This window comes from Patella vulgata, chromosome 6, assembly GCF_932274485.2.
Source record: "Patella vulgata chromosome 6, xgPatVulg1.2, whole genome shotgun sequence".
NCBI lineage: Eukaryota > Metazoa > Mollusca > Gastropoda > Patellidae > Patella > Patella vulgata.
In genome coordinates, this window is record NC_065884.2 from 507393 (window position 1) to 579481 (window position 72089).

The following is a 72089-nucleotide window of genomic DNA, read 5'->3' on the forward strand; positions in this document are numbered from 1 at the left end:
TTTTAAAGCTACTTGCCCAGTAAAGTATTTATCGGAGGGTTATTTCCAATAAAAGTATGGCAATTCTGGTATATATGGGAAGTAAAAATATCAAATCTTACTAGAAAAACACTGGATTCCCTGAAAAACACCCATGAAGCGTATACGCGACAAAAATGTAAGGGTTCCCCTAATCGACACCCCGACGATTAGGGATGTCTGCTCGAGTGACGTCAAAGCGTACACGAGAAGATCCCAGCATTAGTGAGCGCTTGGTGTATGTGTTGATAAAATTGATGGTTAGCTTAAGCGTACAACAGTTTCTGAGATAAAAAAAACCGCGGAAAAAGACGTGGGCAGTGGATAATCAGAGAATTTATTTAGGCTTCGATATTTATGATAAATAATCAGCGATTAAAGACAACATCGTCTTGTATATGCAATGAATTCTCCTCCGGATTCACGTACCTGTTGCTAGGTACTGTGACACGTGATACAAAGATGACCTCTTTTAATCGATTTTTTAAAGCAGGGTTTCCTTCACAAATTTAATGTTTTGAAAAAGATTTGAAGCAAAATTTGGATAGATTACTTAGTTTGAATATGTTTTTAGTCCAAATATCATCAATTTTACTGAAGGCTAGTGAAGTATATATAATATCTTTGTAAAACAGCTTTTGTTGTCGGTGTGAAAGTGATAATAATGCCGATTTGAAATGAAATGAAATGGGGTTTATCGTCCTACTGTTTTGCTCCTAAACTGGGCTAATGAAGACGGTCATACGCCATACAGTGTGCTATGAGGAAATTTTGCCAAGGGATCTTTTACGTGCACGCCAATTTTTTACAGGGTACCTCGGTTTTTCGTCCCATCCGAACGACTAGACAGCTGTCCTTGTCAGGCCGTCCGTCCTGCACCACTGACAAGGGGAAACCACGCCGGAAAATCTGGATGAACTTTCTCGGCCAATGCAGGGATCGAACACCCGACATCCAGGCTAGCGAGCCAGCGTCTTACCCACTTAGCCACGTGATCCCCAATAATGCCGATTTAGATAGCTAGTGTGGTCATTCTTCTATCTGGAACATGATTGTAGCTCATTCTGGTTTTATTTTATTGGAGTTTGGAGTGATTTGCGACATTAAATAAAATGAGGTTTTGCCCCGTAGCGAAGTGACTCAGTGAATACGATCTGTCCCACACTGATCCGCAGTGAATATTTGCTTGGCCGCGACAATCCCTGATAAGGATGACATTGATGCGGCTTAATGAGCTAGAAATATTAACTTTTTTCCTGCGACAAATTAAATTCTAAAACATTTTTTGTATATATTGGAAAAATAAATAAAGGCGTTTGACGTATTTGTAGGTAAAAATTATTTCCGATTTAGTGTAAATGGGTATTAAATTGACTAAAATGCAGCATTCTCTCCGAAGCAGTTATATCTTATGTAAACAATGCACGCGCCATTCAGCCAATGATTCACACTGCGTGCTGTGACAGCACGTGTTAAGGCAGTCAGATTGGATCTGTCCACTGACAGTGGTAAATATGGCCGTATGAAATCGTAACCGAAGAGTAGCGATCGATTAGTCTCAATTACCCAGACAGACAAGATCAAGCGCATGCCTTTCTAAAGCTATTCTCACCTCGTAACATGGTCATTCGGTTCAAGCATACAGCAAGCGCTCGTTCACATTTTTTAAAAAACTTTTGACTAATATAATACCTTTCCGTTAAAACCAAAATTTGTTTAGATCAATACAATGTCGAGCGATTAATGCACGAAGAGTCTGACTTCGAGTATTTATAGAATCTGGTTAACCAAGACACGAGGTGAATCGGTAGAGTTGAAAGGCGAAGGGTGAAAGGTGAACTGGAGTTGAGTTATGAAATAAAGCACAACCGTGATTTGTTTGATCTAAAGACTAGAGTAGATAGTATTTATAAGTAGTCAACAATCAGAATGTACCGTTAGTTTGACGACAGACCAGCAGGACGAGTAAAGATGGCGACAGATATATTGTTCTTCATACCTAATATTATAGGTGAGTAATACATACACCTACTCATGATGAATGACATGACAACTTTATTATATTTATTAATTCAAATTGTAACAAATGTGATCACTGACATAAATAACCCTGCTGTACCAGCCCTGGCAGCAACAGTATAATTTGCGTTTGGAACAACACTTTAATGTCTTTATAGTTTATGCCCTCCGATATGTGAACCACCGGTACCACTTATAATTTCACTCCTGTATAGTGCAGACAGAGCTAGGGTAGGAGCGGATGGATAGTTCTGCAGTCTCATTGATAACAAATGGAATGGCCAAGTTTTAAGTTTATAATTACATGTATCATATGTTTCAGAACCATTAACTAGGCTAATGAAGAACAGGCATACGTCATATATTTGATATAAGTGTAGGTCGTAGCGGCGCTGTCCGGGCAAGATTTCCCTCATAGCACACTGTACATGGCGTATGCCCATCTTCATTAGCCCAGGGGGGGTTGGATGGCTGAATGGTTAGCAAGTGCGCGCTGTACCATAAAGTCTGTCATTGAGTCAACTGGCGTGGTTTCGAATCCCCGGTTGTACGTGGCAAGGAGTAGGGTCGCCTGTCCAACCTCGTGGGTTTTTTCCGGGTCCTCTGGTTTCCTCCCACTGCTAAAGACCCCCCTCGCGTAAGCGAATTATTGAAATAAAATTAAACCATATGTTAGTCCCGAAATGACCTAGTTTGTGTCGAGTGGACGTTAAACCCCATTTCTCTCTCTCTCTCTCTCTCATTAGCCCAGGTCGGAGCAGATCTGCAGTAGGACATTGAATTTCATTTCATTTCATACACCATATTGAGCATGCTATGAGACAATTTTTACCTGGACACTATCATTGAATTCCAACTGCCAACCGAGATAAAGAAGCCGAGTATACACTATACAGTGTGCGATGAGAGAAATTTACCCCAGGAGACTAAGTGTTTACACACATGTATCTACAAACTGTTTTTCTGTAAGGTGGGAGGAGTGCAATGTCGTTTAATGTGTGCACATTTGATCAAAAGATACATTTGTATATCTTTGAGTCAAGGGGTATGGTTTCGCTTCCCCGCTTATACATGACAAGGAGTAGGATTGCCTGTGGGTTTTCTCTGAATCGTCTGTTTTTGCCCACTGCTAAAGACTCACACGTGCAAGCGAATTAGTGAAATAAAACTGAACCAGATGTTAGTCCCAAAAATTACCTGGTTTGTGTCAAGTGGGGGTTAAAACCCATTCGCTCTCCCAATCTAGATGTCTGTTATTTAATGTAGATTGTAGATTATTATACTGTACCATGGATCTTATAATACATGAAATCTAGAGATTAAAGCTGACCTATTGTTTATATGTGGATATACTACACATGTATACTGTACTATAGATTATAGGTGACCTACTCCGTACATCAAATCTGATAAAACAGATAATAAATGGATTAACTTGGAGCATAAACAAACATCCAGGTCATGTATCAACCCTACGTATAGAAAAATACCTGATAGATTTGTATACTTAAATTGTTTCAATGGCATTTAATAATTCAACTGGAATATGTTGATAAAGTCTAGAGAATGCTAGTCGAAACATTGCTCAGTACGTGTATTCCATAGAATTATCACCAGTCCATTTTTAAAGATGCATTATGTAAAATTTTTGTAAAGATCTGGTCGTTCTTGCTGTAATGGTTTTGAAATAGATACAGGTGATGAAAAATGTATCGGAAAATTTGACCCTTATTTCTTTATTCTAAGCGAATTTATGAATGTTTGAAGTTGTGACAAGAATTTGCTTAAATTGTGTCCCCCAGATTGACAGTCTGTATTCTCAATTGTCAAGTACCATTACCATGGTAATAAACAAAGTCTCTATTGTTAAGTACCATTACCATGGTAATAAACAAAGTCTCTATTGTCAAGTAGATGGCCGAATGGTTAGCACGTGCACATTGTATCATAAGGTCTGTCATTGAGTCAACTGGTGTGGTTTGCGATTACCCGGTTGTACCTGACAAGGACTAAGGTTGCCTGTCGGTTTCCTCCGACTGCTAAAGACCCCTACGCGCAAGCCAATTATTGACATAAAATTCAACCATATGTTAGTCCCGAAATTATTAAACCCTCCCTCCCCTCTCTCTCTCTCTGTCTCTCTCACAGATAATGCATCTTTAATAGAAAAGATTTTATTAGAATTATAGTACAATACATGTATAGTATATGTGGGTCACGTCCAGTTGATGGGGTTGTCGACTGATCTGAAGCAGTCACTTTGGATCATTAGGTCTGTTATTGAATCCAGTGTTGTGGGTTGGATCCCAAGCTTGTACATGACCTGCCTAACCTCATGGGTTATCTCCCATTGTTAAAGACCACTCATTGAAATAAAAATTGTACCATATGTTAGTCCCATTGAGTGGACATTCAACCCAATTTTTTATGTTTTTATATTTTCTAGGTTATATAAGAATAGGACTGGCGTTAATATCATTTATATTGTGGAATTATCCATTTTACTTCCTCTTGTTTTACTGTCTGTCTGTCTCCCTTGATTGTAAGTATAACCTCTTGTTTTAAAATATGAAATCTTATCACAATGCAGATTATTTGTCATGTTCCTACAGAATATTCATCAGCCCTTGTATATAAAATACGCTGGTTCAGCCCTTGACTATAAAATATGCTGGTTCAGCCCTTGTATATAAAATACACTGGTTGTATATAAAATTCGCTGGTTCAGCCCGTGTATATAAAATACGCTCATTTAGCCCTTGTATATTAAATTCGCTGGTTCAGCCCTTGTATATAAAATACACTGGTTCAGCTCTTGTCTATAAAATACACTGGTTCAGCACTTGATAAGGGAGCCACAGGGGATTAGTGAGTAAGATGCTGACTGGCTAACCGGAGGGTCTCGAGTTCGCTCCTGGTGTTGGCCGAGAAAGTTCCTCAAGATGTTGTGAAGGACGGAGAGTCTGACAACGACAGTTGTCTAGTCGTTGAATGGTGCGAAAAACTGAGGTCCCGTGTACACATTGACATGCACGTAAATGAAATGAAATGAAATGGGGTTTAACGTTCTACTGTTCTGCTCCTAGCCTGGGCTAATGAAGATGGGCATACACCCGACAGTGTGCTATGAGGGAAATTTTGCCCGGCCTACTCTTATATCGAATTCCAACTGCCAAGGGATCTTTTACGTGACATGCACGTAAGAGAACCCTTGACAGTTGGATCTCGATATAAGAAAGAGAGATAAACAAATGTGACTGAATTTCCTGGCCACTTTGAGTGATGCCACATGACAAAGAGTAATGTTGCATGTCAAACATTGTGGGTTTTCTGTGGGAACTCTTTTATTACTACAAGGAAACCCGAGCCCCGAGAGAAAACCCTGGAAGATAGACAGGCAACATTCACCTACAAAAATGAGGTCTAAAAATATATTCTACTAAAATTCACATACTCAGCTATTCCTCCACCCCTTTGAATTAGGTGGAAGCATTGGTATCTGGACTATAGCCTGGCATTATATATTATTACCTTAGTCTCATTCAGCCAAAAATATATTGTTAACAAGATGTTAAATGTCTATTTGAAATTTGATTGTTCTAGGTGTAGATGGTTACGCAGCCAGGAAATTTCAACAAACATCCAAATTTGGTGCTTGGGTAAGATTATATTTTACAGTTAGTTATCACATTCTTGGTCATTCTGGTTACTATTACAGCTTGGTGTCTGAAGGAGGCAAGGATTTGACAAACAGATATGGCTTCTATAATCTCAATAATTACTCTGATCCCATGGTGCAAGAGTTCAGGGTCGACACTCAGCTGTGACTTTAATAACTAGAAAAAAATATAATGATTAGGCCCATATTTGTTGAGTCAGGGGTATTTATATATGTGTTTATATTTGATGAGTCAGGGGTTTTTATGTTTATATTTGATGAGTCAGGGGTTTTTATGTTTATATTTGTTACAGTTTGATGTAATTATAGATTTATTGAGTCGAGGTTTTTTATGGTGTGGATTAAGTAAGGTTAGTGATAAACTTTTATTTTATTTATAACATAACAAGTATTGCTGTCATATTAACAAACAATTGCTATATTCCATTGTCTCGGAACTGTTGTAAGTGTCTGCCTTTAACATTCCTGTCCAATCACTTTTATGACTTTCATAAATAAATCTACATTCATGATAGAGGGCCTGGCAAGGGACAATGTATAGTCATTCTGATGGGACAGAAAACTGAGGTCCCGTGTACACAGTGGCGTGCACGTAAAAGATCCTTAGGCAGTTGGAATTCGATATAAGAGTAGACTGTAGTGCCTCTGTTCGGACAAAATTTCCCTTGTAGTACACTGTATGGCATATGCCCCTCTTCATTAGCCCAGTCAGAGCGGAACAGTCGGACGTTTAACCTTATTTTATTTCTTGTTTTCCCTCCAATCTCAACAACTATCTTTTATCCCCAACAAATGGCAACCTGACTTTATATATTGTAAATATAACATAAAAATTGTAGACCTTGAAAACCATTGACAATCCACAATAATGTCTATAGCTGTTCATTCCACAAAAACTAGGTCATTTTACGACTAACATATGGTTCAATTTTATTTCAATAATTACTCTTTGTCATGTACAAGCAGGGATTCGAAACCACGCCACTTGACTCAATGCCAGACCTTATGATGCAAATGCATGCCGCATCCGACCATATTAACACACTTCTACTGTCAGTGCACAGATCATATTCACTGAGTCACTTCACAAAGTGGAGTGAAAGAGAGAGAGAGAGAAATGGGGTTTACTCGACACAATTTAGGTCATTTGGGAGGAAAACAAAGGACCCAGAGAGAAACCGAAGAGGTTGGACAGGTCACCCTACTCCTTGTCATGGACAACAGGGGAATCGAAACCATGCCAGTTGACTCAATGACAGACCTTGTGATACTACGCGCAAGCGCTAACCATTCAGCCATCCAACCTACAGTTGTATAATGATATATTTTTAGTGGGGTTATACACTGTAATGTTGTATAATGATATATTTTTAGTGGGGTTATACACTGTAATGTTGTATAATGATATATTTTTAGTGGGGTTATATAATCGTAATGTTGGAATGGATGACATTTGTTTCAACTCATTCTAAAGGACCAAACTGGAAAGAAACATCCAAAGATTTTCCTGCTTTAGTTAAAAGTGTCATGGCCGGAGGTAAGTTATCTTCAATAAAAGGCATAGTCCCTCTTATCCTCGGTATCCCCAGTTTCTCATTCCGTTCTACTCCACTATACCCTGGGTTCATCCACTGGGGATATCGAGGATGAGTCTCGCTATAACTCGATCAGTTATTAACTGGTTTTATTTATTAGGTCACAGTTCGTTTCTTCCAGATTATTTATCATGTTTTATATAGATATGAAATGATGATTTGAGGTGATGTTTGTAATGTCTGCACCACTAAAGGGAGGATTAGTCTAAAGCCACCATTTGTACTAGACAAGGAGTAGGGTAGTCTGTCTAACCTTGTGGTTTTTCATCGAGAAATTTCAGCTTCTCGACACTTCTGAAGATCCTTTTGCACAAATCGATGATTAAAATAAAAATACACCATATGTTAGTCGTGAAATGACCTGATTGATATACACCACTAGGGATGTTGGTAATATCATCATGTTATATATTATAGGGTTCTATACACCACTAGAGATGTTGGTAATATCATCATGTTATATATTATAGGGTTCTACACACCACTAGGGATGTTCATAATCTCAGGACTTCATGTTTTACCGATCTGGTTATATGGTCTACAGTCTGGATATTTGGATAGTCTCAATCTACCAGTCCTAATACAGATAATGGTAGTACTTATATTAATAGGTGGACGAGGTGTCTGTTGTATCGTTGAGGTAAGATTTCACAACGTCGATTACAAATCGTATTTATCACTCGCAGAAGCCGCTTGCTAACCTGGAGGTCCTATGTTCGGTCACTGTATTGACTGAGAATGTTCATCAGAATTTTCCTGCATGGTCCCCCCCCCCCTTGTCAGTGGTGCAGGATGGAGGGCTTTGCAAGGGACAATGTATAGTTATTCAGATGTGACAAACAAACGAGGTCTTTTATAAACATTGGCATGGAAGTGAAAGAACACTTGACAGTTGAAATTCGATAAAAGAGTAGACAGTAACGCCACGGTCTGGGCAAAACTTCCCTCGTAGCACACTGTATGGCGTATATGCTTGTCTTCATTAGCCCAGCATAGGAGCAGAACAGTAGGACGTTAAACCCCATTTCATTAAATTTATCACTCAAAATCAAAATCCATGTATGAAATAATTTTACCTCTAAGTCCTAGAAATGTTTCATAGAAATGTTTCTCTCTGATCATTTATTCTGTAACTGAGGATCATCTTTTAGGCTGTGTTTTCACAAAAGATAATAAATTGTTGGATTAATCCTCCCCCAATAAATTGGTTGAAATTATTTATAAGGATTTCAAGCATGATTTCCCCTTGTCTAGCATCATTTGAGTCAACTGGCGTGGTTTTGATTCCCCGGTTGTACGTGACGAGGGGTAGGGTTTGCCTGTCTAACCCTGTGGATTTCCTCCCACTGCTGAAGACCGCTATGCACAAGCGAATTATTGAAATAAAATTAAACCATATGTTAGTCCTGAAATGACCTTAAGGCCTTAATATTCCAGACAATTACCTGAACTTTCAGACTATAGAAAATGGCTGAATATAGACTTTCAGACTATACACAACAAAAATTAGTTTTACCAAAATAAAACCAGATGTATATTTAGGAATTATGCTTAAAGTTCAATACAATTATTGTCTCAGTATCAAGGGATATGTTCACAATTGTTTTTATTTTCAGTTATTTTACAATAAAAAATATGTGGAGTTTTTACTTGATGAAAAGACAGAAGAAGACGTGAAATCCTGATGAAATATGATTTTAATTATTGTGATATCCGTAATGATGTGTGGTGTGTGTTGTTAATGATGTTTATGTATTGTTAATGATAAGATTATATCATCAGATAGTATTAATATTTTACTACAATAATTAAATATAATATAATATAAATGGTATTGATATTTTACTACCATAATTAAATATAAAATATATACATGTATGAATGGTATTGATTATAAGAAATGTTATATACATGAGTGGTATAATTTATCATAATTTAATACAAAATATATTATATATGTGTATAAGTGGTAAACATATTTTACTACCCTAGTTAAATATATAAGGTAATGTTATAATTTACCTTAATTAAATATTAAGGTCAAACACACCTGTTTAATTTAGAAGTATTTAGTTTGGAGTATATCTATAAAAACAAATAAAGGTAACTGGTTTCCAATGTTAGTAAGCCACATATTTTATTATTTTATAATCATGTTTTATTATTTATGGAAATCAAAATGTAATAATTGTGAAATTAGTTGAGATATCAGCGTTGATATTATGTATTATATATAATCTTCAGGTTTTATGTAGAGAATATCAAAACTTTTATGTTTTTTTATGAAATTGAAAAAGTAAATAATGACTATTGTTTAGTGTCCAGTTTAGAAGTGTTCAGTTTTAAATACATTGTTTAAAAACCAAGAGTATATAAAGGTAACTGGTTTCTAGTGTTAGTAAGCCACATATTTTATGATTATATTATGGAATATATTGTAATCTTTTATCTTTTATCAGTATATGAAATTGTCAGGGTAGTTTTAACATACTAAATATTAATATATTAACTGTTGAATATCAAAAACAAGTCGTGATATATTTGTCAGTACAACGAATATAATAATATAGAATGTAAAATATATTAGCATGTTACATGCACATCCTCTGCTCTTAGCGGCTTGGTTCCCCCTTGTCAGTGATGGAGGTACAGACAAGGACAGCTGTCTAGTCATTCGGATGGGATGAAAAACTGAGGTCCCGTGTACACATTGGGGTGCACGTAAAAGATCCCTTGACAGTCGGAATTCGATATAAGAGTAGGCCTTAGTGCCGCTGTCTGGGCTAATATTCCCTCATAGCACACTGTATGGCGTATGTCTGTCTTCATTAGCCCAGTAGGACGTTAAACTCCATTTCATTTATTCCCCTTCTCTTTGTCCCATTTTTGCCAGTTACATGGAAAACAGGCCTAAGTCAGTCAATTTCCTATATGTCTTTTCTGGCCTATGATTTAATTTAAATAGAAATAATATAAAATGACAATTTAATATAATTATATAGAAAGTAATATACAGTATAATGACCGGTTAATAATTACTGCCAGCATTAATGAAAAACTAGCTAATGTGATGCACAACCCACTGTATGTCCATTTCAGTATTCATTTTTTAGCCTACAAGGACAATTAACATTAAATATTTCCTAAGCCTGCAATGATGATTGACAATTATTTTGTTGTCCCCCGCCTTTCGAAGAAAGCAGGGGACTATTAAAATGGGTTCGTCCGTCTGTCTGTCTGTCTGTCCGTCTGTCCGTCCGTCTGTCTGTCCGTCACACTTTTTGGGACACAATAACTCTCTTCCTAATTGAGCTAGAATGTTCAAACTTGGTGTATGTGTTTATTAGGTCAATGCCTTGATGAAGTTCGAAGATGAGCATTTTCCGCTTAGGGTAAGCAGAGATAAGCAATTTGATTGGTTGATGCTTTGGGACACGATAACTCTCTTCCTAATTGGGCTAGAATGTTCAAACTTGGTGTATGTGTTGATTAGGTCAATGCCTTGATGGAGTTCGAAGATGAGCATTTTCCGCTTAGGGTAAGCAGAGATAAGCAATTTGATTGGTTGATGCTTTGGGACACGATAACTTTTAATTGAGCTAGAATGTTCAAACTTGGTGTATGTGTTTATTAGGTCAATGCCTTGATGGAGTTCGAAGATGAGCATTTTCCGCTTAGGGTAAGCAGAGATAAGCAATTTGATTGGTTGATACTTTGGGGCACGATAACTCTCTTCCTAATTGAGCTAGAATGTTCAAACTTGGTGTATGTGTTGATTAGGTCAATGCCTTGATGGAGTTCGAAGATGAGCATTTTCCGCTTAGGGTAAGCAGAGATAAGCAATTTGATTGGTTGATGCTTTGGGACACGATAACTTTAGTTCTAATTAAGTGAGATTGATGAAACTTGGTGTATAGATTTATTATATGAATACCTTAACTATGTTCGATAATGAACATTTTTTGCTGAGGGTAAGCAGAGTGATAAGCAATTTGATTGGTAGAAACTTTGGAACACAATAACTCTCCTTCTAATTGAGGTAGAATGTTCAAACTTGGCATAGGTGTCTATTAGGTGAATGTTTAAACTTGATGTATATGTAGATGTTCATTAGGTGAATGTCTTGACTGAGTTCAATAATTAACATTTCGAGCTGAAGCTAAGCAGAGCTAATCGATTTCATTTGTCGATGGTTTGGGACAAGATAATCTTGATTCTATCTGATAGAGAGTGATGAAACTTAGTGAAAAAAATAAATGTGCGATTAATTAATATGTGTCATCTATTTATTTTGCAATTTCGGCGGGGGACATCAGCCTCACTGTTGGCTTGTTTTTCTTAGCTCAACACAAGTTTTACACAAATTACAAAAAGTATCATTATTTTATGATCAACAAATGCATAGGTTTGTTCAACTAGACAAGATTGTGAGTTTTAAATTTTAGTAATTTTCAAGACATGAACACCATGACCCTTACAGAGAAAGAAATGGGGCAGAACATTCACAAACTAGGCCATTTTGGGACGAACATATAGTTCAATTTTATTTCAACGAATTGCTTGTGTGTAGGGTTTATTAGCAGTTGAAGGACCCAGAGAAAATCAATGATGTTGAATTGGTGTTCCTACTCCTTGTCACGTACAAGAGGGGAATCGAAACCATTCCACTTGACTCAATGACAGACCTTATGATGTAAAATGCACATGTTGTCCCACTTGACCACCCAACCCCCCTGACCACACCAGACCATTATAGTTGTTATTATAATGTAAATCATTAAAACTGTTGGTTTTAATTTGTAATTAGACAGTTAGATGCAATAGACTAACACATTCTGTCATACACACTACAGGGTATGCTTATTATTTCTACAACACATTCTGTCATACACACTGCAGGGTATGCTTATTATTTAGTTAAACATAGGTATTTATATAAATATTGATATAGCTAACCATTGATTTATATAGCTAAACATTGAAATAGCAAACTATTGAAATAGCTAGCCAGTATTTATATAGCTAAACATCGGCTTAATATTTAGTTTATTATTAAACATTATTAGACATTAAGTAACTATCCAGACCATAATCAACTCTAGATGTCAACACTAGCCTGCGATATTTACTGGATTAGGATCCCTTTTGCTGCACTTTCATTCATGATTTAATCATGAAATGGATAATCGAGACTATGTTTTTTATCGTATCGACTTTAGTAATAATGATCGAGGCTAGACCGAAAATTCAATTACCGAAATCTCAGTTCAGAATGGATCAATTTGACTGAAATTTTCAGCAAATTCCCTTTACCTTATCTAGTTTTTAACTATTATAGTGAGGACTGCCAGCTTGTTATCTAATGTCTCATAATGTATCTTTAACATAGTGAAACATGGTAACTACATGTATTGATAAAGCTAACTGTTTAAAGAGCTACCGTTTATACCATTCCTGTTTTATGATGTCTCTATTTACAGTGTTTATTTTGTGATTCACATCTTGATTGTTATAATTATTGTTTTTTTTTATAATCTATTTAATAAAATTGTTATATATTTGATAAAGATTGTGTCTTTGTTAATTTACTTTACATCAGGCAAGGTTGGCACTATCCTAACTCCTTGAAAATCCTGTAAAAATGAAAACGTGATTTCCACTATTGGAAAATCCTGGAAAAACAAGATTACTTCTTGAAACTCCTGGAAAATTAACATTTGTGGTTTTGCTATATATTTTAAGATATAAAATGTTCGTCGCCTTAAATGTTCTTCAAGCATAAAATTAAAATAAATTATGATGTAGAATTCTATACAGGGACTCATGGAATCTGGTAAATAACTCCTGGAAAACTCCTGGAATTTTAAGTGTTCTGAGTTGTGCACAGCTTGCCAGGCCAAGGAAATATCGTCATCAGACTAAGGAAATGTCGTCATCAGATCTAGCATATCTCATCATCAGACCTAGCATATCTCATCATCAGGCCTCACTAGGATATCTCATCATCAGGCCTAGGCCTAACTAGGATATCTCATCATCAGGAGTTAGGGTCTACTATGTAAATTTTTTGGGGGTCCAAGTATATTTGGCCCCCCACCGCCATGTGTGACGCCCATGCATGTAAGTATAAAATAAATCGGATGATCGTTTCGTACAATCGACACATTCACACCACGTGTTCCTTTGTTTACAAACAATAAATCACGTGACGAGTGAAGGTCAGGTGATAATCACATGACTTGTTCAAGATGGCCAGGGTGGCTGGGTCGGTGTTGATTCTAGGGTTGTGCTGTTTATCGCCAGCATCAGTATGGGGGAAGGGAATGTTATTTCCAAGAGATTCGGAATCCAGACAGATCAGGAATTTAGATGGAATGTGGAATTTCCGTATTGATACGTCGTCAAACCGGAATCAAGGCTTTGAACAAAAATGGTTTTCGTCACCACTCCAGCAGGTTTGTGGGTTATTAATGATTCTCTGTATATTCAATCTAGTTTATTGACCTGCAATATCTTAGTCCTTCATCTCGGCTATATTCCAGGCTTCGTGATATTAACTCAATTGCTGGGTATGAGTCTAATATTTCAGATATGCATGACATGTGTAGATACCCCATATATTTTTTTAATTAGTTTAATTAGTGTAAAATACTTCTACAGATGACTACAGTGGCAGATAGTGTATAATTTAGTTATTGTATTTCAAAATTCATACTTGCCGAAGTTATTGACACAATTTGCATGTATAAATTTATATAAAATGTTAGATATCCATAAGGACTATGTACAGTTTTCAGAACCTATACATGTATATAACTTATTATTGGCTGTTGACATTATAACAGACTTTGTGGACATGGTGTCCAATCACAATTTTATTGCAGTACAGTTTCATTCATAGTTAATTCATACATGACAACCATTTTGAAATGTTTTAATTTTAGTAATGCTTGACGTGATTTGTGTGTAATGTGGTCTGAAGTCAAATTACTGAACAATAAATATAATTTAATGAACAACCTGTGCTTAAATAAAATGTAATGTGCCAGTAGAATTATGGCTGAGTTGACATGTCATGTCAGGTGTCAGTGACAGGTGCCAAGCCAGTGAGAAGTAGCTTAATTATAATAAAACATGATTAATATCATACCAAATTTTATCCTTCTAGAACAATGAAGGATTTATTATAATTGCTGATGATTGCAGTTTTTGCGACTAGACTATTTCACGGTGTATAACTATAATGATTTATTATAATTGCTGATGATTGCAATTTTTAATACTAGAGTATATATCACTGTGTCTAACTATAAATACATGACCAACATTGTATCTCTATAGCTATCTCTGACCTGATATCAACCCAAATAATGAACTGTTAAGATACAATTGTTGATAAGACAACTATATTGTGTCCTTCAGTCTACACTAGATAAAACATTTATCATTAAATATGGAAAATCTCAAGTGTTAGTTGTCTATATTTTTATCATTTTAATTAATACATGACTAGAAGCTGTCTTCTCTTTCTAGTCTTTGTTGTTTTCTTCACAATGACTTTTGCCAGATGTTTTCTTTGACAACCTGGTTAGTGCCCTTGATCTGAACATCACCCTAACCCGGAACCCTAGCATGAAAACCAAAAAACAGAACCAGACTCTCTATAGAAGTATTAGTTATCTCATGCTACTGTACTTATTTGATTGGTTTTTGTATATTGTTCAAAGACTGGGTCTCGGAAGTAGAATTCAAGAAATCAGAACTTTTGGTGATTTTTCTACAATTTCTGACAAAAATAAATTGGACATCACACAACCAGATCAACATTTCTTCTTTATATTTTAATTTCATCTTTTCATCCTGGTCCAGTTGTCATAATGCGATGCCAGTACCATCAAGTTATAAATATATTTATTTGATCTTTTCAGTCTGGTCCTGTGGTTACGATGCCATGATCGTCAATATATAAATCTATATTTTTTTATTTGATATTTTCAGTCTGGTCCTGTGGTTACGATGCCAGTCCCATCAAGTTATAACGATGTCTTGGCGGATAAAACAATCCGTGATTTTGTTGGATGGGCGTGGTATGATAGAGAATTTTTTGTGCCCTCTGATTGGATGAATAAAAGGGTTGTATTGAGATTTGAAAGTGCTCATTATTATTCTATCGTGGTAAGTAGAGATATTGATGTATGTCATACAGAAAATACGAGAATTGTCTTATTTTTCTGCTCCGACTGGACTAATGAACATGGCCATAGTGGCATGTAATACATCCTGTATAACAGCCATCTCAGTATTAGTAACTATTCTTGTAGTAGTCTCAGTTACCCAGAACCTCCTGTCTTCAGCATACAGAGGAGAGTCTGGGCCAGTTGTCCACATTTGAACTGGATACATGAATAATCAGCCTCCCAGTTACTCATATCCAATGGAACTTTATAGCTAATGTAAACAAAGAGCTGCATCCCTTCTCCTGATGAAGAATGAAGAGAGAGACCGAAGAGAAAAATGTGGTTTACCTCCCACTCGACACTAACTAGTTCATTTCGGGACTAACATATTGTTCAGTTTTATTTCAATAATTGGCTTATTATCCTACTCCTTGTCATGGCCCCCCTTGTCAGTGATGGAGGATGGAAGGCCTGACAAGGACAGCTGTCTAGTCGTTCAGATGGGACGGAAAACCAAGGTCCTGTGTACACATTGGCATGCACGTAAAAGATCCCTTGGCAGTTGGAATTCAATATAAGAGTAGGCCGTAGCGCCGCTGCCCGGGCAAAATTTCCCTCATAGCACACTGTATGGCGTATGCCCGTCTTCATTAGCCCAGGTTAGGAGCAGAACAGTAGGACGTTAAACCCCATTTCATTTCATTTCATTTCCTTGTCATGGACAAGTGGGGAATCGAAACCGCGACACTTCACTCAATGACAGATCTTATGGTGCAAAGCGCATGCAGTAACCATTCAGCCACCCAACCCCCCACAAATTAAGTTAAAGAAAATCCCTATATATGACCCTAAACGAGAGAACAAGCAATTCAAATAGATTTGTCTCATTCATCTAATATTCATAGAATATTTATCTGAATGATAGAGACTACTCTACTCAGCAGTCTGAATGATAGAGCCTACTCTACTTGTCAGTCAACAGTGCAAAACAAAACAAAAAGCACTACACAAACCAACTTAATGATTTTTAAATTTTTTGTTTGTATGTATAGATATATCATTGCTAAGGAGATCATCTGAATTTAAAACTTTGGCTTAATTCATTGTGTTTGGTCTGAAATATCAGGGGTTTAATTAAAGTTAGATGTTTTTTCTTCCCTGGCTTCATTAACCTTGTTAAACCACATTTTATACTCTGTGTACCTTCTGCTTCTCGCACTTTATGCCTGACTTCATTAACCTTCTTAAACCACATTTCATATCATATCACTCTGTTATTCCGCCTGCTTCTACTGTTATTCCATATCTAATTTCAGTACGTCAACTCTCAGCAAGTTATGACTCACAATGGAGGACATTTACCGTTTGAGGTAGAAATCAACCAGTATGTTAATGCTAACGGACCAAATCGTGTGACCTTGGCCTTGAATAACACCTTGACCCCAGATACCCTACCACCTGGAACGGTTCGATATGAGACCGACACAAACAGGTAAATAGCAAAGCGTATTAGAATAAAATATCACTTAATCCTAAATTGTAATGAATAAATCCAGACCAGGGATAATGATTCAATCGTACAAGCCGGACATGTCCTACAGGGAATTAGCCCAATCGAACATCAAGATATCATCTTCAAATTCCAATTTCAGAATGCATGCAGGCATATGCAGTGCCGTACCTGCCATTCAATAGATACAACAGGGTACATGTTCAACCTGTTATACCTTAAATATGCCACTGTATGTGCCCTAATTGCCACAGTCATAAGACAATGTAAATGAAATGAAATGAAATGGGGTTTAACGTCCTACTGTTTTGCTCCGAATTGGGCTAATGAAGATGGGCATACGCCATACAGTGTGCTATGAGAGAAATTTTGCCCGGACAGCGGCACTACAGCCTACTGTATATCGAATTCCAACTGTCAAGGGATCTTTTACGTGCACGCCAATGTGTACACGGGACCTCGGTTTTTTGTCTCATCCGAATGACTAGACAGCTGTCCTTGTCAGGGCCTCCGTCCTGCATCACTGACAAGAGGGAACCACGCTGGAATATCTGGATGAACTTTCTCGGCCAATGCAGGGATCGAAGACCCGACCTTCAGGCTAGCGGGCCAGCGTCTTACCCACTTAGCCACCGTGACCCCCATAAGACAATGTATTTGTAACCTAGAGAAACAACTTTACAAATTTGAATTATTCCAACAGTAGTAAAAAATTAACTAACAAATTTAATGTGATGGCCCAAAAATATAATGGCATTAAAATAAAATATTGTACTTTAAGTTATATGACTTGGTTGTTATAAGACTTTAATCCACAATGGTGTTAAAGTTAGATTAGTTACACAATAAAAGATATCAAAATGTTGACACTAGCATGCCCATTGGAATGAAATTTACCTGGGGAGGGGCTGTCCGAGGAGTGCTTCAGGTTTTTTTTAAAAATATATCCTAAGGTAAATGCAGTGCCCATTCATGAATGCTATTTAATATATTATGCAATAATGACTGACATATTTAATATGTATGTGTTACACTACAACTTGGGAATCATTTAGTTGTGTTGTTTTAGTAGAAGTTTCTATATTTTATGTTTAGTTTCAAACCATTGTAGGCAAATTGTTCAAATTCATTGAAAATCATCAAAAAATATTGGGTTGCTACTGTTGCGTAGTTTAAAATGTTCCATCAGGTTTATAACTGTTTAGTTTCACTAGTGGTGTTGACAATAGTAATCAAAAATAGAATTGGTTTCACATCAGTGTATTTGTTGCTCTTGACTACTATAATATTTATTTATCTGTTCTCCTTTAACCATTGTGAATGATGAAAACTACTCTTGCCCAAAACAAAGCCTTCTTTCCATTTGGGAGCCACAGTGGCTCAGTGAGTAAAGCGCTGGTTCACTAACCTGAGATATAGGGTTCGATCCTGATTATTCCTGATGTTAGTCGAGAATATTCCCCGCCATTTTTCAGTGTGGTTCCCCGTGTCTAGTTGCTCAGATGGGAGGATAAACCGAGGTCCCAGGTCAATTGGATTTCGAAATAAGAGTAGGCTGTAGTGGCGCTGTTCGGGCAAAATTTCCCTAGTAGCATACTGCATGGTGTTTGCCCATCTTCATTAGTCCAGTCGGAGCAAAACAGTAGGACATTAAATCCCATTTCATTTCCCTCCAAGAGCAGGATAGGTTCCGTTCCAGTCAATGCCAATGGAATACGAACATCTTATTGTCATTGATTTTAATTATTCTGCTGTTTTTCAGATATCCAGCAGGTTATTTTGTACAGAATGTTCAAATGGATTTTTTTAATTATGGCGGCATCCATCGACATGTTCGAATTTATTCCACACCGAAGACATATATTGATGATATTACAATAACAACAGATATACAGGATACCACAGGTAGGGGCTTTAAAGGGCTGTTATCAAATAGATTGTAAAGTTTTACAGTGTTGTGCTTATGTTCTTATCTCTTGATAATGGTTGAGAGCGAGACATTAAGTAGAGACATTAGGTAGTCCCGAGCTGTTGTTTCAATATATTACGCAATGTCTTAAGCTCGAGACCATTAAACAACTTAAAATACAAACACTAGCACATGCTGTGCAATGAAATACGTCACGCGGGTCCAAAATTTCAAATAGTATAAATAATGTATGCTTGGCACATTAAGCATACCATTATTTGAAATAATGGTACGCCAACATGAGAGGATGACGTCACATCTGTATTTTGAATATTCTTAAGTAGTCGTTTTTTCTCTGTCATGGTGGGAAGTTGCCTTATGATTGTTCTAATGTACATGTCCATGTGTATATACAGTACAAACATGTTGTGATTGAATAATAACTCAGGAAACCACAAACAATGTCAGTGTTATAATATACAGTACAAAAACTACCATCCACATTGGGAACCTAAATCACAACAATTCACTCGTCCTTTCATAAACACTGTATGGCGTATGCCCGTCTTCATTAGCCCAGGTTAGGAGCAGAACAGTAGGACGTTAAACTCCCTTTCATTTCATTTCATTTCATTTCCTTTCATAAACAAACTAATATGAATTATTGACTAGCAATCCTTAGTTGTTCTCATATTAATCTAGTCTCATATCCCAAAAGAGAAATGGGGTTTAGAGTCCAATTGACTCAAACTAAGTCAATTTGGAACCAACATATATATTGAACAATTTTATTGCAATTCAGAGGGGGTTTTTTGCATCAGCTAAGCCTTTTTCCCCGATCTGTTCAGACAAATAAAAACATTGTTTAAGAAAGAAAATTGTTATTGCAATAATTTACTTGTGTGTATGGGTTTGTAGGAGATGGAGGAAACTGCCTGACGCGGAGAAAACCAACATGGTCATACATGCGACCCAACTCCTTGTCACAAGCAAGTGTGGAATCAAAACCAAGCCACTTGACCCAATGACAGATCTTATGATCCCTCTAACTAACCTAATTTCCCAAGACTCTGTTTTTTGACATTATCATATTTTGTTATGCTTCCAGGAATTGTGAGGTATGAAGTTACAGCGGGTGGTCAACCAGGGTTTGTAGCTGGGGAAGTAGCCATCTTGGATAAAATGGGGAACGTTGTAGGAAGTAAACAATCTTTAAATGGGACAATAGAGATACCAAACGCTAATTTCTGGTGGCCGTATACCATGAATACATCCAGTCCAGGCTACCAGTATACACTAAAGGTATGGCCTATAGTAGAGAAGGAGAGTGGGGGGGGGTGGAGGGTGTATACCATGAATATGGGCAGTTCAGGCTATCAGTTTAATTGAAGGAACGGTGTAGGGTAGGGATAGAAGGTTCAGGGGTGAAGGGTAGGGATAGAAGGTTCGGGGGGGGGGGGGGTGTACCATGAAAACGTCCAGGGTATCAGTATAACGGGAAGAAGGGAGTGAGGGTTCGGAGTTCGGTGGGTGTATACCATGAATACGTCCAGGTTATCAGTATAACTTTCGCATTAACAACAGGACTGGATAATCATAAATAATTGGCCATTTAATTTTCCCATGTATGTCACTTGCCTAGTATTAATATGACACGATCAGTTTTCTTCCATGTTACTGACACTTCTACAGAGCCGTCAGTGTCGCGCTGACTTGCTTATAACCAGAAGGTTCCTGGTTGGAGGCTAAGAAAGTTCCCCAGGAGTTTCCCCTTTCAGTGGTGGGGTAGGACCGAGGGTCTGGTAAGGAGCACTGTCTAGTCTTGGGATGATATGAAAAACATGTCCCATGAATACTTTCGCTTGCGCATAAAAGAACCCAAATTGACTGTCGGAATTTGAATTAGGAGTAGATTGTCACTTGGCTTTCCTGGCAAAATTTTTCCTCTTTTCATTAGCCCAAATGGAAAAGAAAAGTAGGACATTAAACCCTATTTGTAATCATTTCATATCATGCATGATAAATGTATAGTTTAACTGCTGGTTCAATTAGATGATTTATTTTTCGTACAGGTGACACTAGGTCAGTCAACAACCAATGATAAAGATGTTTATCGTTTACCGTTTGGAATTCGTACCGTAAACATGACAACCAATCAATGGTTGATAAATAATCAGCCATTTTACTGTCATGGTGTCAACAAACATGAAGATGCTGATGTAAGAAAAATTGTTTTCACTATTTGTATGATACCCAAATTTCAGTACTCACCTAATACCACCTAATACTCACCCAATTCCACCCAATACTAACCTAAAACCACCCAATACTCACCCAATGCTAACCTAATACTACCTCAAAACCACCCAATATTGTGACAAACTTACAGAATACTTCAATTATACCAAAAACAATCAGATAGTTTGTGGAAATTTTGTATAATGTGTACAGCAAATGGATTGTGATGGTCAATGTCTCACCATTCCAGTTATCTCCCTTTATCACCAAATACACATAATAACTAAATATTTATCCATACCAACTATACCTAATTCCTAATTTGTCTGTACCTAGTTTATCATTATCCCTAGTGTTAAATTTACTGGTTTTTATGCTGTTGTAATCCTTCATTCACTTTAAAACTCAAACAGCAATCAACATTGGCCATTACAGCAGGCCCACTTGTGACTCCATTAAGTGCTGGTTTTTTTTTTAACTCCGCTGTGCTTTGAAATTGTGAGATCATGCACAATTTTTAAAGGAACAAGTATTCCATGTTTTATTTTGATTCTATTTGAATTGGTGGAGCACTTAGTCGCAAGTATGGCTTGAGAGAATGTGAATAAACAAGAAAGGCATTTAGTGACTCTTGCATCTATATCACGTAGTATTTCAAACTATTGTCCATTCTGTGTGCATTGCTGTTCTTTCCTGACTTCCTGTTTTCAAGACTTAGGTTTTGTTCACCTTGTGAGGCATGGTGGTTTGGTGACTAAGGTGTTGGCTCCCTAACCAGAAAGCCCTAGGTTCAACTTTGTCCCCAGGTTCAACTTTGACCCCAGTGTTGGCCAACGAAATGCCTCATGACGTTAATGCCCATTTTCTAGCTGTTTATCTTCAACATTTGTGTGTAAATAGTGACCATAGAGTACATAGTACGCGCCTAGAGCATGCATTTGTGGATGAATTGGTGCTTTACAAATATACATTATTATTATTATTATTATTAACATGTTTCAAATATAAAATATTTCCTGATGTCTAAATAATGTATCTAATCATATTTTACAGATACGAGGTAAAGGTTTAGATTACGCCCTGATAGCTCGTGATTTTAGTATGTTAAAATGGCTGGGTGCCAATTGTTTCCGAACGTCACATTATCCATACGCGGAGGAGATCCTGGATCAAGCCAGTGAACAGGGTATCGTTATTATAGATGAAAGTCCAGGTGTTGGAATAACGGAGTAAGTTATATATTTTAGTCATTTCTAATTTTGAACATTAATTGCATCTGTTCTAATTTTTGAACATATAAATTGCATACATTGTAATATTTGGATATATGAATTATACATGTTCTAAATTTTAGATATAAAAAGGGCAATCAGTATTATTCACAGGCCACTTTCATTCCATTGTACTAAATTCATTTAAAATGTGGATGAATCGACACATTGACGTTATTTTGTTGTAAAATATTTGGATAATGATACAAGATGGAAGTAAATTTACATAATAGTATTATGATTATTGTAAAAGTACAAACATATTGTGTTAGCTATTTGATCTGTTCAAATGAAAACTAATATCAGGTGTTATAATAAGAGTAAGCTTGATCTGCCACAAGCACATCAACAGTCACTATATATATGAATCAATGGTTTAAACCTTGATACACACTCTCCGAAGCAATGCGTTAAACTTCAATAAGACCTATTGGAGCAACAGTTTATTCCTGCATTTAAGAAACCCACGAGGATAACGCCAGGTCCAAAGACCACCTGCAGAGTCAGCAGCCCGGTTGTTTAAATACAAAACTAGAGCAACAGTTTGTCAGCCGGGTGAACTCCTCAAACGAGAACTGGTATCGAATGTTCCAACCCAATCCAAAGTATTTAACACGCAGCCAACTCCATGCCCATTCTCCTCACTACTGATAAAATACACCATTTGTTAGTTATGTGAACTCAAATGGGAAGTGGTATGAGATGATAGGGGTCTATTCCAGTGTTGATTAATAAAGTCCCTTATGAATTTGAATCCCATTTTATTTCATTCCTTATTCCCCAATCCAAAGAGCTTGTTTCATCCATCATTTGAAAAAATAGACTTCCTCTAGCATTAATCGGCTATTGTAAATACCTCGTATTTGTTTATATGTTTTTAAAATCAGATAATTTTGTTATTTTTAAGATTAGATAATTTTGACAACGCATCGTTATCACATCATATGGAGGTTATGGGAGAAATGGTTCGTAGAGATAAAAATAAACCAGCTGTTCTTGTCTGGTCTGTGGCCAATGAACCCCGCAGTGGACTCTCTGCTGCTGGACCTTATTTCAAGTAAGTTCCTTGACATCTTATTATCCAATTTTAAGTATCAAAAATTGTAATCACACAATCAACATTCTGTCTTGTCAGTACTTTCTAAATTACATTTCTTGATGAAAAATTTATTGCCTTTACCTTTAATACTATGTGAACACTTCATAGACTTCATTAGTGTACCCAAACGTGAACAAAGTCTCCTATGTATTGTTAATAGGGTTATGATGACAAACTTTACCTTAGTTTCCCTCTTTCACCATTACTAAATAAAATATTGTATTTAAAATAAGTTATATCCATTGAAAATACAGTGATATTGTGATTTCACAACCACTTTTCAGTATCTTACCAGTTACTTGATCATAGTTTAAAATCAATCTTGTAAGACCAGTCAACTAACTAGATTATTATCAAGATTAACAAAGATTTAGAATCACTTTGAAATAAAACTACTAAATGTTTGTTGGTTCATATATCAACTGTTGAAATGCCCTCTATATCACGAATGGTTAACTAGCACGTGCGCGCTTTATCATAAGTTCTGTCTGGCGGGGTTTCGATTCCCCGGTTGTAGGTGACAAGAAGTAGGGTCGCCTGTCCAACCTCGTGGGTTTTCTCAAGGTCCCCTGGTTTCTTCCCACTGATGGTAGCCACGGTGGCTAGGTGGTTAAGACACTGTCAGTGGTGCAGAACGGAGGGCCTGACAAGGACAGCTGTCTAGTCCTTCGGATGAGACGAAAAACCGAGGTCCTGTGTATACATTGGAATGCACGTAAAAGATCCCTTGGCAGTTGGAATTCGATATAAGAGTAGGCGATAGTGCCGCTGCCCGGGCAAAATTTCCCTCATAGCACACTGTATGGCTTATGCCAGTCTTCATTAGCCCAGTATAGGAGCAGAACAGTAGGACGTTAAACCCCATTTCACTTCACTTCACTTCCCACTGATAAAGACCCCTACGTGCACGCGAATTATTGAAATAAAATTGAACCATGTGTTAGTCCCGAAATGACCTAGTTTGTGTCTATTGGACGTTAAACCCCATTTGTCTTTCTCTATATACATATCATGCAACTAGAATATTTTAGTATTTCTTTATATATTAAATAAAACACTTGTTCTTAACTTTTAGATCTGTGATAGGTCATACACGAAGCCTTGACCCCACACGACCTGTGACCTTTGTATGTAACAATGATTATGAAGATGATTTTGCAGTAAGCACTCTTTATTATTATGATATGTAGTATCCATGAAACCTTATATCAGAGTATTCAGTAGTTCTGATATTAAAAAAAACCAGCTGTTTTAATTTGGCATCATGATCCCTAACAAGCATGATAACCACATCCAACATTGGTCAGGGCCTGTTCATTATTGACATTGTTTTCAAAACTTGTCTATTTTGCAACTTTTTAATTCAGTTTCAGCACATCATCTTGAGAAGACACAAAATATCAAATGTCCTAAAGGATTAAATAAAAATCATGCATGAGGGTGTCTTAATCTTCTGTTTTATGTCTGCTTAAACCTTGGGTGATTGTTATTTGTATTGTCTTATATTGTATAGTAGTGCATTGTATTGTATGGCATAGTGTATTGTGTATTATTTTGTATTGTATAGTGTATTGTCTGTATGTCCTAAAGGATTAAATAAAAATCATGCATGAGGGTGTCTTAATCTTCTGTTTTATGTCTGCTTAAACCTTTGGTGATTGTTGTTTGTATTGTATTATATTGTATTATATTGTATAGTAGTGCATTGTATTGTATGGCATAGTGTATTGTGTATTATTTTGTATTGTATAGTGTATTGTCTGTTCTATTCTATTCTATTCTATTCTATTCTATTCTATTCTAGATACCATATGTTGATATTATATTGATCAACCGTTATTACGCCTGGTATTCCGATAACGGCCATACAGAAGTTATACAACTACAACTAGACTGGGATTTAACCAACTGGAGAAAAAAATACAACAAACCTATCATGGTATCAGAATATGGTGCTGATACTATAGCTGGTCTACACAGGGTAAGTCATACTATGGTACTAGTCCATACAGGGTAAGTCATACTATAGCAGGTCTACACAGGGTAAGTCATACTATAGCTGGTCTACACAGGGTAAGTCATACTGTAGCTGGTGTACACAGGGTAAGTCATACTGATACTATATATGGTACTGATACTATTATGACCAGGTAGAATTAGAGCATAGTTAAGTTGAGGTCCCAACCATTAACCCCGGATGATACTATAGCTGGTAGCATTATGTTGCCATAGAATATACAATCATACTTGTATGTAACACCACAATCAAATAAAGACCTCATATGGTGGGACTGGCCACTGACCTGCATCAAAGTTTATACCCACTAATATCAGAATGAATTTTAATTCAGGCATACACCTTTTCTCTGTATGCAGGATTAATATAATGTTGAAAATAACTAAGAACAGGATTATATCCCATATCTAATACCCACATTGGATGGGAGTAGAAATATTAGAACTATGCGTCGCTGGTTAGATGTGGAAAGTACAGAAGCTAAAAAATCCCCACATCCAACGTGTGACGCATACACAGAACCAGCTACGTTTCGGTTTTATAAATCTTTTTATGTCTCAATCCATCACTCATTCAATTTAAGCGTGTGAGATATGACTTCTCTACAAACTAATGCTATTATTAATTTAAAAAGCAATCTTACTACACAAGCCAACCCAGAATAACATGATGTGTCTCATTTGTATATTAGGTATTTGCTTGAAATCGACTTGTGATGTCTTGTGTCCTATTATAATATTATAAATCAATCGCCTCTCATGGATTATAACATGTTTCTTGTAGTTTCTATGTATTTTCTTATTTTCAGGAACCATCATTTGTATTTAGTGAAGAATACCAGGTGGATTTTATGTCGGAATATCATCAGATATTCGATAAGCATCGAAATAATTTCTTTGTAGGAGAATTAGTGTGGAATTTTGCTGATTTTATGACAGTTCAAGGTTAGTAGACACTGTTGTTTCATCCTTATCCTTTTTAAAGTGTGGATTATTCCATAACGTTTTCTATGATGATTTCTCTCAATTTTAGCAGCCTACTTTTATATAGAATTAAGCAAAACCACCAGCTTAGAAAGTTTGAATAGTCAATGAAATTGAAACAAAAACATACAGTTGATTAATTCAGTGGTATAAAAATATGCTACAATACTATGAGGAGAAAAATCGTCAAAGTTTTGATCCAAAATAAATCTTGCCTAGAACATCAACCAACTGAACCTCTTATTGGAATATTATGATAAAAGTGTTACCTTGATGTTTTTCAATTTTCAGGTATAACTCGAGTTAATGGAAATAGAAAAGGTTTACTAAGCAGACAACGAGAACCAAAGGCTTCGGCCCATTTACTCCGAAAACGCTATATGGCCATGTTTAATTCTACAGCTGCCGATCAAACTTTTAAACCATGTTCTGGTGTTTGACGATTATCTAGTAGAGAGAGAGTTTAACAATTAATTAACGAAATCTTTTATATTTTTTTAAAACTATGCTATGAAATAATTTTTGCAGTTTTTCTAATTTTTTACTTTTTACTTCATGTTTTATCTTTAAAACAGGGATTTAAAAATGTCAGAATCGGTAAATGTTTTAAGGGTCAAATGTAATTTATATTTAATTCATTCTTCTGTCTCCAGCATTTATAACATAAACCATGACTTTTAGTGTTACATTGTGTTTGAGTAGCATACTAATTTCATTGTGCCCATCATCTCAAAGCTATGATTGTGTTCAATATTTTACGCTTAACACACATATACATGTGTAGTGATGTCCAAAGAAACTGCACCAAGAAAACAATTGCTTTAATCAACTGGGTTTTGTCTTCTTTCGATTTATGTGTGTTGGGGAGAAGGGATTTTTTTATGAGAAACTTGAATGTTTTTTAAATGCCTACTTATCATATAATGAAATCCGTTGTATATCATTCCATGCCTTATATTTACATTTTAATTATTTATCATTGGCAATAAATCAAAATCGTATTTTTATAAACCACCAAAAGTGCATATTAAACACCTATTTCAAGATCAACTGACCTTTCTGTGAGGAACAGGGTAGAAATTGAATGGTCATAGAATCACGAGAACAGCAAAAGGTTCATACATGCATGTAGTCTCAATACACAGACACTTGTAACGTACAAGCGGAGTATCGAAACCTGACTCATTAACGTCAGTCAGTTTCAATTGGGCGAATTTTACACGGCTATCCTCATTTTGCATTATCTCAGGGAATAGGGAGGACTATAGATGTACCTTAGAATTATAAATAATATAGGGAATAACACAGTTAATAACTACTACATAACTACTTTATTAATGTGTAGACATATTTATCTTATTTATAAAAGAGGAAGACACAGAAATAGCACCGTCTCATCAGATGTTATAAAAGAGGAAGACATTTTCAGATCAGATTAATTGAACATCGTATTCCTTATATCAAAAGTTTAAATCCTGCGCATGTTTTCCTAGTCGTAAGGCTGGTCGTCTGCCGGCTGTTTTCATGGAAAACAAATTCTAACGTCGAACTGACGAGAGTTGCCAGGCAACAGCAGCTACTTCGTAGAGACCGTTAAATTCTATACTTTTGCAGATATTGTTTACAGGAATTATTATTTACAGAAATCTAGGAACGTCTTATTCTCTTGCGATGAAAGGTACATCTTGTATCACATGTGGAGTATTGAGTTAAAGGGTGTATCTTGTATCACATGTGGAGTATTAAGTTAAAGGGTACATCTTGTATCATGTGTGGAGTATTAAGTTAAAGTAGAATAGTTGTATGCTGATTTACCACTGGTATAATCAATCAATCAACGATGTGAATTGTGTGATAGAACCACATTTGTTATTGATATCAGTATGATAGGTGTTTTTCTTTGCAAAATGGAGACCTGTTATACTGATTGAAGTAGAGAGGGGTAACAACTCTATAATAATTCCTATGAAGATGAGGAGCTGTGAAATGAAATAGGGTTTAACGTCCTACTTTTCTTCACTAGCCAGGATAATCAAGACATACATATACCATGAAGTTTGTCACGGACAACAATGATTCTGCTTACTTTTCTTTGAATTCCACCTATCAAGGATTCTTATAGCCACGTTGTGAATGTGTTCACAGGACAACGAGTTGTACAATACAGGATATCCGTTATTATTACTGACTGACTTTAAATAAACATTCCAACAGTAAAATCAGCATTCAATGCAACCACTAAAGAAGAAAGAAGCAAAGGGCTTATTTCAGGTGAAGATTATCATGTTTATTTTCAAAACTTTTGTAGCTATTAATCAGAATTCGATGTGAGTTTAATTTTATTTCTGTAAAGAAAGGACAATAACCTGACAGAGAGCATCTTAAACCTAGGACTGTTATAATTCTCTGATAAATATAATTTAGATTCAAGAGCACATAATTCATTTCCTACATTAAATACTCCCTTATCAATAGAAAATTAACAGATTGTACACTTAACAATGTCTGTCATATTTTTTATTGACCAAAATTTTCTGATTGTCCACTTAAAACAGATAGTTTTAAAACAAGTTAAGAAGCTTGATTTTCATAAAATCCTTTGCTCAGTAAGGCACGCCCATTGGTTCTTTGATACAACATTTTTCGGCAGTCCAGTGATTAGAACATCCCACGTTTAAACCCAGAGACTGGGCTGATAACATCCACTGGGAATTTTCAAGACAGGTTCCAGCTTGTCACAGGTAAGACCTATAGGGTACAGATATGGAAATTGGCCAGTCAGATATGAAGACAACAAAAAACATCGTCGTTGTTGACAGAGTAGGCAGATATGCTGCTGTTTTGGCAAAATTCTCTTTACTGCATATAATCAAAGTCAATCATAAAAATCGTATTTAAACTTGAAAATGATGTAGGTAAGACGTTAAACCAACCAATACAGAACTCATTCTGTAAGCCAGAAAGTTTGTCTGACCATCTGCCAGGGTTCATTCTAAAATTCAAACACCTACATTATAAGGATGCTAATTCACGAATGGCGTTCTACTCTCTAAACCTCAACACCTACATTATAAGGATGCTAATTCACGAATGGCGTTCTACTCTCTAAATCTCAAGGCATATATTTGTAGACTTAAAACTAATACATGTTTTTCTTTTAGTAAAAGCCGAGACTGGTCTTCTTATTCTGTCATGTGGTGTTAAATGATGAATACAAACGCGTAAAACATGTATTTAAATAGTTCCATTGTTTAAACATTAAATAATTTACTCCTCATACAGTGAGGATTCCAATATGAGTGGGCTAGACGGAAGTTTTCTGATTTTGCAAACATATACCAGTATACCAGCCAGTGGCAGATCCTGTCTAACAATGGGTAACATTATCAATATCACCAGTTATTAACCTTTTAAGCAAACTTATATGGGTTAGATGATACATTGCGATTGGCATGTAAAACGTCATCTATAATTCTAACAACTGAATTCTTATTTGGACATTATTGTCAGTGAATTGCCAGTTTTGAAGTGAGTTGATCAGAGTTTGTCAATTTGGTCGAGTGCTGAAATATGAGAACTACATCAAATTATGTATCTCATAGTCTTTGACTGGTATTTAGTAATATATATATTATTAGCACAGCCGTAAAGCTGCACTACTTTGTTTCACGGTAAACGATGAAAAGATAAAAGGTATGCCGACACAAACTGATTTTAACACTGGTTTAATAACATTTTAAAGTACCTTTCGTCCGTCTTGGGACTATTCATAAATAATGTCATTGTATAAAGATGGACAGTATAGTATATTTATACATATTTACATAGTAACACTGTGGTTTTAATTGGCTATAGTTACCATTGTCTATGGTTACATAGTATACGGTTAACTAATATATATGTACTAAAGTTGAGAGGACTCTCAGGGAAACATTGCTTTTTTTTTTTTTTTTTTTTTTTTTTAATATAGTTTATTTATAAAATTCATATAATTACATTCAGTTATGCATAATTATATTAACAATGCAATAGATAATTTATAATTTAATACAGTAGAATTATTTATTTATTTACAATTGTTATATACAAAGTCAATATGAGATGATATTATACAAACGGTAATATAATACAGAATACAATTAAAGTTCCTATATTATAGCTACTTTCTTATATACAGCTAAAAATATATTTGAAGTCTGTAGTGGAAAAGCGTCTGGTTGAAAGAGAGTGTGATGTTTCCCAGCACAAAAAGAACGTGCATAGGGAATTGTGGGATGTTATGATGGCCATGTTAATGTTAGAGGTGAGTGTTGATTACAGTGAATAAATAGCGGTAAAACAAACGGGTAAAACTTGAGTTAGTGTTTAAATGTTTTTAATGGATTTCTATTTTACTGTTGGACATATTTCAGTGGGTGTATAGGTATTTTATTTATATGACAGAGTGAGATAGTGCCATTTAACGAAAACGAAAGATGACTAAGATGTCAAATTGTGACAACTTAAAGTAAATAGCACGGTCTGTTTAGTCATATAGTAGAGTAATTAATATGGAAGCTTCATACAGGACGATAACTTGCCTTATACAGGAGAATTCGGTAAGGCAGAGTAGGCTGAAGCTTGGTGATTTCGATTTTATTTCCTTTTGTATAATATTGGTTTATCAATTAAGCCAAAATTTTCCAGAATTTATATGGGGTAGGCCTACAGGTGTTTGGTTATTTTCGCTTGTAGGCCTACAGGTGTTTGGTTATTTTCGCTTGTAGGCCTACATTCTTACTAAAAATTGCAATGAGTGCTCATATACGAAAGAAATATAAGAAGATGTCTATGGTTGTAGCTACTTATTATAGTAGCAAAGTCAATATTTCATGGGAGAAGTTTCAGAGTATAAATTCAGACATGACGACACAATCCTAGGCTTAAAGGAGGGTCATAAGGTAGTGAAGACTCGAGCTTAAGAGAGTAATCTTTATTTTTGTTTTCTTTTTGTATAGAATTGGTATATACATGTAAGCTCTTGTGAAATATTGGTGGATAGAGGGTGTGTTCGGTTAGACCATATGATCGACAGGTATAGGTATATATCATGAATGTATTTAGATTTTATATTGTGTAGATGGATTGTATTGTTGTTGATTTTGAATTCTTTGGTGAGATGAATGTTGTTTATATGTGTAGTAATGAAACATTTATAGAATTTTAATTTGGGGCAATTCAGAAATAAATGATGGTAAGATTCAGTTGCTCGGTTACAATAGTGGCATTTATAGTTGATAGTATATATATTTCTGTATAGCATAATATCTTTTGTTAGTACTGCATGTGACAGTATTGGTTCTTTTATCAGGTTCGGATGACAAGACTAGTTTCAGCTTCTATTCATACTTTTATTCTGCTTTTAACATATTATGTACAAACATCGTAATGTTAAAGACACCCAGGACTAAATTACATTAGTTGGCCGTTGTCCGGTCTTAACTCCAAACCTGCCTGGCCTGGTGTTAACTACCAGACGTCGCCTAGCCTCCGCCTGCTCTCATGCCCTGCCTGGACCTCTCTCGTATCCATTAGGTACCTTGATCTAGGCACCCGCCTAGCATGGCCTCCTGGACCCGCCTGAAGATTCGTTTCTGTTCTGAGTTTATAAACGTATTCGAGACAAAGGAGCTCATTAGACACCTGTCTAATGTATCAAGCATCATATGAAGGTTTAACATTCAATATAGTTTATCAGACAAAGAAAGTTAGATAAGACATGCCAACAACAAGTTATAGTTACGCAATGACATAAGGAATACTACCAAGATCTCCAGCCGGGTATTGATAGCGACAGGTTTATGTTACAATCACTAACACGTATTTTAATATGGCAGGACGCCTCTATGACATAAGTCATTATGTTATATACCTCTCTTTGTTTGAATAAAGTTATGAATTATATGAAATAACTTTTAAAGACTATTACAAAATTAGATACCTATGGAGTCGATAATTACTACTCTTATTAAGATATAAACAACAATAATAATAATGAAAAAATATATAAAAACAAACAACACTCGTAAAATGTCGTATACAAAAATGTCTATAAACAAAAAGAAAAGGTAAATGAAACACACACGAATTTAAAAGTTATATATACATGTAAAATGTCATAATATCCAAAAATGTCTTTAAACAAAATGAAAAGGTCAATGAAAAACACACGAACTTAAAAGTTATATACACACAATCGGTCACACACGCGAGTCAATGAAAAAAAAACCAAACGAGATCCTGGAATCACAAACACAGACTACTCTTATTATTCACATAAATGGTGGAATCGCGAACACAAACTACTGTAATTATCTTCTTAGACCGATTATTTGGTGGAATCGCGAACACAAACTACTGTAATTATCTTCTTAGACCGCTACTGCACTGTCGTAGCCAACTGTAGGGGTGGGGTACATATGATGCCCTTCCTCGTTCCAGTAATGTTGAGGGGTCAGAATATTCCCTGCTCCGTTTAGTTCAGCTCTTCTTATTGACCGGTAGTCTTTTCATTTTCCATACCGTCTGGCAAAACGGCGTGTTATGACATGTGCATATGAAGAGTATTAACTGCCACCCGTGCCGAAGTTTTATCATCTGCTTATCATATATATCATGGAGTGAACTTAATTAATAGTTAATCAAATTAGCAAGTGGAACAGATTTGACTTTAGATATCGATCTAACGATGTTTACAGTATTATTTACATGGATACAATTGAAATTAGGGAGTCATATTGTTTTATCTCAAGAATAATGAATGATCTGAACACATTTAACCAATCTTAAATAAGATATTTTTGAAAGAACTAACGGTTTATCTCTATAATTTTTAAACACAACACAAAATAAGACGATACGTTCGCTCTTAAATCCGAGCACAACCCTCCTGGGGTTAAACCACTTAACATAAACTTCTCCCGTTACATATCGGGGCATTTCCCAATAAAACTTTGGGGTATTACAAATAAAACTCTCTACCGTAAATATCGGGTCTCCCGTAAACCTCGGGGCATAAATATATATAGACAAAATAACAACAAAAAAAATTATAAGAGATAAAACCGTTAATACCGTGTGATTAAAGAGCTATATCTCTCAATTAGGATACGCTTAACTCTATTCCAGATAATTAAACAATCATAAAACATTTCACTTCGCAGTTATTAGCCTGATAATACTTAGCTACTACTAAATTTAAAAGCCAAAATATGTGTTCAAAACAACCAATGATAATTCATAATCTTTTAAAAACAACATGACGCATTTTAAAACAAATAATATATATACAATTTTGTTTTAGTCATTTTCCTACAAATAGTTAAGGACTGTTCCACTACTAGCTTGAACGGCAATATATTAAATCTAGTAACTACACCATGATATTTAATAAAGCGTGATGATAAACTGCTGATTTCCCAGTTAAATTATAATACATTATAGCACAATGTCATTATTAACCGGCCATGGTAGGATTAGAAAAAGACTTACCCGTGTAGACTAATATCTGTGGCCTGTGATCTTCTAGTGGTATACGACTTTGCACGTTGCTCTGGTCTACGGCGCCAATTAATATGTGACAGTATTGGTTCTTAAATCGGGTTCTTTGATGACAACACTGGTATATACATCTAATAATAGTTTTATTCTGCTTCTTACAATATTAGGTACAAACATCGTGATGTAAACGACCGTAGAACTAACTATATGGAAGGAGTCATGACTTAATTAGCTTGGCTTAGCATGAGTGTGCTAACTCCAGAAGCTGTCGTCTCGTACCGTCTCGTGCCAAGGCGCCCATGGCCTTAGCTCAGTCCTGGCCGGACCTAACTCCTAGCCCTGCCTGGACCTCTCTCGTATCCATTAGGTACCTTGATCTAGGCACCCGCCTAGCATGGCCTCCTGGACCCGCCTGAAGATTCGTTTCTGTTCTGAGTTTATAAACGTATTCGAGACAAAGGAGCTCATTAGACACCTGTCTAATGTATCAAGCATCATATGAAGGTTTAACATTCAATATAGTTTATCAGACAAAGAAAGTTAGATAAGACATGCCAACAACAAGTTATAGTTACGCAATGACATAAGGAATACTACCAAGATCTCCAGCCGGGTATTGATAGCGACAGGTTTATGTTACAATCACTAACACGTATTTTAATATGGCAGGACGCCTCTATGACATAAGTCATTATGTTATATGCATTATTGATGATTGTATACATGAAATCCTTTTCTTTTTCAGATAAGGAGGAGCATTTATAGAAGTTTGTCCAGACTTTTGAAAAGTCAACATGAGGTAATTGTTTATTTATTTTTGGTTGTGTCTGTAATAAGTCAATTAGGGACCAGTATATGTCTTTAAGTTTTGTATTGTATGTATAATTGATGGATGATTTGAGGCTATTGTAAGTTTCTTTTATATCTATATATGATTGGGGGAGTTTTTCCGAGTGGGTATAATTATTGGATGCATATCTTGGCAGAGTATCCCTTGTAGTAAATCCTAGCCAGTATATGTATAGGCCTAACCTAAATTGTGCATCTGTTCAGGACTCAGCGTTAGAAATCAACTAATAACTATTAAAATACAGATGTGACGTCATCCTTTGATGTTGGCGTACCATTATCTATCTATACTAATGTTTGTGACAGTCGTTTGTCTGTCTGTTCGGGGTTGGCGGCTACACTAGGTCTGCCCCGAGTCTGACATTTGGGGTAGAGGGGTAGCTCGAACCGGGGAGTAACATAGACCAGGTGGCGTTAGTCTACCACTTCCGGTTTCGGGGTTATGACCCCCGAGCGAAGCCGGGTATTCTTCTAGTTTCAAATAATAGTACGGGCAATGTGCCAAGCGTACTAGTTGCAATTTTGGATGCGCGTGACGTATTTCATTGCAGAGCACGTGCGAGTGTCTGTATTTTAAGTTGTTTAATGGTTTTGAGGTTAAGATAGAGAGAGAGAGAAAAAAATGGGGTTTAACGTCCACTCGACATTTCGGGACTAACATATGGTTTAATTTTATTTCAATAATTCGCTTGCGCGTAGGGGTCTTTAGCAGCGGGAGGAAACTGGAGGGCCGGGAAAAACCAAAGAGGTTGGACAGGCGACCCTAATCCTTGTCACGTACAATCAGGGATTCGAAACCACTGACATTATTTGACTTAATGAATTTCGCATATAATATGCAATAATGATTCATTAAAACTGCTCAGCAACACATGACTTACAAAAATGTTTCTGTAAATGTATGCATTGTGTATAAACAATAAACACATTAAAATACTCCCTTTTAACAAGGGGGATCACGTGGCTATGTGGGTAAGACGCTAGCTCGCTAGCCTGGAGGTCGGGTGTTCGATCCCTGCATTGGCCGAGAAAGTTCATCCAGATTTTTCGGCGTGGTTTCCCTTGTCAGTGATGCAGGACGGAGGGGCTGACAAATAAAGCTGTCTAGTCGTTCGGATGGGATGAAAAACCGAGGTCCTGTGTACACATTGGCGTGCACGTAAAAGATCCCTTGGCAGTTGGAATTCGATATAAGAGTAGGCCGTAGTGCCGCTGTCCGGGCAAAATTTCCCTCATAGCACACTGTATGGCGTATGTCCGTCTTCATTAGCCCAGGTTAGGAGCAGAACAGTAGGACGTTAAACTCCGTTTCATTTCATTTCATTTCCCTTTTAACAAATGCCCCCAATCAAAATAAATGCATGGTATTTCTAGCAGACGACATATTGCTTATAGTGTGTATAAATGTTTACAATAGTCCCCCGGTTTGATGAGTGCCAACTTCCTGGTGGGTTTGATGAGTGCCAACTTCCTGGTCAGTTTAAAGTACTCCAAGTGATTTCTATTGTTGTCAAAGATGACACTAACAAGCAGATCACGACACAAGGAAAGTACATGATAAGCTGTATTAAGCTATATTAGATGTGGATAATTTGGTTTTAAAAAGTTTCATGTGATATTCGGAAAACTATTTTCAGGGTTTGTAATTTTAATACTCAGTGTTAGTCAAGGAAGTTCTTTCAATTGATTGACAATTTTTATATATGTTTGGTTTGAAATTATATATATCGTTAAATTTGTTATACCTATATATAGTGTATCCTTATAAAATAAATCGCGCAGCAAGGGATCCCACATCGACTCCCATAACTCATTGATTTGAAAATCTGATTTTGTTTTGTATGTGTATAGTTATAGTGCAAAAGTCAATTTGTTCAAGTCCAAATAAGTTTATCAGATCATATCAAATTATAAGTTATTTCTCCTTTATATTACTTATGGCAGTTAAGAGCAAAAGACAGCCATGTTTTCTACAACATCTGATCCAGTTATTTTCAGTTCATAGAGCGGAATCAGCTGTAATTCTTTACTCCTCTCCCCAAGTCTTCTAACTGGTCGATTTTTAATGAATATTTTTCCACTTAGTTGCTTTTAATTTTAAGGTTTTGATTCCTGTGGGGAAGCACTCCACCCATATCTCACACTTCCTATGGATTAGCGCTTCCTAAGTGAATAAATATAAGGATTACTTGTTCAATGTAACCTTAAACAGACCTAAATTTTCATTTCTTAACCAACCGTGAAAAGAAAGCGATCAATGGCATACTTATATGTATTGAACTGTAAATGGGGCAGTAGAATTTGTATCACAAAAATGACCTACTGATTTATGCACAGGCCATTCGTTATTTATACATTTGAAACGCCATTTAAATCATTTCATCATGTACTATATATATACCGGTAGAAAATAGTGAAAATTATGTCCAAATCTGTGTAGTTTATTGAGAGTACATGTTAAAACTGGGTACATATATATTATAATTCATTTGGGTAATAAAATACAATTTGGCTTGTTAAAAAGGGGGCCATCCAAGATGTATTTTAATAATTCAAACAAAGTTAATTCTGTGTAGAAGACTTTACATTGTCAACACAGGAAGGCACAGAGCAGTGGATGCTTTATGGCTTACACCCAAATCTATTCACTTCATCTGATATTAATTGTTCTTGTAAAGTCTGTCTAGTTCGTCCACAGGTTTGTCTTATCTGTTTTGTTTGCATTTAGTGTGCTCCTTCTACACTTATTATTCAAGAATCCTAGTCCTGTACAACTATCTGAATCTCTGGTGTAGCTTTTGCAGAAATACACATTTTAAGTTTCTATACGTAGTTGGTGATAGACCTTATATTTTATATACTCTTTTCAGACTGTGACGGAGAATTGCTCAAAATGACTAGCAATAATGCTCGACCACCAGTACAGAAAAAACTAGTAATAGTAGGTGATGTAGGATGTGGTAAAACATGTCTATTAATAGTCTTCGTTAAAAATGAATTCCCAGAGGAACGTATACCAGTCCTTGAAAATTATGTACTTGATATCTTTGTGGATAACCAACATGTGAGTATATATCTATCACCTTTCAAATTACATAATACACACTGCCAGTTATCAGTTTTCTGGGGAATATAAATGTAGTAAGCCAATTCCAGCTCCCCAAGTAATAGACTTAAGGCCACATAACTGAAGTCAAATCAGATGGCATTAAGCCGGTTATATATAAGTTAGTTTTTAAGTCAGAAGACTGTTGTGACAACAGTGTTGTCTATAAGCAAAATTAGCTTAACTTATTTAAAGCCACAATCAGGGATTATAGTTCAATTAAGCATATACAAATATTGGATCCTAAGCTATTTGAAACCAACAACTTTTAGATGACCTATTCCAACAGCCAAAATAAGCCAAATTAGAACAAAACCTCACTGAAGAGTTTTGGTGTGAGAAAACTCACAAGGACAGGCAGACAACCCTACTCCTTGTCATGTATAAGCTTGGTTTCGAAACCATGTCATTTGACTCATTGACAGACCTGATCTAGAACGGAGCACAGAGCACTGTTACAGAAGTAGTCAAATCTTTAGCTAACATACTATAGTCCAAAACAAAACTGCAACAAAATAAAAGTCTAGTTTAATGAGGTGGGGCTGATATGGAAAGCGCCTTCGGCAGTGGGTGGGGCAGAAAAATGAAGTACAGCTAAAATTTGTACAAGAGTGGACAAAATACCCAGCCAATTTGTCCTCCCTTGCTTTGCTTACCAAGCATAGTAATGAAAATTACAAATGTTATCTAGAGTTAAAGAGTTCAAACCCCATTTCATTAATTTGACAACAGAGGTCACTCCATGGTTATCAAATTTCTTTTATACATAGATGAGCAACGATTAGTTCTGTTCTGGATAAATAAAGAATTTAAATTAATAAATCCATTATTACAGGTTGAAATGTCATTATGGGATACAGCAGGACAAGAAGAATATGATCGTCTGCGACCATTATCTTACTATAACAGTGATGTTGTGCTGATGTGCTTTAGTCTCGACAACGAAGCTAGTTTTTATAATGTTTCTGAAAAATGGAAACCTGAAGTAAGCCATTACATACCTAGAGTACCAATAATCCTTGTTGGAACCAAAAAAGACTTAAGAACTAAATCTAATTCAGTCGCTGAACAAGTTACATATGAAAAAGGTCTCGAAATGAAAGAGAAGATCCAGGCACATGAATATCTTGAATGCTCATCCAAAACAAGAGGAGGGGTTAAAGAAGTGTTTGAAGCTGCTACTAGAGTAGCTCTTAAGAATAATCTAAGGAAACCAAATGCTAGGATATGTAAAATTTTGTAATATTTATATACCAGAATTAAGCTGAAACTGTTGCGTTTCCCTTTTCAACGCTATTCGGGCTCGTCTCAGTCTAAGCACGTAAATCAAAAGAATAACAAATTCATTAATAAATTACATAAACTTTATTCAACAAATATTTATAATAAATACTTACATAATACAAATTACAATGAATAGATATATTAAATAGTCTTTACAATAATGTTCATTTATAGCTCATATTTATATTTATACAATTAATAAAAGTCATTTACTTTAATAAATAAATGTAACGAGCGGGATTTATTCCCCTTTGTTCCAGACTCTTCACTCTTGTAATACAAAGGCGTGATTTCCATTCTTCCTTTTAGCAATCAAGGTCTCTAATTAATACAAGAACACTTATTATGGTTCTTTACAATGGATAAGGTTATGTAATCACTGCATGGTTATTATATTACTTATAAAAATGGTCACTGGTCCAGTGTAGCAGGTTATATTATGGGTTACACCACAGGTTAATAGTGGGCTCTATAACATTCAACAAGTCACTAAGGGTGAACCTCAGGCGACTGGTAATCTTCGGGTGAGCCTTGGGTGATGGGTGATCTTCAGGTGAAGAGTGAATATTGGGTGACGGTTGAGTCTTGGGTTAGACTTGGGTGACGGGTGATCTTTGGGTGATCTTTGGGTGAAGAATAAGTCTTGGGTGACGGGTGATCTTCGGGTGAAGAATAAGTCTTGGGTGAGACTTGGATGATGGGTGATCTTCGGGTGAAGAATAAGTCTTGGATGAGACTTGGATGACGGGTGATCTTCGGGTGAAGAATAAGATTCGGGTGACGGGTGAGCTTATCGAGTTTCTAGTGTGTCCCTTTTAGACAACAATTATGGTTCTCACGGGTCACAGGTAAAAACTAATTCCAAAATTAGTTTAGCCTATATTGCTTAATAGCTTATTAGCCAATAAATAAGGCCTTGCAATAAATTGAATCAATTTAATTAATCTGTAGACTTACTAATTTATACTAAGTACTAATACTAGGCATAAAAATAATAGTCCACATTATATCAGGTAAAACTAATCCTAATTAGCCTAGTTTAATTCAGGCCTATTCAACAATAGTAATTAAAGCCTTGCTATCTATGATTTAGTCAGAAAAGCTCAGTTATTAATTATTATTATTATAATAATACTCTATTATTAGGCCTAGTAATTCTTCTACAAAAATCATGGAGACCTCCGGTGCAGTGAAGCTTTTCACTTCCAATTAAATTCGCGTGGTCACGGGAAAACTCGCTAAATTCAGGCCTATTTATATAGTTAGGCCTAGATATAAACATCGGCAATCGCAAGTCATTAAAACTCACGAAAAATATGGGATAGCCTAAAAACTGCCACTGAGCCCTCTATCAACGTAAATGGGGAACAATTATTAGCAATACAGTAATTAATAAATGGATAAGGCTACAAACCACTACAGCCCATTTAATATAGGATTTCCCTTTAGCACCCTGCAACCTCACTGGGGACAACCAGAAGACTCTCGTCTGCTATTCAAATCATCTATTTTTGGTAGCACAACTAACCAACCGTTATGACGTCAGCACGCGCTAATATTCTAACATGGCCGAGAATGTAAACATCACCATTTCTTTGGCGGATTATTACGGCTATTAGTACTATTGTGTATAAACGAAGCTAAGTATTGGGTTAATTACATAACATATGGACCAGTGGTAATTAATGCTTTCTTTGGGTAGCTATATCTTGGTGTGACTATGTGTAATGTCATAAACAATGTGGAAATTCCCACCTATATCGTGAGAAGTAAAATGACAGTGCAGGACTTCGAGCTGGGAATACGAATATATTTCGTTATTAATAATTTCAGATGTCTGATTCTTTATTTAAATTACATATCGGAAACAAGGGTAAAATGTGGTTACAATTCCAGTTTCGTAACAAAACTAATTTTAATTTAGTATATTATCTTATTTTGCTGAAAGTTTAAATCTTAAACATTCACCAGTTTCACTTAGAACAAAGGACAAGCAGGGAGATGACATTCACTGTCTCAATTAAATATATGTACACCCCTACGTTTTTACTGTTATTAGAATCTGATTAGTATATAAATTTATTAAATCCAAGCACAAATTAAACTGTATATATAATGGCTTGGTTTCAAATGATTTCTGAATTATTATTTTTAAATATAATAAAAGATAAACTTAAACATGCATTATGCAAGAGCTAAATCTGCCTATTGCAGGTCTTTCTTTAGGAATTTAATCTTATCTAAATTAATAATTAGAGATTACTCAACTTAACAAGACCATAATCAGCTATGCCATCAGATGCCTGCGATATTGAGCGGATTTGAAAACATTTTGTGGTGGATGAAATATTAAAACATTTTTTTATATTGGATAAAAATTGTGACCTAAAAGCGTGATTTTCATACAATCAGGGGCCATAATCCAGGAAGTTACAATCCGTTATGCACGAATATCGAAAGGAACCAAGATCTTTGGGTTATAAACATACATTTCAAGTTTCATTAAAATCAAAAAAAAATTGTGACCTGTAGAGTGTTCACAAGCTAAAAAAAATGAATTTTCGTACAATTAGGGGCCATAATCCATGAAGTTCGGTCTCATACATGCCATATTCGATGACAATATATGTATAAAAATATTAATTGTATATTGCATCAAATTAAGGATCAATTGATGGATACAGATATTTTGATTTAAATTCCTGCTATAATTAAATACAACCAAGTTACTGTATTTTGATTAATATGTATACAATAAGTAAAGCCCCTTTTGTTATTAGGTCGAGAGGTCGGGAGAGAGAAATGAAATGAAATGGGGTTTAACGTCCTACTCTTCTGCACCTAACCTGGGCTAATTGAAGACGGGCATACGCCATACAGTGTGCTATGAGGGAAATTTTGCCCGGGCAGCGGCGCTACGGCCTACTCTTATATCGAATTCCAACTGCCAAGGGATCTTTTACGTGCATGCCAATGTGTACACGGGACCTCGGTTTTTCGTACCATCCGAACGACTAGGCAGCTGTCCTTGTCAGGCCCTCTGTTCTGCATCACGCCGGAAAGTCGAGAGAGGGAGAGAGAGAAACTAGGTCATTTCGGGAACATGGTTCATTTTTTTTATTTAAACAATTCGCTGCGCGTAGAGGTCTTTAACAGTGGAAGGAGGACCCGGAGAAAACCCACGAGGTTGGACAGGCGACCCTACTCCTTGTCACGTACAACCGGGGAATCGAAACCCCGCCAGTTGACTCAATGACAGACCGTGTGATACAGCACGCGTACGTGCTAACCATTCGCCACCCCCCCCTCACTATTAGGTATATAACAATAATAATTGTATATTGCATCTGATTAATAGTCCATTATTTGATTCAGATATTTTGATTTAAATTCATCTCCCGGCATTGAATTAAATACAACGGAAATTACTGTATTTTGATTAGAATGTATACAATAATTAAAGCTCTGTTATTATAATGTCAATCTGATTATTAATCCATTATTGGATTCTACGGTGGCTGATAAGGGACATGAAAAATAATATAATTTGTTTTTATAATTTTTACCCAAGTCAATTTTAATTTTCACCAGAGTCAATTTTAATTTCCACTCAAGTCAATTTTAATATAATTTGTTTTTTATAATTTTCACCCAAGTCAATTTTAATATAATTTGTTTTTTATAATTTTCACCCAAGTCAATTTTAATATAATTTGATTTTTATAATTTTCACCCAAGAATTTCCACCCAGCGTGTGACGTCATCTCAATTAGCCTCGTTTCCATTGTAATGTATTATCACAGAGTGTATTATGTTTTATCTTATATGGTTCTCATACTGTAATTAGCAGATTGCAATGTATTATGTTTTACCTTATATCAAATAGATAATTTTATACGCCCACATTTTCATATGGACGTATATTGTCGTCACCCCTGTCCATCCGGACGTCCATCCATAATTTATTTGTGGACACTATGCAGGTCACAATTCTTATCTGATTTTGACGAGACTTGAAATATAGGTTTATCCCCAAAAGATCTAGGTTCCTGTCGATATTGGCATGTATCGGATTGAAACTTCATGAATTAAGGCCCCTGATTGTACGAAAAGTCACTTTTTTAGCGTGTGGACACTCCAGAGGTCACAATTATTATCTGGTTTCTTTCGATATTCGCGCTTATCGGATCTTAACTTTCTGAATTACGACCCTTGATTGTACGAAAAATCTCGTTTTTAGCTTGTGGTCCCTCTAGAGGTCACAATTTGTATCGATTTAAAAAAAAAACGTTTGAATATATCACCGTTACGCCCTAATGATGATTGGGTTCGAATTTTCTGAAAATCTGATCGAAACTGCCGGACAAAAGGGTCGCCCCTCCTACGCAAACTTTGAGAAAGAGAGAGAGAGGGGGGGGGGGGGTTAACGTCCACTCGACACAAACTAGGTCATTAGTGTTTTGGAAACGAGGCTAATTGAGATGACGTCACGCGCTGGGTGGAAATTCTTGGGTGAAAATGATAAAAATCAAATTATATTAAAATTGACTTGGGTGAAAATTATAAAAAACAAATTATATTAAAATTGACTTGGGTGAAAATTATAAAAAACAAATTATATTAAAATTGACTTGTGTGGAAATTATAAAAAACAAATTATATTAAAATTGACTTAGGTGAAAATTACAAAAAACAAATTATATTAAAATTGACTTGGGTGAATATTAAAAATAACAAAATATTATATTATTTTTCATGTCCCTTATCAGCCACCGTAGGATTCAGATACTTTGATTTAAATTCATCTTCACGCACTGAATTATATACAACCAAATTACTAGATTCCTTACTGAAACCCGATTTGGTGAAATTGCCACTTGTTGCTAAAACATCTACAATGCCATCTTCATTTAGAGAGGAAACCAAACGTTACGTGGAATGTGTTTAAAGGATAAAGAAACTGGGTGAATACTTTATATTCAATGAAAATTTGATCGCTGGGAGAAAACTCCTTTAAAACATTATGCTTAACAACACCAAGCTTTGTTCCATCAAATTGCATGGTAATACAAATCGCGCAAATTTTAACAATTTCGTATCTGATGAAAATGTGGCAAATTTCCACAGGACTAGGTATATCAATTCGTGGTGTTGTTACGGAAATATTGCATTTTTCACTTGAACACCATGCATTAAGAAGGGATCTCCAGATTCGATGGAAGGTAACACCATCTAACACTGAGCCTGGTACTAACGTTGATGTCATCTTATCTACCTCTTCTTGTGTCATCTAAAAATTAAACAAAAATATCAGTATATATGTAAATAGTTCTGGCTGATTGAGACATACCAGTATAAGTCAAAAGATCAAAACACAGCTATGCATAAATCTAAATTCTGTATCTAAGACCTTTAAATTTGTATGTGACACATGCATCTTGTTTGTAAAAATCGGGACCAGCAAGATGAAGATTCCTGAAACAAATAGAACAATCCTATCAGGATTACACAGCCCAGCGTATTTTTTTTTACAAATGGAATGATGTCATTGATGTGCTACTCTCTATTTAAATGACGGTTATCCAATTCCATTATCAGTTATATCAACAACCATTAAACTATCAAAGTTTAAAAAATATTCATTTGGTATAAAGTAACATGATTTCAAAGCCACGGACTTCAATTAAATCATCTTTAAAATAAAATCTAGGGTGGATTGATAAAATTATTGTTGCATAATTTGTACCTTTTCTGAAATAAGGGGCTTAAGTTATATATCTTATTTAACCAGAGCTGGTCAAAACAATAGATTTCCATATTGTAGGTAGATGGCTGTGTCTACCTACAACTAATTGTTTGTAGGATATATTTGTTTTATAGCTTTTGATAAATGCTTACCACATTCAAATCAGTTTCGCCTGGAACTTGCAGTTCTAATGGTACCCCATTGTCAACAGAAGTTAACTCTTTAGAAGCGACATTAAAACCATTACCTTCTATTTTGCACCTTGATTCTTTACTTTTCGCAAAAGGAATCATTTCTCAACATATCTGACACAAGTTTATAAAAACTTTTTTTCAATCAAGTAGAAATTAGCAATTAAATACATGCGGTCTGCGCATGTTTGCGTCTCGTAATGGGTGATCAGTTCAAACGTATTTTGTGTATGTTTTAATCGAAAAAATTCTACTTGAAAATAGTGTTGAATTATTATAAATAGGTGTCAGCCGTGGCAAGAAATGCTTCTTTGGCAAACAAAGAGGAACCACGGTGAAAAATAGTCGAACAGGATTCCAAAATAGCCTTAGACCAGAGGTGGGGATGTGGGGTATTTTCATATTGCAGCTATATAGGAACTGTCAGCGGACATCGTCCAGTCAGCGACAGTTTATAAAGGAACTAATTAATAGGCCAGTAACTATTTTGTCATCAGATCATGACAAAACCTGCTCAAACTCAAACTCAAAGAAAGTCCTTTGAACGATCCACTACTGTGGCTGGAGCATTTAAGACGGAAGACATCATTATTGGAACCATTTTTATCTTAAGTTGATTTCGAAAGGGTCCGATTTGGCTGATCATTCTGATCACAACTTAAAAGTCAAACTGTGACTAAACTTGCTTGCGTTGCTATGGTAAACATTGCAAATAAACCATAGTTTTCCAGAAACAAAACTATGAACGTGCTGTAAATTTCTCATAATAAAATACCTGTTAAATTGAGAAATTTCACACTACAATAAATACCAAACCATAGATGTAACTGCCGTAGATTTTATACATGTATTATGTTAGAATGATGAGCCAAATGTCTGTATTTGAGAGACTTGGTACGCAAGTCTATGTGTTTGCCTCAAAGTTGGAGTATTCTTTGTTTAATTACTATTCCACTTTATATCTAATTAATTAACCAGTTTATTACTACATATACCTTTAGGTTAATTTGTAATACGTTATCATATTTCTTAAGTACGAATTGAGTGATCTATTATTAATTTAAGTTAATTTGGTAAGCTCTAGCATATTAATGATTACTCCAGCGCACATTGTTTTTCACGGGCAAAAATTGAGGAGCCATCTGTATCTGTATCTGTGGGTGTACAGCGCAGCGTCCTGCTGGACATATAGTGCACCGGAAAGGAGTGCAGCTCTAGTAGCTCTGAAGTGTGAGAGTTTCTTTGAAGCTCTCAACAGTGGTGCAATGCGTTGATGTATCTTGTAGGTGGTTCCAGTCTAAAGTTGTTTTGTTAAAGAACGAGTTTCGAAAGAGTGATGTTTTAGTTGTTTGGATTTTAAAGCATTAGGTATTGTTAAATGACAACTTCTTTGATGGTCAAAGTCACTGAAATCTCCAGTCTTAATCCTGCGTTTATTTCCAATTGGTATAATAAATTCCTGAGGGGGCAATGATGGTATTTTCCCCTCGACCACTTTATAGACGTAGCATGCGTCGGCATTCTTTGAGCGGTGAGAGGCTTGCGTCCCTAAGCATTTTGCTGACACAACCCTCTTCACGTGAGCGAAAGTCGCCGGCAATAAATCTTGCAGCTCTCCTCTGGACCCGTTCGAGTTTCGCAATTTCCTCCTGTATGAATGGGTCCCAGATTGTTGCTGCATACTCAAGGATGGATCTAACCAGACACAGATAGGCAGTTCGTCTGCATGCTGATGGGCAATGTTTTAGATTCCTGATGATAAAGCCTAGAGAACAATTTGCTTTCTTTGCTGTTTTTGTGATGCTTGATTTCCATTTAAGGTCCTCAGAAATAGTAATGCCAAGGTACGGAGCTTCCGATGTCTGTTGGAGGATGTGGCCACCAATTGTGTAGAAATGTGGCTTTTTACTTCCAATGCGCAAAACTGTGCATTTCTTGGCATTGAACGACATCCCCCTTGGCCCAGGTTTCCAACTTTGAAAGATTATCTTGTAATTTTGTGGTGTCCTTGGATGTTTTGATTTTCCGGTACAGAAGACAGTCGTCTGCAAATAAGCGAACCTGTGAAGTTACAGTATCTGGGAGGTCGTTTATATGACAGAGGAACAGCAGGGGGGCCAAGAATTGTTCCCTGGGGGACCCCTTATAGTACCGGTGAGCTCTCCGAGTGTTCTCCGTCCACAACCACTCTCATGTCACGATTGCACAGAAAGGATGTTAACAACTGATGGATTTCTCCATCTATACCATAGTTCTTCAGCTTGAAGAGAAGTTTATTATGGAGCACTGTATCAAAGGCCTTAGAGAAATTCAAAACAATTATGTCTGTTGGATTCCCTTCGTCATGGTTCTTCAAGAGGTCGTACATGGTGGTGATTAGTTGGGTTTCTGTAGAATATCCTGATCTAAATCCGTGGTTGAGTTTTGTAAGAATCCTCTTTCTGTCTACGTGGTCCAGCAAGTGTTTACAGAGGATATGTTCGAAAACTTTACAGATACACAGGTTAATGACACAGGTCGGTAAGTTCCTGGTATGTGAACATTCCCTTTCTTGTATATAGGTGAGACGTTGGCGCTTGTCCAGTCCTTTGGTAGTGTCCCAGTTGCTATAGACTTCTGGTAAATGTGTGTTAGAGCTGGGGCCAGTTTGTCTGCACAGTGTTTTAAGAATTTGGTTCGGAATGCCATCTGGTCCTATAGTCTTGTGTGTCTGAAGGTTAGCGAGTAGTTTTGCTACTCCTTTCACAGTGATTTTTTTGGCAGGGGTGTTTTAAATTGGCAGTACAGGGTGTTTCTGGTACTGATGTGTCTTTGTTGAAGAAGGACACAAATTGGTCCAGCAGGATTTTAGCTTTCTCAATGCTTTTGTTCATTAGGGCTCCATTTAGTTTGAGAGGCGGAACTCCAATATTCTCTTGTCTCCTAGATTTAAAAAGGCGCCAGAATGGTTTTGTGTTATTGGTTGTCAATCCCTCCTCTATTGTATTGTTTATGTACGCGACTTCTGCCCTCTTAAATTCACGCTTACATTTGTGTTGAAATGCCTTGAACTCAGCCCAACTGCCAATTAACTTGGCTCTGTTGTAGAATCTCGCTTTCCTTTTAACCATACGTCCGAGGTTCCGGTTAAACCAAGGTAGTGATAAGCTACCTTTCATGACTTTAGATGGAATATGTGTATCCATAGATGCCTGGATACCCGTCTTCAATGAATTCCACATTGTGTCTAGGTCGTCCTTCCTTGCAGTGAGTTTGGTGGATAGTTTGGTTAAGTCACGCTTGACGTTCCCCCAGTTTGCTTTCGCATATCAGTAGCTTTTTCGTGGCTTCCGGATAACAATATGTGGGATAATGTCAATATCAGTAACAACCATTGCATGATCACTTATTCCAGGGACACTATATATAGTTGAAGATTTAATGAGGGATGCATTGTTTGTAAGTACCATGGTCCAGGATGTTGTTGTCTCTTGTACATTCATGGTGCACTTGGGTAAGTCCATTATCAACTGAAAAGTTTATAACAGCTTGTTGAACATCTCGCTGTGGGCACTCTTTCCAACAGTCAGGTCTTCCCAGTTTATGTCAGGACAATTGAAGTCACCAGCTATTATCACATGTTGGTTTTGTGTGTTGACTGATAGTTTATTTACAGAGTCCACAAGGTGATTAATGTCACTTATGTTCCTGTGAGGCATATAGAATGATGAGATGTAGAGGTCTTTTTTATTTTTGACCAGACTATTTCACAGTTTGTAATTAGTTGCGTTTGTTCATCTGTGATCATTCCTTTTTGAAGGGCAATAAATACACCACCACCGTGACCCGAGGTTCTGTCATTTCGGTGTACAGTGTAGTTGTCCGGGAATATCTCGCTGCTCTGTATTGTAGTTGAAGAAGGTAGAAGACCTGGTTTAATTCCTTAGAGCCATGACTCTGTTCCACAGATGATGTCGGGTTTAATATAGTCAATGGATGCCCTGAACTCTGATTTATTGGTTCTTACGCTGCAGCAGTTTATTGTTAGAAGACGCAAATTTCCGTTTTTGCGGATGTAGGGTTTGCTGGTAGATTATCATTTGTTGTCGATTTCCTTCCTGATCTACTTCTAGTTGGTCTCCCTTTGGGGCTGCTGGTGTGGTGAGGGCTGAACTTAGTCAAAGGTGATATAGTGTCGATAGAGTTAACTAACTTCGATAGAGATTGGTAAATATTTGAAGTTTCAAAGCTGTTAAATGTTATGCCGTCAATGTTAATAGAGTCACATTTATAGCAATGCCAAATTACACTCGAGTGTTCCAGGTGAGACAGATTTGATGAGCTGATATCCCCACATGTCTTGTGGTACCACGTACTACAATTATTGCAGCAAACTCCAATCTGTTGCCAGGTGATAGGGATTTCGCACATGCCGCATGGGAAAATTGAGTTATTTCCGGGGCCAGGGTTCAAGTTTATGTCTCCAGACATGATAATTAGAAGGAGAATAATGCATTTACGCTGTCTACCTGTTCAATTGATGTTAGCTTTGTGTACTGCTTGTCTGGTGGAACATGGGAGATGTTCCTGAGATATAATCGATGACACAGCAATGTACGCTAGTTTGGTGGTTGAACCTGGGAAATGTTTGTTTCCATGTGTCCAAAAGTATGCCAAAGATGTTAGAACTAGGCAATAAGTCAAAAGAATGGTTGATGTTGATAGTTTTTTAACCATGGTAAACAATTAATGCCGATAGAACGGAAGTTGTTAAATTTCGTGTTGTGATGTGTGGTCGAGGGGTATTACCATCATTTACGTGTGTGTTACATAGTTATTTGTTCACAAGATCCAAAATTGTCATATAAGTATATATGCTCCAGAAATGTCTATTCACAAGTCGTGTTTTAAAAATCGATAGGATGTTTTTGTTAGTTCCAGTGCTCTCGTTCAGAAAAGAAGTCTACCATCTTGCGCATGTGCACTTCCGTAGAATTTTGTGTGTGGGTTACTCTAACCCCTAGAGTTTTTACGGTGACATTATGCATTAAATATAACTGTTTTAACTAGTTTACATTGAGATGGTGTGGTAAACTATCTGGGCGTGATGCTGTATACAGAATAATGGTTGCCACTATAAGCATTTAATGTTTTATGCCGGCCGGTTAACGGTACAAGATATTTCTTCGGTCCGGTGACGTCAATATGTTTCTGTTGGACTCATAATATTTATAATGATGTGACGATATCAGCGGTAAACGTATTTTATTTTAGACCCTGAGTATTGGTTGCAGTTACTTCGTCCTAACAGTCACATATGTTTGTTATTTATGACGTCTGTATAATTTATGATGTGATGCTTGATTCACAGATGTGCATGTGGCAGAAATCTAAGTAATACCTGTCCAGTAGTGACTAGTAATTGAGCATTTAAGACGAACATTACCTAAGCTTCAAGTATGCACAGTATTTGAGTATTTAAGACGGACATGATATAATGTAAACCTTGTATCCAGTTTACCCCCCTGGGGTGTAGGGGGTGATAAGAATATACCCTTCGTATGTCCTGCGTGTCGTAAGAGGCGACTAAAAGGATCCCTGTAATGGGGCAACGTGTTTGCCGTGCATTGCGACCCGTGTCGGTGGAGAGTGGAATCCTGGTAATTGAGTGGGGATTTGGCTTGCGAGCCCTTTCTCTGCAACACATTACTTTGGCCTATGGTTCACCTAGACGGGAGGTCAGAGTGGCCCACTCTGATCAATCGGCTTTGGTCGTTTTAGCTTTGTAGGATGTACCCTTTCCCAGTTTAATGCTCTGTTGTTTATTCACTCAGCAATTACTACCTTTGTGTCCTAGTACATTGTACAGAGCGGCGGCTTGGGTCAATCAGGTTAGAAAAGTTTTTTACTTTCTGGCTTGAGTATACCCCTCGTCGAGCCCTGAGGCCATGCGCAGGTTATCCGCGCTAGTCCTCCCCCTGGTAGGCAGGGAAGTAACCTGGGGGACGACGAGGGGTGAATCATAAAAAAATTACTTCATGGATTCCCCAATCCCCCCAACCCCAACAATTGAAAGACAAAAGCAGAAACGTCCTAATTCCGAGGACGTTTCGAATATATTTAAAAATAATAGTAAAATGTCAAAGTCTTGGCCGAGGTTTCTCTTAATTGAGAGTCCCTCTAAAGACCTTTCGAAAGTGTCGCCATTTTTAATAGCTAAGGGGATAGCTGGCTTGGCCGGTGAGCCCAAGGCTATTAAAAAACTAAAGAACGGGACACTCTTAATAGAATGTGCCAAAGAACAGCATGCTACCATGCTCCTTAAATCATCGTCTTTGGCAGACATTCCTATTAAGGTGTCTCCCCATAGGTCTTTAAATTCTAGTAGAGGTGTAATACGTTGCCGGGACCTTGAAGGCAGCAGTGAGAAAGAAATGGTAGAATACCTTTCTTCTCAAGGTGTACAACACGTCAAAAGAATTAGTGTTCGTCGAGGAGATAAGGTGATTCCAACAAGCACCTACATCCTCACATTCAATAGTCCCGACATACCAAAGACTCTCAAGGCAGGTTATTTAAACATACCTGTGGATTCCTACATATCCAACCCTCTTCGTTGCTACAAGTGCCAAAAGTTTGGACACAGCAAAACTGTCTGCAGAGGTAAAGACACCTGCGCTCGTTGTGGCCATGAAGGCCATGATAGCGCTACCTGCCAGGCTGAGTTTTGTTGTGTAAATTGTAAGGGAAAGCACTTTGCTTATTCCCGTGAATGTCCAATATGGCAGAAAGAGAAGAGAATCCAACAGGTTATGTCAGAGCGGAAAATACCATACTTTGATGCTCGAAAACAGGTAGATTTGACTGCACTTTTTCCCATTCCATCTGAAGGGAAGTCTTTTGCAAGTGCAGTTAAAGTCTCTTCTAAAACCATATCTGTTCAAACAGATATAACCTGGCCTTATAAGCAGAAAAAACCTAAGACTTTGACTATTACATCAGATCATATAAAAGGGGTTTCGAGCGCCACTGAGAACTCGACTCAAAGCACTACCCCTCTACCTGATGAGGTTGTATCCTCCTTGCCTCCATCTAGAGATATTGAGATTATTCCCAATACTCCCACACAAAATGGCAAGGGGGCTTCTCCCTTGCACTACTCTAAAGCTGACGCTGCTGATTCCAGTTCCACTGGGTCAGGGGTGCAGTTTAAGAGTATACCATCCGCAAAGGAGAATATAGTGCATTCTAAAAGACATAAAAATTTATCAAAATTTCGAGAGAAAGATTCAAAGGGTTCAAAAAACCCTATCACTCTCTTCAATAAATATGGGGATGATCTGATGGACGACATTACTGTAGTGGATGTCCATGTGGACCCACTCAGTAAGCCGCCAAAACTTAAATTTCCCTGACAATGGTAAATTCCATTATTCAATGGAATTGTCGTGGTTTAAAACCAAATTTTAATGAAGTTCAATTATTAATCCAAAAATACAATCCTTTAGCTATTTGTTTACAGGAAACCTTCTTAAAGAATTCTGACACTTTGTCTTTTAGACATTTTGTTGGTTACCATCATCACTCAGTTGGTGATGGTAGGGCTCATGGGGGTGTTTCTATTATTCTTAATGGAGATATTCCTCAGAGTCAAGTCACCCTCAACTCGCCTTTACAGGCAGTTGCAGTTAGGGTGACTTTGCATATTCCTCTAACACTCTGCTCTGTATATCTTCCACCCAGTTTACATCTTAATCCCAGAGATCTTGATGACCTTGTTGCACAGCTTCCTCTCACGTTTATTATTACGGGGGATTTCAATGGTCATCATTCGCTCTGGGGTAGTCCAGATGATAACAACAGAGGTAAACAAATAGCGGACTTCATTAACATTAATAATTTGTGTTTATTAAATGATGACTCGCCTACTTATCTACATCCTGCCACAGCTTCTTTTTCTTCCCTAGATCTCACCATTTGCTCTCCGGTCCTGTTTCAGGATTTTTCATGGAGGGTAAATGAAGATCTATGTGGTAGTGACCACTTTCCTATCTTGATTGATAATAATGGTCCCTCTCCGGTCGAAAGACCTCAGAGGTGGAAGTTGCATAAGGCCGATTGGGCTCTTTTCGAATCTTTGTGTCTCTTCTCTTTTGATACAAAGGAGTTAGAAGATGCAGATGAGCCCATGGCCTTATTCACTTCAATTCTTCAAGATGTGGCTGAGCAGGCGATTCCAAAAACCACGACTACACCAAAACGTTTCAATAAACCATGGTACAACGATGACTGCAAATCCGCTCTTAAAGAGCGTGATCGCATCCTGAGGCGTTTAAAGAACCATCCTTCCATGGAGAATATTGCGGCATACCAGATGGTCCGGGCGAAGGCTCGTAGAACCATACGTCAAGCAAAGAAATCTTCATGGCAAGGTTACGTCTCAAGGATTAATTCCCGTACCACATCAAAGTCGGTATGGGATAGGATTCGTAGGATTAAAGGTAAAAGTAGTGCATTATCAGTTAATCATTTAAATGTTGATAATACCACCTTAACAACATTTCCTGATATTGCTAATTCTCTGGCCAGTACTTTTTCATTTAATTCATCATCCAATTTCTCCTCCGATGCCTTTCGAGGCATTAGACAACAACAGGAGAAAAGGCGACTTAATTTCAAGTCCCGCAATGATGAATGCTATAATGATACCTTTTCCATTGCAGAGCTTCGGGATTCGCTAAAGCGAGCTCGGGATACTGCAACTGGGCCAGATGAAATACACTACCAAATTCTTAAACATTTACCTTTTTCCACTCTCTTAATTTTACTGGATCTTTTTAACCGGATTTGGGTTGATGGGAAATTCCCCCCTTCGTGGCATGAAGCCACAATAATTCCCATCCCTAAACCCGGTAAAGACCATACGAATCCTACCAACTATCGTCCGATCGCTTTAACTAGCTGTATTTGCAAAACCATGGAGAGATTGATCAATCGAAGGCTTGTTTGGTACCTAGAGTCCAACAACCTCATTACTGACCTCCAATGTGGATTTAGGTCCCAAAGGAGCACTCTTGATCATCTCGTTCGATTTGAAACGTTCGTCAGGGATGCTTTCATCCAGAAGCAACATTTAGTTGCAATATTTTTTGATCTGGAGAAAGCATATGATACAACGTGGAAACACGGTATCATGCGCGACCTCCATAACCTCGGCCTACGAGGTCGCTTACCTATCTTCATTAAAAATTTCCTGGAAGATAGGTCATTTAAGGTACGACTGGGATCAATATTCTCTGACCCATTTCCTCAGGAAATGGGAGTTCCACAGGGAAGTATTTTATCTCCAACATTGTTTGCAATTAAAATTAATACTATCCCAGCGTGCCTTAAACAAGGTACAAACGGCGCTCTTTATGTTGATGACTTTCAGATGTGCTATGGTTCTACAGACATGCGGATAATCGAACGTAAGTTGCAGCTTTGTTTGAATTCACTTCAACAATGGGCAACCGAAAATGGATTTCGTTTTTCGAAATCCAAGACTGTCTGCATGCATTTCTGTCAGAAACGAGGTTTGCATCCAGATCCAGAACTTTATTTGGATGGCAACCGCCTTCCAGTTGTGGATGAAACCAAATTTCTGGGGCTGATATTTGATAAGAAATTATCATTTATCCCCCACATTAAAAGCCTAAAAAAGAAATGTCTGAAAGCCCTCAACATATTGAGAGTCTTATCAAATACTGACTGGGGAGCAGACCGTAAGGTCTTGCTCCGATTATATCGAGCTTTAATAAGATCAAAACTCGATTATGGGTGTATTGTGTATGGGTCAGCCCGCGAGTCTTATCTCAAAGAGCTCGACACCATACACAACCAGGGACTTAGAATCAGTTTAGGAGCATTTCGTACATCTCCAGTGGACAGTTTATACGTCGAGGCGCATGAGCCCTCATTGCACAACAGACGTGATAAACTGGCCCTGCAGTATGCTACGAAAATAGCATCACTTCCGAATCACATTTCATTTAACACCATATTTAGACCTCTTTATGAGCATTTGTATCTGGTGAAGACTAATGTTATTCCATCATTCGGTATTCGCATACAACCCCTTTTGTCTGAGGCTGGTATCAGCCTTGACAGTATTGCGAATACCCCTGTCTTTAGGACTCCACCGTGGGCTATACCTCCCCCAAAGATCGATTTCGATCTAACTCAATATAAAAAGAGAGATACTAGCTCTACGGTGTTCCAATCTCTCTTTAGAGAGTTAAGGTCTAAGTATGGTGATTATGCTCCTATTTACACAGATGGTTCTAAAGATGGTGATCGGGTAGCCTCGGCTACCGTGACGCCATCTGAGACCATTTCTGTGTGTCTTCCACCTGCTGCTTCAATATTTACAGCTGAGCTCCAGGCCATTCTTCAGGCCTTGGAGTTCATACAATCCTCTTCATCTTTAAAGTATATCATCTTTACTGATTCTCTGTCCTCGCTTCAAGCAATTAACAACAAACAGCTTGAACACCCATTAGTAGCAGATGTTTATCATCTGCTATTATCATACGAGTTCAGCAGTAAAGACGTCGTCTTTTGCTGGCTCCCCAGTCACGTAGATATAAGGGGGAATGATCAAGCAGATTTTGCTGCCAAAGCTGCTTTAGATCTTCCCCAATCACCCTTTTTAATACCATATAAAGATTTTAATTCGTGTATAAATCATTTTATTTATGACCGCTGGCAACGGTCTTGGGATTTTGCAGGCACAAATAAACTTCATCACATTAAGCCTCTCCTAGGAGATTGGCCCAACTCCTATAGAACCAACAGGAGGGATGAAGTTGTTTTGTGTCGCTCTCGCATTAGTCATACTTTTTTAACTCATATTTTCATTTTGAAGCGAGAGCCTCAACCGGAATGTGTTCACTGTCATGTTCCTTTGACAGTGAAACACATCTTGATTGAGTGCAAACATCTCAAGAACATTAGATCTAAATATTACCGTTGCCAGTCAGTACGTCAGCTATTTGCTCAACCGGAGCTATATGACAAAGTGCTAACATTTTTAAAAGAGACAAACTTTTATAATCAATTTTAATTGTATATATTTAATCATGCATATCGTTCTAAATATTTATATATGTAAAAGATTTGTTATATTTATTTTTAATTAATATATTTTCTGTGATATTTGTTTTTATTTACATATATAAATTCATTTATGTGATATTGTTTTAATTTGTCTCAGATTCACCATATGTTTGGCGCAATATAGCCCGGTTGGAGCTGACGTGCCATAAAACCATATTTCATTCATATTTCATTCATTCAGTATCCAGTTTAAACAGTTAGTTTTAATAACCGGCGTGGTTTCCCCTTGCCCGTGATGCAGGACGGAGGGCCTGGAAAGGACAGCTGTCTAGTCGTTCGGATGAGACGAAAAACCGAGGTCCCGTGTACATATTGGCGTGCACGTAGAAGATCCCTTGGCAGTTGGAATTCGATATAAGAGTAGGCCGTAGTGCCGCTGTCCGGGCAAAATTTCCCTCATAGCACACTGTATGCCGTATGCCCGTCTTCATTAGCCCAGTTTAGGAGCAAAACAGTAGGACGTTAAACCCCTTTTCATTTCATTTCATTTAGTTTTAATAAATTTGTCAGCAGTAATAAAACTCAGCTTATCAAGTTATTTATCCTGATAATGTGATATTTAAATTCTAACCGCCCACACCTAGACTTCCCTCCTCCATTTCGATTTTGTGCCACGAAAGAATTGCAGGCAGTTATAATAGTCATACAAATAATATTATTATTAAAAATATATCTATGGTTATCTATGGAGCAAACACCTGTTTTTGAGACCGTAATCTTACCTCCACCATTGAAAACCATGTAAGGAACGTAACTCTCATTGGATAGATTCGGCCATGAAATTTCACTTGAAGGTGTTTTATTGTTTACGAATTATTGTCCATACAGTTTGTAATAGCCCCTACCCGTGAGGGTTATTACGAAGCATGTCACATGTACAGTTATTGGAACTCATCTAAAGATTTTACCATTTGTATAAAAATGTCAAGGACGGTTCGTAATTACTTTTTATGTTACAGTCAAAATGCATCAAGGGGTATAATTTCTTAGGCGTTCAACGGCCGAAGACCACCAATAATTTCCCTATTAATCGGTTTTAACATTTTCCAAAATTTTCAATGGCCAGGATGCTCTAGACCACAAAATCAACATCATTCTGTCCATGTCTTTCAATCTATTTTGCAGCACGGTTTCTTTCAGTCGGTAGTTCAGGACGAAGGGCCTTGCAAAAACACAATGTCTAGTTCAGTCGTGTACTGCAGATGGGACAAAAAACACAAGCTCGTATATACACATTGGCGTGTATATAAAAGAAACCTTCACAGTTGGAATTTGTCCAGGGAAAATCAATAGAGCGCATGCTCTCATTGTTCTAATGCGTCACACGTATGCTGGCACAATATCACAATTCGCATATCAAGCCTCTGAATTGATTTTTTACGATTCTCTTTTTTTTCTGGGTTTTTGTTTTGGTCACTTCAGTAACCAACTTGTCACTCTTAATTAAACACCGTTAAATTGATTTTGGTCTGTATTTTGAACCATATGAATATCGTGGTATAAAACAGTTGTATTTTTTTTTTACTTCAGCAGAACTAAAAATACTCGCCATAAAATTATCAATTATTCATTATCTTGCTGCTGTTATGGTAAATATTGACATGGTACGAATCGCATCGTAGTACCTGAATTAACAATACATAGCGTATTGTGACTGCAGTCGCAATACCCAGCACTACTTCACACCAAATTTCCCTAGCCACAGTGGCTCATTGAGTAAGGTACTGGCTCAATAACCAGGAATTTTCCAGAGAAGTTTCCCATTGTACGTAGCAAGTACATACAAGAACCTTGTACTTAGCATATACATGAAAGAACCCTTGTTAGTTCAAAATCAAAGAAGCATGGACAGATAGTCGCTGTCTGTGCAAAATTCTCCTTCCTTGCATTTTACAAACAGTCATAGAATAAAGATTACTACATGTACATGTTATACTGATGAAATACTGAAGTTGACAAGATAATAAAATGTTAAACCCCATTCTATATTTATGTGTATGATTTACGATTATTTACAATTTAATAGTGTTATTCATATTAAACTACATTGTCATATTAAAGTTGATATAATCTTTGACTGGCATTTGGCGATTTGAAAACATATATTATTGTAACACAACACAGTTCTGTGGATAACAATCACAATACTATATACGGTACACACAACATTTCGATAATATTTCAAGCATACCAATAACAGCTAATGAAATCTTCTTGAAACGTGTTGTGTATGTAATATAGTGATTGTTATTCATAGAACTGTGTTGTTTTATATTAAGTTGATAATTATAAAACGGTTTTAAGAATGAGTGATTGTTATTCATAGAACTGTGTTGTTTTATATTAAGTTGATAATTAAAAAAACGGTTTTAAGAATGAAGTTCATTTTCTTTCAGGAAATAATATATTATATATGAAGCAGAAGTCCACCATTTGATATAAAGGTAATTCAGGTAATATACATAATATAAATTGGTAAATAAGCAATAATTCAAATGTTGAGTCTGTCTAAAACTCATTCAAAAACATACTATTGTTATTCAAATCTATAAATACCAACATAAAACTTGTTCCACCCAAAATTTGAATTTCATTGGATTTTATATTTTGATTTGAATAGTCTAAATCTAAAGATGAGTTAGACACAGATTAAACTAAAATTAGTAGATAGACAAAGTCTGCTTAAACATACTTTATGCAAGAGCTAAATCTGCATATTGCAGGTCTTTCTTTAGGCCTGAAATGTTATCTAAAAGGACATTAATTAACTTATCCAGGCTATAATCAACACTCGATGTCATCGCTAGACTGGTATATTTACTGGATTAGGATTCGATTTGCTGCTCAACTTATGCTCAACTGGATAATCGAGACTATGTTTTTTATCATACCGACTTTGGTAATAATGATCGAGGATAGGCCGAAAATTCAATCGCTAAATTCTCAGTTCAGAGTGGATCAATTTAACTGAAATTTAATCATGAAATGGATAATCGAGACTATGTTTTTTATCATACCGACTTTGGTAATAATGATCGAGGCTAGGCCGAAAATTCAATCGCTAAATTCTCAGTTCAGAGTGGATCAATTTGACTGAAATTTTCAGCAAATTCCCTTTACATTATCTAGTTTTTAACTATAATAGTGAGAACTGCCAGCTCTTTATCTAATCTCCCAGATTGTATCTAGTTTTTAACTATAATAGTGAGAACTGCCAGCTCTTTATCTAATCTCCCAGATTGTATCGAATCTCCAATAATCTATCTTTAATATTTCTAAACCAAAAATTTAATCAGATAGAGAAAAACCCATCAAATTACCGTAAACATCAGAACAACCCAATTCAATGTTATATATTGTGATCTAAATTAAATTAAAGACATCTATCTCCTTTAAAGAGGCATTAGGTAAGATTAGATAAAGAGCTGAAATTTCTTGCTAAAATTGTTACAAAATAGATAATGAGATGAGAATATGATGAAAATTACAATCAAATTGCTTCTAACAAAGTCTCAATTATCCATTTTTATGGTTATTTCATCCACCACAAAATGTTTTCAAATCCGCTCAATACTACAGGCATCTGATGGCATCGAGAGCTGATTATGGTCTTGTTAAGTTGAGTAATCTCTAATTATTAATTTAGATAACATTAAATGCCTAAAGAAAGAACTACAAAGGGCAGATTTAGCTCTTGTATAATGCATGTTTAAGTTTATCTTTAATTATATTTAAAAATAATAATTCAGAAATCATCTGAAAACAAGCCATTATATATAAAGTTTAATTTGTGTTTGGATTTAATAAATTTATATACAAATCAGATTCTAATAATAGTAAAAACGTAGGGGTGTACATATATTTAATTGAGACAGTGAATGTCATATCCCGGCTTGTAATTTGTTCTAAGTGAAAACTGGTGAATGTTAAAGATTTAAACTTTCAGCATAATAAGATAATATACTAAATTAAAATTAGTTTCAGCTTAATTCTGGTATATAAATATTACAAAATTAAATGACTTTTATTAATTGTATAAATATAAATATGAGCTATAAATGAACATTATTGTAAAGACTATTTAATATATCTATTCATTGTAATTTGTATTATGTAAGTATTAATTATAAATATTTGTTGAATAAAGTTTATGTAATTTATTATTGAATTTGTTATTCTTTTGATTTACGTGCTTAGACTGAGACGAGCCCGAATAGCGTTGAAAAGGGAAACGCAACAGTTTCAGCTTAATTCTGGTATATAAATATTACAAAATTTTACATATCCTAGCATTTGGTTTCCTTAGATTATACTTAAGAGCTACTCTAGTAGCAGCTTCAAACACTTCTTTAACCCCTCCTCTTGTTTTGGATGAGCATTCAAGATATTCATGTGCCTGGATCTTCTCTTTCATTTGGAGACCTTTTTCATATGTAACTTGTTCAGCGACTGAATTAGATTTAGTTCTTAAGTCTTTTTTGGTTCCAACAAGGATTATTGGTACTCTAGGTATGTAATGGCTTACTTCAGGTTTCCATTTTTCAGAAACATTAATAAAACTAGTTTCCTTGACGAGACTAAAGCAGACGATCATAGTCTTCTTGTCCTGCTGTATCCCGTAATTCAAATTCAACCTGTAATAATGGATTTATTAATTTAAATTCTTTATTTATCCAGAACAGAACTAATCGTTGCTCATCTATGCATAAAAACATTTGATAACCATGGAGTTAGCAGAATATATTTTTGTTGGCAAGTGTGTTGAAATTGTATGACGTTTAATTTGAAAAGAGTGACCTCTGTTGTCAAATTAATGAAATGGGGTTTTAACTCTAGACTTCATTTTTCTGTCCCTCCCACTGCCGAAGACACTTCCATATCCGCCCCATCTCATTAAACTAGACTTTTATTTTCTTGCAGTTTTGTTTTGGACTATAGTATGTTAGCTAAAGATTTGACTACTTCCATAACAGTGCTCTGTGCTCTGTTCTAGATCAGGTCTGTCATTGAGTCAAATGACATGGTTTCGAAACCAAGCTTATACATGACAAGGAGTAGGGTTGTCTGCCTGTCCTTGTGAGTTTTCTCACACGAAAAAACTTCAGTGAGTTTTTTCTTTCTAATTTGGCTTATTTTGGCTGTCTGAATAGGTTATCTAAAAGTTGCTGGTTTTAAATAGCTTAGGATCCGATATTTGTACATGCTTAATTGAACTATAATCTCTGACTATTAATAGACCTGATTTACCACATACTCCATCACCCACTATTACTAGTTTTTTCTGTACTGGTGGTCGAGCATTATTGCTGGTCATTTTGATCAATTCTCCGTCACAGTCTGAAAAGAGTATATAAAACATAAGGTCTATCACCAACTTCGTATAGAAACTTAAAATGTGTATTTCTGCAAAAGCTACACCAGGGATTCAGATAGTTGTACAGGACTAGGATTCTTGAATAATAAGTGTAGAAGGAGCACACTAAATGCAAACAAAACAGATAAGACAAACCTGTGGACGAACTAGACAGACTTTACAAGAACAATTAATATCAGATGAAGTGAATGGATTTGGGTGTTAGCCATAAAGCATCCACTGCGCTGTGCCTTCCTGGGTTAACTATGTAAAGTCTTCTACACAGAATTAACTTTGTTTGAATCATTAAAATACATCTTGGATGGCTCCCTTTTTAACAAGCCAAATTGTATTTTGTTACCCAAATGAATTATAACAGATATGTACCCAGTTTAAACATGTAATCTCAATAAATTTTCACCATTTTCTACCGGTATAAATAATACATGATGAAATGATTTAAATGGCTTTTCAAATGTATAAATAACGAATGGCCTGTGCATAAATCAGTAGGTCATTTTGTAATAAAAATTCTACAGGCCCATTTACCGTTCAATACATATAAGTATGCCATTGGTCGCTTTCTTTTCACGGTTGGTTAAGAAATGAAAATTTATGTCTGTTTAAGGTTACATTGAACAAGTAATCCTTATATTTATTCACTCAGGAAGCGCTAATCCATAGGAAGTGTGAGATATGGGTGGAGTGCTTCCCCACAGGAATCAAAACCTTAAAATTAAAAGCAACTAAGTGGAAAAATATTCGTTAAAAATCTACCAGTTAGAAGACATGGGGAGAGGAGTAAAGAATTACAGCTGATTCCGCTCTATGAACTGAAAATAACTGGATCAGATGTTGTATATGTTTTATTGCTTATGGGTATGCGACTATATTAGACAACATGGCTGTCTTTACCTATTAACTGCCATAAGTAATATAAAGGAGAAATAACTTATAATTTGATATGATCTGATAAACTTATTTGTACTTGAACAAATTGACTATAACTAACACATACAAAACAAAATCTGATTTTCAAATCAATGAGTTATGGGAGTCGATGTGGGATCCCTTGCTGCGCGATTTATTTTATAAGGATACACTATATATAGGTATAACAAATTTAACGATATATATAATTTCAAACATATATAAAAATTGTCAATAAATTGAAAGAACTTCCTTGACTAACACTGATTATTAAAATTACAAACCCTAATAAAGCTTAACACGGCTTATCATGTACATAGCTGAACAGTAGGACGTTAAACCCCATTTCATTTCATTTCATTTCCTTGTTAGTGTCATCTTTGATAACAATAGAAGTCACTTGGAGTACTTACTTACCAGGACGTTGGCACTCATCAAACCCACCGGGAAGTTGGCACTCATCAAACACGAAGAATATTATAAATATTCGGGTTAGGCTTTTATCATTTATGCACACTATAAGCAATATGTCGTCTGCTAGAAATACAATGCATTTATTATTTAATGTTTAAACAATGGAACTATTTAAATACATGTTTTACGTGTTTGTATTCACCATTTAACACCACAATATTGAAAGAACATGAAGACCAGCCTCGACTTGTACTAAAAGAAAAACATGTATTAGTTTTAACTCTACAAATATATGCCTTGAGGTTTAGAGAGTAGAACGCCATTCGTGAATTAGCATCCTTATAATGTAGGTGTTTGAATTTTAGAAGGAACCTTGGCAGATGGTCAGACAAACTTTCTGGCTTACAGAATGAGTTTAACGTCTTACCTACATCATTTTCAAGTTTAAATACGATTTTTATGATTGACTTTGATTATATGCAGTAAAGAGAATTTTGCCAAAACAGCAGCATATCTGCCTACTCTGTCAACAACGACCATGTTTTTTGTTGTCTTCATATCTGACTGGCCAATTTCTATGTCTGTCCCCCATAGGCCTTACCTGTGACAAGCTGGAACCTGTCTTGAAAATTCCCAGTGAATGTTATCAGCCCAGTCTCTGGGTTTAAACGTGGGATGTTCTAATCACTGGACTGCCGAAAAATGTTGTATCAAAGAACCAATGGGAGTGCCTAACAGAGCAAAGGATTTTATGAAAATCAAGCTTCTTAACTTGTTTTAAAACGACCTGTTTTAAGTGGACAATCAGAACATTTTTGTCAATAAAAAATATGACAGACATTGTTAAGTGTACAATCTGTTAATTTTCTATTGATAAGGGAGTATATTATTGTATCATGTTTATTAGTATAATGATATTTTAGAATTAGGACTTGAAATTTTAATGGACATATTTAGAGCTTTTAAGTATTGATATTATATTGTATTTATTGCATGGGACATAATAAGCGTTAATTAAGCAACATTGCTTATTTAACGCATTGCAAAGGGGCGTTTTGTAATACTATAGGGTTTATTTTAGTTATAAGAAAGGTGTTCTGTTTAATATAGAAATTCTTTACCTACATGATGTGTGACGAAAACTAGGGTAATGAAGTAGCGTGCTTTATTCTACTACTATCTTAGACTAACTCGCCGACAGTTATGTCATTATCCATTGCTGGAAGTAGGGTACTATAGTCCAGTCATCTCGTGTACGGATTAGTACAGTTAACTAGAATAGTGTTGACGTAAAACGGTGCCTTTACGAAACACTTACGGAAAAATGGTAATAGTCCCGCCCTAATAGATGACGCAATATACTTCCTGTTTGATTTACCTTCAGGTATCATGATGAGTCCGTAGGGAAGACATTATTCGGAGCTCGAAAAGTACTATCATAACTTTGTAGTTTGCTGTATGTATTTAATTATATAAACTTAGTAACAACGTCAACGGTATTCCAGAGTCCGTTAATTGGTGATTGAAATAATTGATTGTACAACGTGAAGTTGAAGAAAGTCCTAGACGATAGTGTCACAGCCTATCTCTTATTTGGAGTCCATGACCGGGATAGTCACATATACCCCGTAGTGACACATAAATGCCTACACATAATGAAATCCATTGTATATCCTTCCATGCCTTATATTTACATTTTAATTATTTATCAATGGCAATAAATCAAAATCGTATTTTTATAAACCACCACAAGTGTATTATATTTACTTATTTCAGATAGAGAGACAGCGAAATGGGGTTTAACGTCCACTCGACACAAACTAGGTCAATTCGGGACTAACATAAGGTTTAATTTTATTTCAATAATTCGCTTGCGCGTAGGGGTCTTTAGCAGTGGGAGGAAACCGGAGGACCCGGAGAAAACCCACGAGGTTGGACAGGCGACCCTACTCCTTGTCACGTACAACCGGGGATTCGAAACCACGCCAGTCGACTCAATGACAGACTTTATGATACAGCGCGCGCACGCTAACCATTCAGCCATCCAACCCCCCTTACCCATTTCAAGATCAAGAGATCCCAACAGATCCTACCTGTATGACGAATGGTTTGCTCTATAGACTTTGTGAACATGAAAGACAGGTATAAACTGACTCTAGAACTAAACTGTTTCTTTTAACAAATACAGAATAATGTCGGGAAATCACCCAATATTATTACACTTATCACGTACAAGCCGGGTATCGAAACCTGACTTATTAACTTCAGTTGGGCGAATTTTACAGGTATCAGACCATGGTTATTCCCATCTTGCATTATATCAGGGAATGGGGATGACTATAGCTGTACGGTAGAATTTTTTCAAGGAATGGGGGTGGCTATAGTTGTACGGTAGAATTATCTCAGGGAATGGGGCTGACTATAGATATACGGTAGAATTATTTCAGGGAATGGGGGTGACTATAGATGTACGGTAGAATTATCTCAGGTAATGGAGGTGGCTATAGATGTACGGTAGAATTATAATTAATATGGGGAATAACACAGTTAATTACCACTACTTGAATAATGAAATTATCTGATCAGATGAATCTATTATAAAGTCCACTCATATTCCTTATATCAAAGTTTAAATCTTCCGCATGCTGGCTGTTGTCATGTAAAACAAATTCTAAAGTCCAATTGGTGAGAGTTGTCAGGTAACAGCAGCTACTTCGCACGATTTTCTGTAGAGGCCGTTAGGTTCTATACTTTAGATATTGTTTACAGGAATTATTATTTACAGAAATCTAGGAACGTCTTATTCTCTTGCGATGAAAGGTACATCTTGTATCACATGTGGAGTACAGTGTATTAAGTTAAAGGGTGCATCTTGTATCAATCAATCAACCTGAAACACACCAGGGTTTACCGATAATAAAACAATATAAAACGAAAGTAGAATGATCTGTTACTATTTATATATATATAAAATGAAAGTAGAATGATAGGTTACTATATATATATTGACATTAAAAACACTGTAAGTTGAAAATAGAAGGATAGGTTCCTTTCCCCACATCTTAGACCACCTCTAATTTTCCCCAAAATGCCCGATCGATTGAACGCTTTCTACGAGAGATGTTAGTAACACGGAGCATCATCTTGCTTAACAAGTAAACAAATCCTTCATATCAACCTCATATCCTTCCGCCTCAAAATCATGAATATATACCAAAACCTGGCAGAAGATGTATAATCAAACCCTTTCTTCGATTCCACACCAAAAATTGCCACTGCTGTAGACCCCCCCCCCTCACTCTCTCACTCTCTGTCTTAGATCTTACCTACAACATTCAATTTAACGTTTCTCTCGGCACTTTCTCTTCTGTCAGCTAATTTACACACGTAGACACCGGCATGCTGGTAATTAACATCCTGGATATGTAAATTCCACTGGGAACCGGATACAGATGTCACTTGATGTTCCAGATAATAATTGCCATCTGATGCGTAGGTAAATAGACCTATTGTTATGGGAGCAGGTTGGTCTGCTTTATACCACAAAACCTATAGGAAACAAAATAGGGTTGAACGTCCTACTGTTCTGGTCCCATTGGGCTATGAAGACGGGCATAGGACATGTGGTGTGCTATCGGGGAAATTTTGTCCGGACAGCGGCGCTACAGTCTACTCCTTTAAGTGCACGCCAATGTGTACACGGGATCTCGCTTTTTCGTCCCATTTGAAAGACTTACCAGGCACTCCGTCCTACACCACTGACAAAGGTGAACCCCACCAACGTCATACTCACTAAACCACCGTGGCTTCGTGTACCTATATTGCTCCTGATCTAATTGATTAAGCGATGACATGAAATAAAATGAAATGGCGTCTAACTTTCTACACCAATCAGGCGGACATACGTACGTCATGTCCGGTGATTTGAGGAAACGTTTGTCCAGACAGCAACTGAATCCAACAGTACACGGGACCCCGGGTTTTCGTCCCATCCGAATGACTAGAGGCTGTTCTTTGCCCGACTAAGTGCAATATCTGTTTCCAGGGTATAATAAATGGTTGTCATGCTTACCACTTTGGTACCAAGATTTTGAACAGAACATGGCAACCTGGCATCATCACCAACCCTCACAGTTACATTCTGTTCAGTTTCATTGAAAGTAGGACGTGGGTAGATCTGGTGTCTTGTTGCCCTTGCTTAAAATAGAGCAATAATTAACATAGGTACAGTCTGGTTAAAACATATATCCTATTTCAGTTCGTTTTTTATAGTTCAAAATTTCGTTTTACTTGTCTTTACTACACTAGGATCTGGAAGAGTTGTTATATAACCCGCGTTCTATTTGAAATGAGGGATTAGCCAATGAAACGATCTGTTACGGTGAGTTTTTGGGGTGAGGTGCACGAAACTTTGGATAAACCACTAGAAACGTCAACTCTGATTGATTAATCAATGTCTGACGTCATAGGGTTAAAAGCCGCTCGTACGACCCCTGACGCGACCTTCCACTACAACCAATCTGTCAGATCTTTATGTAGTGTAGGCCATCGAAAGTATAAAAAACGAAACGAAATATAGATCTATATATGAATGAGAGTGACATAAGTATTGAATAATGAAAATATCTCTTGTATAATTATATTGATTTTACTATGCTACTGACGTAATTAGGGTGGGGGGGGGGGTTGGTGGCTTTATGGTTAGCACGTGCGCGCTGTACCATAAAGTCTGTCATAGAGTCAACTGGCGTGGTTTCGAATCCCCGGTTGTACGTGGCAAGGAGTAGGGTCGCCTGCCAAACCTTGTGGGTTTTCTCCGGGTCCTCCGGTTTCCTCCCACTGCTAAAGACCCCTACGCGCTAGCGAATTATTGAAATAAAATTAAACCATGTGTTAGTCCCGAAATTACCTAGTTTGTGTCGAGTGGACGTTAAACCCCATCTCTCTTTCTCTCTCTCTCACGTAATTAGGGAAGGACACTGAAACAGTGTAGCAATATTATCGTCCTAGAATAATATTGATTTAAAAGTCGTCAACACGTTGTATTAGATACACTCCTCGTTCAACAAAATACAGCGACTGGCTTGCACTGTTATTTCTTGCGGTAATCTATCTTAAAGGTGGAATGTACAGATAGTCACGCAAAAAATCACAGTTAGACCGGAGGCTCAGCGCAGGGGGGGGGGGGTCCATCAAATGGGCACAAAACCAGAACCAACTTTTCTAGAGTACAATTATGGGTAGAATACGATGCCGAGTGGTAATCAGTCCGCCGTTGGGGCGTTTTCGAGATATTCGGGGTCAAAGATCAAATGAGTTCATTTGCACTGAAAGTGAATGCGCAGTCATTCTTGTATTATGAAAAGAAGCTGAAAATGATCGAAAGTAATCACACTTTCAATAGAAATGTAAACTTGCTAAATTCACCTTTAGTCTTAGTGACCCTGGAGGTCAAAAGGTGAAATTTACCGTATTTGCACTAAGAAGATTTAAAGCAATAAAATGTCAACGTAAAATATAAAAACTAAAGCGAAACCTGTTCTAATTAATAATAGGAATATTTTAAATTTATCTTTAGGGGGTCTTAGCACAGTACGTTTACTTTGGAACGTCGAAAATGATCTTGCATAACAGAACCAACACATTTTGAAACCTGTTTCAAAAATACGTAAAAACTGTCAAATCGAAATCTCTCCGATTTATTTTCACAACGATTGTTATACATAATGATACTATTTATCTGGAAAAACAATTGAATAGTTTCAGTGTTGGACTCCAGCCTGCAGGTCGCGTGGATTTCCAAGAATCCCAGTCTAGGAAAACCGACGCTAATCTGTGACGGGAAAACACGTATATGACGACGAGATTAAAAGTTTGCAAATCTTTTATGAGTTTTTATGAATTTCGCCGGAACATGGACGCAGATAAAACCGACGGATGCATTGTACACAGTAGTCTCAGGATATATATGTCGTATTGGTAAATGTTAGCGGGGGAAAAGTTTAGCAGGCTTTGTGACGCGGCCTCCAGGCTGGAGTCCAGCCACGAAACTATACAATTGTAGTTTTCAGACAACTAGTATCATTATGTATAGCATTCGTTGTAAAACTAATACGGAAAGATTTTGAATTAAAAATTTTCACGTATTTTTGAAACAGGTTCCGAAGCGTTTTGGTTCTATTATGCAAGATCATTTTCGACGTTCCAAAGTAAAAGTTCGGTGCTAAGACCACCTAAAGATAAATTTTAAATGTTCCTATTATTAATTAGAACAGGCTTCACTTTAGTTTTTATATTTTACGCTGACATTTATTACTTTAAATCTTCCTAGTGCTAAACGGAAAACGTGACCTTTTGACCTCTGGAGTCACAAAGAACAAAGGTGAATTTAGCAAGTTGACATTTTTGTTGAAAGTGTGATTACTTTCGATCATTTTCAGCTTATTTTTATGATACAAGAATAACTGAGCATTCACTTTCAGTGCAAATGAACAATTTGACCTTTGACCCGAATATCTCGAAAACGCCCCAACGGCGGACTGATTACCACTCGGCATCGTATTCTACGCAAAATTTTACTCTAGAAAAGTTGGGTCTGGTTTTGTGCCCATTTGATGGACCCCCCCCCCCCCCCCGAACTGAGCCACCAGACTAAGTTAACTTGCAACAAAACGTGCATCTCTCGATATGCACTTTTGTTGGTTAGTCGCCAAATTAGGCATATATATATATATATATACGATGAAATTGTGATTCAATTGTGATGCAGAGACGGATCCGGAGGAAATTGAATCACAATTTCATCGTATTGATCCGGAGGAAATTGAATAACAATGTCATCGTATTAATTCATAATAAAAGTTGACCTCAGACGGGGTGTTGGATATCTCTCTTTAAGAAGCTACATTGCCTCAGGTACCGGGCACCTCCTGAAAAAAACTCCTGCCCCTTCCCCCTGTGTTTAAATAAAGACACGCCACTGATACACTGATCATCTGCGAAAGAGAGAGAGAGAGAGAGACTAGAGAAAGAAATGGGGTTTAACGTCCACTCGACACAAACTAGGTCATTTCGGGACTAACATATGGTTTAATTTTATTTCAATAATTCGCTTGCGTGTAGGAGTCTTTAGCAGTGGGAGGAAACCGGAGAACCCGGCGAAAACCCACGAGGCTGGAAAGGCGACACTACTCCTTGTAACGTACAACCGGGGATTCGAAACCAGGCCAGTTGACTCAATGACAGGTCTTATGATACAGCGCGCACGTGCTAACCACTCGACCATCCAACCTTCCACATCTGCGAACTTCAGAAAAAAACAGTAAAATACATAATTAAATATGAACATACCTGTTGTTAAATAAAACCAACCTGTTGATACAAGAAACAAAACTTGAATCATGTTCATTACGTTACGTGTCATTTTGTATGAGTTATACTGGAAATAGAAGAACGTGAAGTTAGAATTAAATCAACATCTTAATCAACAGGATTTATACAAATCAATCCAAACAAAATCTACGAACTTCAGAAAAATAGGAAAAAATAAATAGTTATACTGGAAATAGATAATGAGATTAATTCTGTTTAAAGATACATTATTGGAGATTAGATAAAAACTAGATAATGTAAAAGGGAATTTTCTGAAAATTTCAGTCAAATTGGTCACTCTGAATCAAGAATTTAGCGATTAAATTTTAGGCCTAGCCTCGATCATCATTAATAAAGTCTGTACGATAAAAACATAGTCTCGATTATCCATTCTTTGGATTTAATCAAAGGCAGCAGACCGTTCTAATCCGGTAAATATTGCAGGCTAGCGATGACATCGGGAGTTGATTATGGTCTTGATAAGTTAATTAATGTCTAATTAATAATTTATATAACATTTCAGGCCTAATGAAAGACCTGCAATGGGCAGATTTAGCTATTGCATAATGCATGTTTAATAGATCAGTGTAATTTGGTGACAATAAGATGAAATTGTACGAATAATATTTGATCTTTTAACCTTTATTACTTGATAAACTCTGTAATTTATATTATACAACAATACGGATCTATAGGTTGATACTCGATTGAACATTCGGGTGCAAGCTGATTAAAACACGCATCGAATTTCGTTTCGTTTCGTTTCGTTTTTCATAGTTCAAAATTTCGTTTTACTTGTCTTAACCACACTAGGATCTGGAAGAGTTGTTATGTAACCCGCGGTCTGGTTGGTGTGAGGGATTAGCTAATGAAACGGTCTGTTGTGGCGAGTTCTTGGCGTACGGTGCACGGAACTGTGGGTATCCCAGTAGAACCATCAACACGGATTGCATAATCACAAGTCTGGCCTCATAGGGTCAAAAGAATTAACGGTCACCGGTCTGACATAGTCACCAAAAAAGACAAACCTGTCTCAATTCATTTCAACCAACCAAATCATGACATTTCTGATCTCATTGTCACGCCAATAGAAAAGACCAAGAGCGACTTTGAAACTTCAGAAGAAATTAAAACGTTTAGGCTAACAAGAGAAAAATTCTGGATTGACAAATTGAAAACAACAGACCCCCTAGGTTTGAATATTCATACGGCTAGCGCAATAGCTCCTTTTGTAGTTCCATTTAGCGCAACAGCAGCAAGTGCGTCCAAAATCATCAGAAAACACTATACTGATCTCCAAGAAAATCACCCGAAAATATTCACACAGAAACTTATAATTGCATATTCTAAAAATAAAAATCTGAACGACATCCTAGTGCACAGTAAATTAGATTAAATAAGACCAGTCTCCACCCTGACCCAAAACAAACCATATATCAAATCCTATGCCTAACCGTTAGTAATTAAAATCAATTAGATATAAGAATCCCTAGCCGTAACCCGGTGATGTGGAACAAACACGATTTTTTAGAAAATCCAATCCGTAGTAGGAAACACACTAATGTGGCTCTCTCCCGAGAGCCTCAAATTTCTTTTCTTTTTTCTTCAGAAACAATAATACCAGAATACCAGAAGCACCACCCAAGGAAGACCAT

General features: G+C 36.5%; 3 protein-coding genes and 1 long non-coding RNA gene across 7 annotated transcripts in view; 3 read left to right on the forward strand and 1 right to left on the reverse strand.

Annotated features, from left to right (window-relative positions):
• Positions 1 to 1831: 1831 nt before the first annotated feature.
• LOC126823971 (uncharacterized) lies at positions 1832 to 9169 on the forward strand. The gene is made up of 7 exons (XM_050553047.2): positions 1832 to 2029; positions 4484 to 4579; positions 5641 to 5696; positions 6010 to 6066; positions 7133 to 7253; positions 7782 to 7951; positions 8928 to 9169. The coding sequence occupies exons 1-7, from the start codon at positions 1990 to 1992 to the stop codon at positions 8994 to 8996; spliced, it is 609 nt and encodes a 202-aa protein (XP_050409004.1). The 5' UTR covers positions 1832 to 1989; the 3' UTR covers positions 8997 to 9169.
• Positions 9170 to 13550: 4381 nt separating this feature from the next.
• On the forward strand, positions 13551 to 27561 carry LOC126823960 (beta-glucuronidase). Its single transcript, XM_050553030.1, has 12 exons — positions 13551 to 13766; positions 15310 to 15486; positions 16805 to 16980; positions 18761 to 18903; positions 20016 to 20209; positions 20980 to 21126; positions 22199 to 22374; positions 23324 to 23473; positions 24591 to 24675; positions 25320 to 25496; positions 26341 to 26476; positions 26807 to 27561. Exons 1-12 carry the CDS (start codon positions 13560 to 13562, stop codon positions 26953 to 26955), a joined length of 1917 nt encoding a protein of 638 aa, XP_050408987.1. The 5' UTR covers positions 13551 to 13559; the 3' UTR covers positions 26956 to 27561.
• Positions 27562 to 30666: 3105 nt separating this feature from the next.
• On the forward strand, positions 30667 to 39530 carry LOC126823972 (ras-like GTP-binding protein Rho1). Of its 4 annotated transcripts, XM_050553049.2 has the most exons (6): positions 30668 to 30818; positions 31513 to 31595; positions 34800 to 34853; positions 36321 to 36541; positions 37774 to 37967; positions 38845 to 39528. In XM_050553049.2, the coding sequence occupies exons 5-6, from the start codon at positions 37797 to 37799 to the stop codon at positions 39250 to 39252; spliced, it is 579 nt and encodes a 192-aa protein (XP_050409006.1). In that variant the 5' UTR covers positions 30668 to 30818; positions 31513 to 31595; positions 34800 to 34853; positions 36321 to 36541; positions 37774 to 37796; the 3' UTR covers positions 39253 to 39528. The 4 variants fall into 4 exon arrangements, with proteins under 4 accessions (XP_050409007.1, XP_050409006.1, XP_050409008.1 ...); XM_050553050.2 differs by lacking the exon at positions 36321 to 36541 and having other exon boundaries at positions 30667 to 30818; positions 38845 to 39529; XM_050553051.2 differs by lacking the exons at positions 30668 to 30818; positions 36321 to 36541 and having other exon boundaries at positions 31516 to 31589; positions 38845 to 39530.
• A 27605-nt stretch (positions 39531 to 67135) lies between these two features.
• The window catches only part of LOC126823979 (uncharacterized), a 7633-nt gene continuing 2679 nt past the window's right edge, over positions 67136 to 72089 (reverse strand). The window contains exons 2-3 of the long non-coding RNA XR_007681403.2: positions 70414 to 70501; positions 67136 to 67260 (exon numbers count right to left, since the gene is read on the reverse strand). This is a non-coding gene — a long non-coding RNA (uncharacterized LOC126823979). The remainder of the gene's footprint in view (positions 67261 to 70413; positions 70502 to 72089) is intronic.

Coding starts and splice junctions, on each gene's coding strand:
- LOC126823960 (XM_050553030.1), top strand. CDS start 13,560: ATGGCCAGGGTGGCTGGGTCGGTGTTGATTCTAGGGTTGTGCTGTTTA. Junction 23,474..24,590: donor GCTGCTGGACCTTATTTCAA/GTAAGTTCCTTG, acceptor CTTAACTTTTAG/ATCTGTGATAGGTCATACAC. Junction 26,477..26,806: donor TGATTTTATGACAGTTCAAG/GTTAGTAGACAC, acceptor TTCAATTTTCAG/GTATAACTCGAGTTAATGGA.
- LOC126823972 (XM_050553050.2), top strand. CDS start 37,797: ATGACTAGCAATAATGCTCGACCACCAGTACAGAAAAAACTAGTAATA. Junction 37,968..38,844: donor TCTTTGTGGATAACCAACAT/GTGAGTATATAT, acceptor CCATTATTACAG/GTTGAAATGTCATTATGGGA.
- LOC126823971 (XM_050553047.2), top strand. CDS start 1,990: ATGGCGACAGATATATTGTTCTTCATACCTAATATTATAG. Junction 5,697..6,009: donor CATCCAAATTTGGTGCTTGG/GTAAGATTATAT, acceptor TATTTGTTACAG/TTTGATGTAATTATAGATTT. Junction 7,254..7,781: donor TAAAAGTGTCATGGCCGGAG/GTAAGTTATCTT, acceptor TATATATTATAG/GGTTCTACACACCACTAGGG.